The 72089-nt window shown below is 41.5% G+C and overlaps 1 protein-coding gene across 1 annotated transcript; it reads left to right on the forward strand.

Moving 5' to 3' along the window:
- The first annotated feature begins 19542 nt into the window (after positions 1 to 19542).
- On the forward strand, positions 19543 to 41905 carry LOC124776862. The gene is made up of 4 exons (XM_047252040.1): positions 19543 to 19648; positions 34574 to 34660; positions 35708 to 35766; positions 41670 to 41905. Exons 1-4 carry the CDS (start codon positions 19603 to 19605, stop codon positions 41817 to 41819), a joined length of 342 nt encoding a protein of 113 aa, XP_047107996.1. The 5' UTR covers positions 19543 to 19602; the 3' UTR covers positions 41820 to 41905.
- The last annotated feature ends 30184 nt before the right edge of the window (positions 41906 to 72089 follow it).

The following is a 72089-nucleotide window of genomic DNA, read 5'->3' on the forward strand; positions in this document are numbered from 1 at the left end:
AAACATTTGACAGTCGGCAACAGAAACCAAAACATTGCATTAAAACAAGCGTTCAATGCATAGTACTGTGGAATGCGGAAAAAACAGCAAATTGGCGCTCATAGGAAGAAGAACAACACCAAAAATGCAACAGGAGCGTAATATGTAATAAACTGTCTACGCAACCTGTAAGTACAGTTCAAAACATTACTACTTAGTATGAAATACCAACCACCAGAACAGCTTATCACCTATAGGCACAGTGACAAAAATGTAAATAAAATAGCTAACATATGTACATATTCCAGGCCACTGATGATGCCTTGCAGAAAATAAAGGCGAAACGCGTATAGCACTAAAATTGTGTCTTATTCAGTTGCTGTCAGACGGTCCATAAGTGAAAATTATCGATATGCCGTAGTATTAGCTGACATTCTTTACACCAATCTCAAATCCTGTCCAAGTCATGTTGTATCCTCCTACAGTCACTCAACGACGACACGTTCCCGTACACCACAGCATCGTCAGCAAACAGCCGCACATTGCTATCCACCCTATCCAAAAGATCATTTATGTAGATAGAAAACAACAGCGCACCTACCATACTTCCCTGGGCACTCCAGATGATACCCTCACCTCCAATGAACACTCACCATCGAGGACAACATACCGGGTTCTATTACTTAAGAAGCCATCGAGCCACTCTTATACTTGGGAACCAATCCCATATGCTCGTCTCTCATATATATACTTCCTTGGGGTGAACTAGAATTCGCAACTACATCTGTCGATATAGTGATGTTAAGAACGAAATGATGAGTTTAGTTACTTGTAAAGCCCTGAATCGAGTCGCAAAGTAGGTATTTTACAAGGTAAACTCCTTCTTCGCGTACTGGAAGTTTTTTATGTACTTCTTCACCAACCATGATATCATTTGTTGTCAGAAATATCACAGATGCTCCAGTGTTGTGTGTCTACGTAGTATATATGACGGTAGAGTCGCCGGTGCGTCCCTTGTCTAGTGAGGTGGCCCACACCTTCTGCAGTTGCGAAGTCGCCAAGCTAATAGAAGCATTTCCATTTCTCCTGTTCACAAGAGTTCTTCCATACGCCACGCAGAACTCCTAGATCAGATGAAATATATACCAGTGAGCACTACAGTATCTCACAAACTGCATTACACTTTTTCCTTAAACATGTCCACAAACTGACAGGCTACAGAACAGGAATTTGGCAGTCGCCGTAGCTAACATCCATAAAGGAAAGGAACGAAATAAAAGGCTAACACGGGAAACTCCCCTTCTACACCATAGAATGGAAAAGATATTATTTAACTAGCTCCGAACTTTCTCTTACACTTGTGATACATCATTCGCCCCCCGCCTCCAAAACCCCGACCGCTGCCATTAGCTATCACTCCTTGGCACAGTAAGAAATCCGATCTTTGCGGAAGGTATTTAGGGGGATCGGCACAGACGTCCGCTTGCACTGCATTCACCTCTTTGTGGAGGCTTTACGGTATGAGGTGCTGAGATGAGCAAAATAGTCGAGACTCTGTAGCACTTATCATGTTTTAAGAATGCTATTATTTTTGCTTTTCAAATTACACGCATAAATGCTGATTGTAATAATAAAGAATTATAACGATATAAATCAATCTGTCATTTAAAATGCGTATCTTTCTCTACAAACGAGAAATTAAGTTTGGCAACAAATAAATAAAACTACACCAAGAGACAGTTGTACTTGTAGCGCGGCTATCACCTACGCTCGCAATTTTCTTTTTGTGGAAATGACATCTCTAGAACGTTATACAGTGCTTATAAACAGCGGTATAAGATATACTACCATATTAATAGCCAACGTCCTTGGCGCAGTGGTAACACCGGTTCCCGTCAGATCACCGAAGTTAAGCGCTCTCGGGCGTGACTAGCACTTGGATGGGTGACCATCCGGTCTCCCAAGTGCTGTCGGCAAGCGGGATGCATTCAACCCTTATGAGGCAAACTGAGGAGCTATTTGATTGACAAGTAGCGGCTCCGGTCTCGTAAACTGACATACGGCCGGGAGAGTGGTATGCTGACCACATGCCCCTCCATATCCGTATCCAGTGAAGCCTGAGGCTGAAGATGACACGGCGGCCGGTCGGTACCGTTGAGCCTTCCAAGACGTGTTCGGATGGAGTACCATAGCTATTTCCATTTACTAGCAATTTCCATTTACCCTGCTGCTTCTATTTTCCGGTAACATCCGCCAGATAGCTGATTTCACAGACATATTTTCGTCAAGTGGTTCATGGTTCTGAGGACAGTAGGCACAGAGAATAAATTCACAAAAGTATGTATACGGGGACACCGAAGAAAGTACAACCATGGAGCACTTTATGAGACCACCAGCACGTCGATGTGCGGGCTTTTTAAGTGTTGCTGCCATATTTTTGGATTTTGCAGTCGGTTACGCAGTGCAGAAGGAGAGGAGGAAGCCTGGCTGTATGGGGTGAATGATTGTGTGTTCATGAGCAGGTTATTACCCATCTCTAAGGTCTGGCCAAGCGCTCAGTACTTTGCTGTGAAGACGACTGGCCATTTATTAGTAAAAATGTCCTGAGACTAGTAAACACAATCAGAAGCATCATGTGTCATAAATGTAACGCTCTCCTTCCTTAACGGAACAACAGCGCTCCTACTTGTCGCGCGATCAATCTGGGTGCAATTGCTGGTGATGGCAAGGCTACGAACTGACGACATCATCACTGAAATGGTGTCAGATGAAAACTACTTGCACCATGTTGTCAGCCACATGACATTTATTTTATAGACATGACGACAATACATTTGTTGCTGGGTGGCTGAGAAGCAGGGTATTAAACTATAGATCTAAAGGTGTATTGATGGATGAGATACAGCATTCCACCAGAGATGGATGGTCTGCTTCAACATGTCTTACAACACTTGAACAAAGAAAGAGACATCATGTTACTCTCAGAACATTCCATAGAGACATTGCCCCCCATTTCGTTTGAGCCAGGCTGCAGAGGCTCTTATGTCCCAAGACAAAGGATGTCTTGTGAACGAATGGAGCTATCTGATTGGCACTTACTGAAATTACCTGCCAAATTACTGATGCTGCTGGCGTGGAAGCATTGTCCGCCTTTCTTCCTCTGCGGACGAGATTTTCGGCGGCAAAACAATTTTGTACAGCTTGCCTTATAGCACTGACATTTAAACTCTGCAAAAGTGGTCTCCATATCGTCATATAGGGAAGACACCTCCTCAATTACACTGCTCTGCCACTGACGACAGAAGCTTGAATATTTCAGCGTGAAAGCGATCTCCTACCCAGCTAGATATCACCACATACCGTATCGATGTAGTAAACACGCAATTCGTGTTCTGCGCCTTACAAAATATCAGTTCTGCATCCTGCTTATACCTATCGACCATCAGGAACTCGCACATATACTGTGAAGACAGATAGGTAAAGCACATGGATAGTCCTTGCAGCACTAGGTATTCACCATATTGGTTGTTAGGCCATACACCGCAACTGACAGTCACAAGTCATCTGCCCCTCTACACACACACTGGCCTGACATGTGACCAGAGCACCGTCAGTCGACAGAGGTGGCTCTCTGATCTGTTGTCGGTTTCCCTTGGCACAAAGGCGTTACCGTTATTGGCCCTGACCTGGTTGCTTGCTTGCTTTCTACACTCACCTTCAGACTCTGGGATTACAAGAACATTTGTATTTTCAAATGGTTTACCAGAATATTCTTACATTTTTGCGATACTTCTCGATATCAAGCACATAGCAATATCGCTTGTACATCAGTACGCTTGCACAATGTAATTCCATAGATAAAGACTGGAAATTATTTTTCTAGAAATCTGAAACTTTGGCAAGGTGCAGGATGCTGGGAACCATTGAGTATCTAGATACTTATCCTGTCGGCGAAGATATTTCGGTGAAAACTCGCGAATCCTGATGTCGCATATATAACAGATTGCAGATTATCATTATAATTTACAAAGTCAGCTACGATGCTTCTAATGTCTACAGAACCAGCAAACTTTTCTTCCACCTGTCTTTTACCTGCTAGATGCGTACACCACAGTCGATGTTCTCTCAACCAAATAAAGGCGGGAAATATGCAGAAGTAGTCAACTGCACAATTTACGTGGTAGGGAATACTGATCCAGCGAAAACACAATCCATATTGAATCTTCTCGGATTTCCAAAGAGAACACATGTGATCGTGAAGCTGTCCAACACATAGTGAGTGCTGGTTCACTATTCAGCCGTCTAGAGGGCGACACAGTTAAGTCAGCTACATTCCTGTATCCCAACCGTCCAGTGATCGAAGTCACTTGCACAGACCACTGTAAAGTGTTAACACCCGGTACTATAGAAGGAGGAGGGTGACCGTATCCCATAGACTATACTGTCAGTCGCAAGAAAGGCTCAATGTGTCTTCGTTTGAAACATTGTTTTGTTTCTGCTGTAACATGCTTTGTACACTGCTATAAATTTTGTTTTTAACACCACGACTTCGAGGTCTGTGTTTCCAATCTGACATTAACATGGTCTGATCCATTTCCTCTCACAGAAAACTAGACATCGCATGGTGTAAATCATGTTGTTGCTGCTGTTACCACAAAACACACAAACACATCCACACAGTGGATCATTTTAAATAAAACACAGTCACAACGTAAAGAAACTAGAAGAGTTCTGCGGCGTAGTCGAACGTTTCCAAACTGCTGTCTGAAAGTGGTTAACGACCTCTACATTTAAACTCATCTGCCACAGTGATGGGATACATGATGACTATGTGTTCCGTTTCAGGTGATCGCTTATATTGCAGTCATGAATGTGATCACTGTTTCGGTGCTAGCCATCCCCAGAAGGTGTTACCCCTCCACCAAGACTCTTCCTCCATCTCAAACAAGCGATGTCAGTCAGTCTTTATGTGGTAATCAAGAGCGTACCAGATGATGGAAAGGACAAAGGACACTGTCGATGTACTGTACAAGTTAACATCTCATGGTTATTCTCTATGCGGATGGGCGTCACAGGGTATTCTCATATTCTTAGGCTACAGACTGAAAGATCTCCTTGAGTGTCTTTGACCAACATACCCTGCAGCACTGTCACCGAATTAATCTGCAGCTGGCCATAAGTAGACTGCTACATTCCACGTCTTGTCAAAGAATGGAGTGTACCGAGTCTGTAACTCCTATTCCACATCCATCCAAGTGCACAAGATTTCTTCAGGTGTGCGCATGTCGAGAAGGTTAGCAACCCTTATCGATGTGTAGTAGTAGATATGAAAGTGTGGTGATGTAATAGCAGTCAGTTAAGAAGAGAAAGAAACAGGTGGTTTTTATGCATGATGGAGCTTCAGATGGACAGAGTTCAAAGAATTTTACATAAATCAACTATGCTAGCAACTCTAAGGCTAGGCGCAAATTGAGACGCGTATAGTGCTTGTGGCGCGACGCAGTGCAGCGTGCATTTTTGTAACTTCACAGGTTCAAATGGGACCGCTCAAATTTCGACGCGACGCGACTGGGACGAGACACGCGCCTGCGCCAGGTCGCGCGGCGTTGTGGTTGAGGCACAGTTCTCGCGCCGCGCGTCGTGGGAAATTTGAGGCAGGCAGCGGAAAAGTAGCCCGGCCATATGCTCACATCGGAACGGCGCATACGAGCAGTGGTAGTATTGCCCATACGATACATTTTGCCTTACTGTGTACTAAATTTTATAGCATTTGGGTAGTGTTTCGTTTTTTTGCCATTTAAACGCTCCAGCTTTCTTCGTTAGTACGTTATACTTTTTTGTTATTTATATCTGTATACTTTTGTTTTGTTTTTCTTCTGTTAAGAAAAATGCATACTTCAGTAACTGATGAGCCATTGGCCGCTGGATTTGTATCATATGCCTCCGCGATATTTTCAGATAGCAAGAAGGGACAGAGGGTAGTGAATAAGGAAGCAAGAAATATTATAAAATCATGTGATTAAGAAGCATGGCAGGAAAGTAAAACAAGATTATCTTCTCGCTGCCTAGTATGCTGGCGTATCTGTACGATCTGTTTCAAAAATTTAAAAAGGGATAATCTGCACAGGTGTGATCCCTTTGTGTTCATAGTAAAAAGCGTCCAAGATATGAAGTAGAAGTCTCACTGTGATTACTTGGATATGGATGTAATAATGTAATACGACACACTGTACTACATGCATGTGAACATTACATTTCCACTGCAAGCTAGAAACAGTCGAAAAGCAGTCACAAATAACAATGATTTAATTGGTTCACCGTGATGAGAAAAAGCATGCATGCACATTATCAGCATTCATAGACTAATTATACAACAGGCTACACAAATGAAGAAAATGGTCGATATTATTACGAAAATCGGAATATCCTGAAAGAGTGTTATGATCAGACATATTTAATTTGTTGAAATGTGCTGCTGACAAACGCAAATCTACTTTCATGACAATGTTTTCCGAACTTCAACTCACAAGGCAGACATGGCTAGCTTGTGCATTCCTGTCGCGCGCGTGAGGATAATGCTGTAAATACACTGACCATTGTGTTGTGCGGCAAATCAATTTTTATTTTTCTCAATAACAACTATTTTATTCACGATCACACACTGTAAGTTTGGCAAGCCGTAGGTGAGTAGCCAGTATCTGGCATGTGCCTATCATTCCGCTTGAAGGAACGTTCGTCATTATTTTAATACTGCTCATAAGAAGAGAAGGAATAAAATCCTTTGGTAAGTTTCCATTCCAGTCGCTCAGTGTTAAAAATACGATGGGTTACGGGGATTCCACCAAAATTCCAACAGAACTGGCAATCTATTTTTGTGTGAATTGTTAACCCTTCCTTATTCGAAGAAGCATCACCGTTTGTGAGTAACAGCCACATTTCACTTGGTGATTGGTTTAATTGTACTTCTTTTGTCACAGTGTAATTTGCCAAATTCATCTCACAGCAGCTGTTGCGACAGAATTCCGAAACGGAGTACCTCATTAAACAAATAATTGGGAATCACAGAGCTCAATAGCTTACGAAAAACCTCATAGTGTCGGTTTGCAGTAACATAAAAGAAGGTATTTTACGTTTATTTTCGTACTAGGGAGCTCTTGTTTCGCTAGCTGTCGATAACTCTTAAAAAATTGCAGTCACTGGTGTGAAATAAATAAAAAGGGAAGTATAAGTACTGATATATCGCCATAGATAAAAAAGTTCCATGTGTTTAGGAATTGGCAAAACACTCTCCTCCTTGTGTGTTAACACTCGCCAAACTGTCGTTTCGATGTCTCGAACGGTTTAGGAGATACGAGAGATGTTGCGAGTATTTCATTCTCGCGGGCGTAAGATTGGAAGTGAGCGCGCTACATGGCATCCATTTTCTCGAGATCGGAGGTAGGTAGAGACCTCCTCCCAAGTCCAAACAAAAATTCAACATGTTAACTAAATTTCATACGCAGCAACATATGGTGTAATACGCACCAAACGCAAAATCATAGCGAACCCTAATTTTCATTGCAAACTTTTTGAGTTTTGCGTAGTGTCTTCCTAAAATGTGTACATCACAATAAGAATGGTCATTAGCGAGATGATGGGTACTTCACCAAGAAGTTGACATATAACGATACAAGTAAGGCAAAAATCAAAGATTTTCGGTGAATAGTTTCTGTAAAATCGTTTGAGAAAGATAACAAGTTGCGCGCGTTTCGGTTCTGTCAGCGCAGAGCGTCGCCAGTCGGCGCGTGCGAAGTATGGTGTACGCGTCGCAATATGCGCTGCACCGGCGCGACTCGTGCGCAACGTGCGTGTCGCGCTGTAGTGTCGTGTCACGTCACACGTGCTATACGCGTCTCAATTTGCGCCTAGCGTAAAGTGTTGTTGTAGTGCCGGTGGGCTGGCCGAGCGGTTCTAGGAGCTACAGTCTGGAATCGCGCGACCGCTACGGTCGCAGGTTCGAATCCTGCCTCGGGCATGGATGTGTGTAATGTCCTTAGGTTAGTTAGGTTTAAGTAGTTCTAAGTTCTAGGGAACTGATGACCTCAGAAGTTAAGTTCCATAGTGCTCACAGCCATTTTGTTGTCGTAGTGTCTGCGATCAGTACCAAGAAGGTATTGGTAAGAGAGTAAATGAACACATGCAGTCCTAAGGCTACACGATTCTGAACTTAAAACAGGCTGTAATGTTAGATCGTTGCAGTTTGCGAGCTATTAGTCGTGTGGAATGCAACGCTGTTAATGTTACACTATAAGAAATATATTTCCAGCGCATGACATACATCCTTCCTGAAAGTATCTCTACGATAAACTATGGTAACAAACTGTAAAATGGGAAAACTACTTCCTTAAAATACTTATTCTGTGTGATACATGCACACTATACCTCTCCAGAGATATATAGATTACACTGTTCACATCCAATCACGGTTCACGAATTATACTATGCTCACATCAGTCCTTTATAGAATGGTCCTTAGTAACAGAGAACACTTCCTACAAGGACACAGGTAAACCGTGCAGTGCCTTACAAACACCTGACACTAACTTAGAATCACCTTAGTTATGAAACTGAAGTCTCGATTTTATGCCCAAGATGCGACAGGGGAATGGAGTACCTCACATGAGTCTTCGTTCATGTAGAGATGGAAGTCCTCTGATGACCGTGAGGTTTGTTGTTAGTGATTGCAAGTAGACAGTGCTCTATGTCACACACAGGACATGCAGTTATATACCAGTCTAAAGCAGGCTATGCCACACAACTGATGCATCCTGACAAAACAACGGAAAAAATGGTTAAATGACCTGCAGTGACATCCCCCTTTCCTCTGTAGAACGCAACATCAGTCTACTATTAAATAATACCTCACTACAGCTCCTTCTCAACCAATTACTCCATCTGTTCTCTGTCATCCTTTAACACAGATGGATGTAGATTAGAGGCAGATGGGCCTCTGTTTTCTTGGAAAGCGTCAAATACAGTAGTGAACCCCTGTGTATCACTGTTGCCTCAACAGACAAACAATAGAATGGCGACTCGATGGAAAGGAAAGTGACTGTTTCCCTTGTTCATGGCACCTCCATGTCAACGATTTCTCGGATTCCTCTTGCTGTCGCATACTCGTTCCCATTTACAAGAATTGTTCTGTGTCAGCCAGAAGACACGCAACTACTTCTTCAATTCCCACGCATTTCGGTGTATTTTTCCCTCAATTTATACATATTTTCCGTCATTTTTTGTAATTCCATCGATTTTATGTCACTTCTGCCCATACGACCATGATATCACTTCTCTTTCCGTGTAAATGTAGTACAGCTGCACAACATCTACAGCAAATGCATTACTTTTCCGGTCGATCGGCATAGCATAGCACTGTATTCGAAAGCACCCAGTCGACTCCTCCCACATATTCTACATTTGCACTGCGTTTGCTCTGTTTCCTGTATGTCTGTGTATGTGCATGTGTCGCGGATGGCTACCAGGAGCCACAGTATACCCGAATTAGCGCTCAAGTGTGGATCCGCCACATGTTATATCCGGAGCGAGGTTCGGAGGCGGATCCATAATATGCCACGGCTGGGATAGGGTTTGTAGGTGGATCCGCCACACACAGTGTCTGGTGCGATGTTGGGACGCAGATCCACAATATATCACATCCAAGTTAGTGTTCGAGTGTGGATCTGCTGTGCATTATATCCAGAGCGATGTTCTGAGGTGGATCCACCACACATCACATCTCAGACAGGGCTCAAAGGTGGATCAACCACGCGTTACGTCCGAAGATCTGTTCTGTGTTGGAAGTTGGGTCAACCAGCGGTTATTTTTCTCTTTCTAAGACACTCACAAGAAACACGTATGAGACATGTCCACCCATCGCTGAGTTTCGCTCAGTATTGTTTCATATCACCAGCAATCAGTTACTGACGAAGTATTTTACTTAGTAGTAGTGAATACATGATAGGTTCGCCTTGAGCATCAGGCTTATAAAGGATGTGTGTTTGTGTGAGACATGTGCAAAGAATGTGACTGTGTCCAGTCATAAGGAAAGTTTGAATTTATGCAGAATACTGCGGTAGCCGCAAGGGGAATGAAGGATTTTTTTAAATGGGAGAAGTATGTCAAGTCATAAGAATGCTACAGATCTTTCTACTTCCAGAGTCACTGCATTCAACAGAGGGTATTTCCGGCACATTTCTAATTGTGGAATATCGTCCAATTGAGACCACGATCGCAATATATAATTGTACGTACAATGATAAAATATACGTGGCCTGTTGCTAGGTCGATTTTGTCTGGTGTGCGAGGAGTACGATTAGGTGGTGGTCTGAGGCGGGAATGATTCACATTACCAGCCAACGACGGGGGTGTCGAAATGGAAAGACCGGCTGGAGCACAGGAACGCAGCTGACTTAACTGTGCCGCCCTCTAGACAGCTGAATAATGAACCAATATTCACTATGTGTTGGACAGCCTTCTTGATCATGTTTGTTCTCCACGGAAATTTGAGCAGATACAATATGGATATGTGTTTTCTCTGAACCAGTATTCCCTGCCACGTTAATTGTGCAATTGACTGCTTCTGCACATTTCCCACCTTTATTTGGATGAGAGGATTTCGATTGTGGTGAGTGCATCTAGCAGATGAAAGACAGGTGAAAGACAAGTTTGCTGGTTCTATAGACATCAGAAGCACCTTAATTACTTTGTAAAGTATAGGGATCATTTGGAATCTGTTTCATCACTGACATTGGTATTCGCGAGTGGCAATATCAGGTTTCTCTACTTTTTCCCAGTTTTCACGTGAAGACCTTTGCAGACAGGATAAGTTTGAAGTTACTCAGTGGTTTACAGCACGCTGCACCTTGCTAGAATTTTGGGTTTCTAGAGAAACAACTTCCAGCCTATATCTTTGGAACTATACTGTCCAAGCGATATTGCTACACTAGAAATATTGCTGAGTGCTTGATATCGAGACGTATCGTGAAAGTGGTACAATATCCTGGTAACCCATTAGAAAATACATATGTTCTTAAAATCCCAGAGTCTGGAGATGGGTGTATCAAGCAAGTAAGCAAGCAGGTCGGGACCAGATCAGTAACGCCTTTGTGCCAAGGGGAACTAACAACAGATCCGAGGGCCACGTTGGTCCACTGATGGTGCTCTGGTCACACATCGGGCCAGTGTGTGTGTGGGGATGAATGTCGGTCGAAGTAGATGACCTACCAAACTCGCTGGAGATATCTGAGGTAGCAAAGACTCTGCGCAGTCCATGTGCTTAGCTTATCTGTCTTCGTGGTGTATGTAAGAGTGTCCGATGGTCGATAGCTATATGCAGGATGCAGAAGTGATAATTTTGTATGGCGCAGGATACGAATTGCGTGTTTACTACATTGATACGGTATGTGGTGATATATAGCTAGGCAGAAGATCGGTTTCACGCTGAAATATTCAAGTTTCTGTTGTCAGTGGCAGAGCAGTGTAATTGAGGAAGTGTCTTCTAATATTTGACCATCTGGAGACCACTTCTGCAGGGTTTAACGGTCAGTGCAATAAGGCGAGCTGTACAAAACAGTTTTGCAGCCGAAAGTCTCTTCTGCAGAAAAATAAATGCGGACAGTGCATTCAGACCAGCAGCATAGATAATTTGGCGGGTAAATTCAGTAAGAGCCAACTACAATATTCTGTTCATTCACAAGACATTCTTTGTGCTGGGACACAAGAGCCTCTGTGGACTGGTTCAAACAAGATGGGGCAAGATATCTATGGAAAGTTCTGAGAATAACGTGGTGTCTCCTTCTTTGTTCAGCTGTTCATGACATCAAACTTCCTAACAGATTAAAACTGTGTGCCAAACCGAGACTCGAACTCGGGAACTTTGCCTTTCGCAGGCAAGTGTTCTGCCATCTGAGCTACCCAAGCACGACTCACTCCTGGTCCTCACAGCTTTACTTCCTCCAGTACCTCGTCACCTATCTTCCAAACTTTACAGAAGCTCTCTTGCGAACCTTGTAGGACTAGCACTCCTGAAAGAAAGAATATTGGGGAGACATGGCATAGCTACAGCCTGGAGGATGTTTCCAGAATGAGATTTTTACTCTGTAGTGCAATGTGCGCCGATATGAAACTTCCTGGCAGATTAAAACTCTGTGCCGGACCCAGACTCGAACTCGGGACATTTGCCTTTCGCAGGCCAGTGCTCTGCCATCTGTAAAGTTTGGAAGTTAGGAGACAAGGTACTAGCGGAAGTAAAGCTGTGAGGATGGGGCGTGAGTCGTGCTTGGGTGGCTCAGATAGCAGAGCACTTGCCCGTGAAAGGCAAAGGTCCCGAGCCCGAGTTCGAGTCTCGGCCCGGCAGACAATGTTAATCTCACAGGGAGTTTAATGTCAGCGCACACTACGTTTCAGTGTGAAAATCTCATTCTATTCATGACACGTTGAAGCACTCCATCCATTTCTGGATGGATGCTGTCCCTCATTCACCATTGTTGTGATATTACCTCTCCAGACCAAGAGCTGTAGTTCACCGAAAATTCCAGCCATTTTTCTCTTCTGCAAGACAATGCTTCAAATTACGTTTGCATAATTGTCTGATATTCAAAAAAATGGTTCAAATGGCTCTGAGCACTATAGGACTTGACATCTATGGTCATCAGTCCCCTAGAACTTAGAACTACTTAAACCCAACTAACCTAAGGACATCACACAACACCCAGCCATCACAAGGCAGAGAAAATCCCTGACCCCGCCGGGAATCGAACCCGGGAACCCGGGCGTGGGAAGCGAGAACGCTACCGCACGACCACGAGATGCGGGCGTTTGATATTCCTGTCAGTGCTTAAACAGTGACCTCTTTCCAAACAATAAGAATTATTTTATGATTAACAGTGTTCTTGGTAGTGTGCATATACATGATGAAGGCTTTTAGCAGTGAGAATGGTTACCGTTTCCGAGACGTGTGTAGAAAGCAGGATACGATTTCCAGGAAGGGTAGCAAGGGATACGTCGTTAGGACCATCTGAAATAATTCATTCGGTGTTATTCTTGACGATTTTCGTAAACACGTCCTTTTAGGGCAAGAATTTCCATGAAAACAAGATGAGAAGCGATGGAAACTCCTTCAGCAACAAAAGCAACTATTAACTGTTACTGCGACACATTACGATTTTCAAGAGGGAGATTTGGCTCTTATTTACGCAGACATGTGACATCAGTATAACACTGATAACTTCTTATTTGTACCTGTGAGGGTGAGCCGCTATGCAAACATCTCAGTCGGTGCTGGACCCGCAGTTCTGAAAGCTATACATCAGCCACTATGGCTTGGTAAACACGTGTGCAGGCAGATACTTCTAGCATGTAGGACTGGCTGTCCCATTAGAATCACTAGGAAGAATGTTTCCAGTCTTCATTCCACCTTGGAAATCTGTAGGGAACAGTTTGCTGATACAACGTGGACGATTTTCTTACCAATAGTACGAAAGGTGTTCTATAAGCAATGAGTGTTTGTGCATTGCATTATTTCGGTTGTTTAAGCGTTGCAAGTGTGTTTGCACAAAGTAATACATGCATTATTTTTTTCAATTTTACATGTGGTGAATGTGTCTGTGCATTGGTGTGCTATATGATTTCGGTAATTTACGAGTATTTTGGAGGTCTGTGGGGTGTGCAGTCCATTATTTCGACAGTTTACAATTAGTGAGTGTGTTTGCAGAGCGTTGAACATTCATTATTTTGACAATTTACGAGTTCATTGCATGCCTATTCGTCAGTGGTCCGCATTTTTCGGTAATTTACTGCTCGTTTGCGGGTCTGTTGTCTGTGCAATGCATTATTTCGACAGTTTTCAATTAGTGAGCATGTGTAGAGCGTTATCTATGCATTATTTTGACACTTTATGGGTTGGTTTCAAGTCTGATTTACGAATGCTCTGCAGTTCTGTAGGTTATTTATTTTGATTCCAAGCATGTCAGTGCAAGTGTTTTGTATCAGCGTGATAAATATACTATGTGAAATTCATCCCTAAGTAAATTGTTACAACTTCCCACTGAAAAGATGAATAACTTAAGCTCCTTCATCTCTCCAACAGATGGATACAAACTAAGTCCTTTTCCCCCCATTTTTCGCCAGAGCGTCATGGGATAACAGTGCTCTCTGGTGGCAGTACTGTATACAAGCTCAGTTGGACTCCAGACTTCATGGTGAACACACTAGATGGAGCTACTTCCTATAACAGCTCAAATTCAGTAAATAAACAATGCAAGCAAAATAAAGACATACAACCATCCTCTCCAGCAGCTCAGCACAGGGTGTCCTTTCCCTGCCAATTCCAGGGAATAGGTGGTGGTTGGATAACTTAGGTTAGTGGAGGTAGCCCAAGTAACATATTTTCCTGCCAAAATTTGCCTGCCAGCTTCTTAGATTAGTGGAGGTAGCCCAAGTGACATTTTTCCTACCATATTTTGAACTTCCTGCCATTTTGTTGGTGGGCGGTGGGCGGGGGGAGTGGGGTGGGATGGGGTTAGGTTGGTTGAGGTAGCCCAATTGACCTATTTTCCCGACAAAATTTGAACTTTGCGCCATGACCTTACTGTGATGTTGCCACACGTATCGCCGCCATCTTGGATACGCCATCTTGAATAAATCTGGCAATAGTGCAGAGTGGTGAATTTGACCTACTACTAAAGCTGTTAATCGTGTGCTTTCTTCTTAGAAAATTTTTTCATCGCATCTTTATAGTCTAGTTGATTTGTGATGTTGGAATTCAAGGAGAGTATGGCAAGATAAATGGCACACTTCACTATTTTTGTTATTGCATACAACACTGTTACACTGCGCCTTAATCCACTCTAATGTTTCCGACTCGAGTTGACACAAGCTGGATGTGTCCTGTCACTCATTTTAGTTAATACGAAAATGAAAATCACAAATTTAACACTAGCAATTGCATTCCTTATAGGTTCAAATTAAATCGAAGTGTCAGCTAATTGGGCGCCTGTTACAGTGGCTGGCGATATTTTATTTGAATTTAATGTTTGAATGGGCATGACTGAGTGGTGACGCCGACACTGGTTATCGGCATCTCCCATCAAAAAGCTTACTGCGAGCAACGAGAATTTTCTTCCTAACGTCTGCCACATGAGAGAAGGCACGACACTTAGTAGTGGATTACAGGGTTGTTGCCAATGTTATTCATACCCATTTCATTCAGAGATAAGTTCGCATTCTCTTTTCAAGATATGTGGTTAAAATGTCTTGAATAAATAATAACTGCTTATAAGCTACAACCTAATATCCGCCGCTCCTTAAAATCGACCCCCCTAGGCGGCTACCTTGTCTGCCTGGGCGTAAATACGCCTCTGCATGTGAGCAAAGTTTTTCACGTCGATATTATTCTATCCAGAACCCTAACCATATGTTCACCTTGGAGGCAGATCAGTCCAGGATCGTATAAAAAGGCTGAAGAGTGCAAGTACTTACAGTAATGTTCATGTCTCCTGTGAAATACAATAGTCTTGTAATAACTGAGGGGATCACCTGCCATTCTATATCCTGAAAGTTTTTCTGAATTTACACTGAAGGCACTTACTTCGTAACAATTCATGAGTTATTTTTAGTGAGCAATAGCACATCCTCTTTCACAGACAGTCATTGTGTTACGACGTTGGCCCAATAGCTCACTCTCGCCAATACCGCATAAAAAAGTACATTAAAGTGCTTAGAAACTCTTTAGTTTATCTGAAAAGTGTAAAGTTTATCTGATTATTTGGAACCTGTATTTCTCAACTGATTACATGAGAATTTTGTTTTTAAGAGAGTCACGAACTTTTAGCACGGTAAAAGTATATTTCATGCGATAAGTAATTTCCAGTTGAATGTTCGCATCTCTACTTCTAGTGAGTGTTTGCAAGAAGGAGAAGAGTTAAAGAAAGCGTGACTCCGGCTTCCTATATACAAGATTCTACAAGTATAGCAGTGTGGAAATGGATGAGGACGTAGATGAAGATGAAAGAAGGAGAAGAGTTAAAGAAAGCGTGACTCCAGCTTCCTATATACAAGATTCTACAAGTATAGCAGTGTGGAAATGGATGAGGACATAGATGAAGATGAAAGAAGGAGAAGAGTTAAAGAAAGCGTGACTCCGGCTTCCTATATACAAGAATCTACAAGTACAGCAGTGTGGAAATGGATGAGAACGTAGATGAAGATGAAATGGGAGATATGATGCGTGAAGGATTTGACAGAACACTGGAAGACCTAAGTTGAAACAAGGCTCCGTCAGTAGACAACATTCCACTTGAAATACTGATATCCTTGGGAGAGATACCTGTGACAAAGCTCTTCCATCTGGTAAACAAGAAGTAAGAGACAGGCGAAATACCTTAAGACTTCAAGAATAATATAATAATTCCAATCCCAAAGACAAGAGATGTTGACTAGTGTGAAAATTTCCAAACTATCAATTCAGTAAGTCATGGCTGCAAAATAGTAACACGAATTCTTTAAAAAAGAATGAAGCCGACTTTGGGGCAGATCAGTTTGGATTTCGTAGAAATTTTGGAACACGCGAGGCAACACTGACCCAAGGACTTACCTTGGAAGATAGGTTGAGGAAAGGCAAACCTACGTTTATAGCATTTGTAGAAAAAGCTTTAAACCATGTTTACTGGAATACTCTGTTTCTAATTCTGAAGATGAGAGGTGTAAAATACAGGGAGGGAAAGGCTATTTGCAATTTGTACAGAAACCAGATGGTTTCAAAAATGTTCAAATGTGTGTGGAATCTTATGGGACTTAACTGCTAAGGTCATCAGTCCCTAAGCTTACACACTACTTAACCTACATTATCCTAAGGACAAACACACACACCCATGCTCGAGGGAGGACTCGAACCTCCGCCGGGACCAGCCGCACAGTCCATGACTGCAGCGCTTAGACCGCTTTTTTTTTTAATCTCATTTTGTTCGCTTTTGTTCGTCGCATCTGCTCGGGGCGGACGTCGTAAGACATCCGTTTAAGTTCGTTGTTGATCTATTGAAAGGTGGCTACAATGAATCACAGCGCCAGAGATTGCGCCAAAGAGTTTTATTTCGCCGCCTCCACTGACAGTAGTTGTTCAGAGAATGTCGAGGGCAGTGGTAGTTCAGAAGTTGTCGTGGGCAGTGCTTGCTGAGAGGATGTTGATAGCTGTACTAGTTGAGGCCATGTCGTGTGCAGTTGTTTTGATGGGCTAGACAGCAGATGTTGTTCGAATGGGGATGTTGTAATGATCAGAGTGTATTTTTCGTCAGTATATATGAAGGTAAAATTTTTTTTTTTTTTTATTTCAAATTTCCTAACTAACAATGTCTCTTGATCACAGGTTCAGTCAACAAAGCATCTGGCTTGTGTTAATGTATTAGAGTGTAATTCTGGTTTCTATGTGCAATTATATTATTTCTGTTTTTTTTAATTACTTCAGTGTAAATGGTGTTTAAAATATCTTGTCTTATTGAGGAACAACCGTGCCTGATGTGTACGTTGAAACACACTTCCACACACAGAACAGTTACACTTGTGCTTTGTTGTTTCGTAGCTTTTGTTTCGTAACTTTTGTAGTTGCCGGGGACTTAATTAATTAATTGTGTTAACGGAAATTTCCTTTCATTCTTTGTTGTTATTCTATGCAGTCAGATTGCGGAGTAATACTAGTCAGGGCCAACCGGTTACGAGACTTCGTAATCGGAAAAACAGCGACTAAAAATTAAAATTATTTGCATTTTATTTAATTAAGCCCCCATGCACTATTAGCCCAGTTTTTTTATTACAGGGGGCAGCTACCCCTCTGACCGAGCACACTGAGCTACCGTGCCGCTAATCCCGCGCGGCCCAGATGGTTTATAGGAGTCAAGGGGCATGAAAGGGAAGCAGTGGTCGAGAAGAGAGTGTGACAGTGTTGTAGCCTATCCCTGACGTTATTTAATTTGTTTACTGCGCAAGCAGTAAAGGAAATAAAAGAAAAAAATTGGAGTAAGTATTAAAATCCATGGAGAAGAAATAAAAATTTTGAGCTTTGCCCACGGCTTTGTAGTTCTGTCAGCGACAGCAAAGGACGTGGAAGAGCAGCTGAACGAAATGGACAGTATCTTGAAAGGAGGATATAAGATGAACATCGACAAAAGCAAAACGAGGATAATGGAATGTAGTAGAATTAAATCAGGTGATGCTGTGGGAATTAGGTTAGGAAATGAGACGCTTAAAATAGTAAATGAGTTTTGCTATTTTGGGAGCAAAATAACTGATGATGGTCGAAGTAGAGAGGATATAAAATGTAGACTGGCTACGGCGAGGAAAGCGTTTCTGAAGAAGAGAAACTTGTCAACATCGAGTATAGACTTAAGTGTCAGGAAGTCTTTTCTAAAAGTATTTGTGTGGAGAGTAGCCATGTAAGGAAGTGAAACATGAGCGATAAACAGTGTAGACAAGAAGAGAATAGAAGCTTTCGAAATGTGGTGATACAGAAGAATGCTAAAGATTAGATGGGTAGACACGTAACTAATGAGGAGGTACTGAATAGAATTGGGGAGAAGAGGAATATGTGGCACAACTTGACTAGAAGAAGGGACACGTTCTGAGGCATCAAGGGATCACCAATCTATTACTGGAGGGAATCGTGGAGAGTAAAAATCGTAGAGGGAGACCAAGAGACGAGAACAGTAAGCAGGTTCAGAAAGATGTTGATTACAGTAGTTATTCGGAGGTGAACTGGCTTGCACAGGATAGAGTAGCATGGAGAGCTGCATCAAACCAGTCTCTGGACCGAAGACGGCATCAACAACAGCAATGTGGTAGTCGATTCGGATTAAACAACAAAATGTTTCCATCATCGACCGTGGCGCGACACCGTGTATGAAAATTACGTCGAGAAAGAACTTCTTAGCCCTTTTACATCGTAAAGTTAATGTCAAATATCCTAATGATTATGCTTCCTTTACTTAATCTCGCTACATATGGACTATTTTTCTGTATGAAAATAACGTGGTACAGTATTTTCAGCGAACACAATTGACGACTATGGAAGTCGATGGAATGACTTACAAATAATGCAGCTTTATAATAACAGCCAGTGTTCCTTATAATACAACTTATTTAGTTTATAACTAGGAATGAAACCAAAGAAATTCTCCAACGGCATACACACTTTTAAAACTTCCCTAACGACGTAATTACCTATGACTCATGTTGATAGTGGCAAGTAGGCTAAGGTTTCCTTGTCAGCCTTTATCGCAGTACTGATGCACGCAGTAACTCAACGTCTAGAAACAAAACATCTAAAAGTAGAGTTTGTACCTCGTAATATTTCTATTATCGGGCTTACCCGCGTAGACATGCAACTCACTTATGATAACGGACAAGGAATTTCGATTTAACTTTTGTTTAAACATGGTGTGGATAATCAGAAGCAAAATACAAGATACCTCACTGACATGCAATTTGCAAGTAATTATCACTATTATGCACATTTTTTTCCGCTTAAATTTGCATTCCGAAGCAGTGGGCGATTTCCTGTGTATATAGGGCTGTGTTACGGACTCTTGGCTATCATTCGCCATGCAGAAGGCATTCATCTTTGTCGTCGTGGTCGTCGCCTGTGTCGGTAAGGCAGCTGTTTCAGCAGCGCATAATAATGTTTATGTGAGGTGGACCTGCACCTCCTAACACTAGAGTTTTAACTGTGTGTTTATTCAGTGTGACGGACAAATACGAAGTGATGTTTTATATTTAACTAAAGGCCAAAATGTGATGAGGTGAGACTCAACCGCAAGGACCGTAATCACTTGTTTTAAATTTCTTCAGAATTACATTGATTTCCATTCGTGTTTCTCATGCAGTGACCTTCTGCGATTGTGCTACATCATTTCATCCCTAAGCTTGTCTGTGACATGATTTTTGTTCTTCCCTCACATGACACAAAACGAAAATTTTGTCTTTGGCACCATAGCGCTACCTTTATTACCGTATCCAAGTCGTAAAGTAAGGAGACAGTTAAAGGAAGAATGACAGTAGCATCACATATGGCAGAGTAAGATGACATACACATCATTAAGTAGAAAAGCAATTTGGGAAAAAGGTTAATTACTAGTGAATAACTTAAGTATTATAAGAGAGGAAGCCATTTGAAATTATATGAGGGAAGACTAACTTTTGCAAAGATTAAAAATGGATTGCAATGTTCATTTAACACTTAACTAATTTGTGATGGCTTTTCCCTTTACGCATTCGAGTAAGTGTAGCTCATGTGGCCAAAGCCCGATAGATTATCCCATGAATGGCTTTAAAAATCAGACACAGTAATTTAATGTTGGGTGAGAACGAGGTGAGAATGGCATCTATCTTTAAAATAAATGGGCAATACTACTGTAGTTTTTGGTACTGATGCGGGAGTTACGACAGAGATAACAAATATCTTATACAAGTTTAACAAGGAATTAATTATTTGATATTTCATAAATAATGTTAATGATACATCGTCTCATCAGAACTATCCGCACATCCCAATATAGAGCTAATGCTGAAGTGACCACTAGAAGGCACGAGAGGCAGACCAGCCAGTATATGAGGAGGCAAATACCGTATTGTAAGCAGAGAAGCGGCTACAGCAGAATTTGTTAGTCAGGAGAGCTCAGCGACTGTGAATGCTCACTAGCCCCTGGACTTCATCTACGAGGATGCGCTGAAAAGAAATGTCTCCGATTTTTTTTATGAGAAAACTCTTAAAAGTTTTTACACAAAAATACCGCTATTAATATTCTGTCTCTTACATTCTTCAAGTTTACATATGTATTTCTCAACATAACCACCTTGGAGACATTTACATCTACATAGATACTAAGCAGATCACATTTAAGTGCCTGACAGAGGGTTCATCGAACCACTTTCACAGTTCTCTATCATTCCATTCTCGCACAACGCATGGAAAAAACGAACACCTGTATCTTTCCGTGCGAGCTCTGATTTTCCTTATTTTATCGTAATGATAGTTTCTCCCTATGTAGGTAGGTGTCAAGAAAATATATTCGCATTCGGAGGAGAAAATTGGTGATTGGAATTTCATTAGAAGATTCCACCGCAACGAGAAACGCCTTTGTTTTAATGATGTCCACCCCAAATCCCGTACCATTTCTGTGACACTCTGTCCCCTATTAATCTATAACACAAAACATGCTGCCCTTCTTTGAACTATCTCGATGTACTCCGTCAATACTCTCCGGTAAGCATCCAACACCGCACAGCAGTATTCTAAAAGAGGACGGACAGGCTTAGTGTAGGAACTCTCTTCAGTGGATCTGTTACATTTTCTAAGAGTCCTGCCAATAAAACGCAGTCTTCGGTTAGCCTTCCTCATATTTCCTGTTTTCCTTCGAATTTCAGTTATTCGCAGTTGTAATTCCTAGGTATTTAGATGAATCTGCGGTCTTTAGATTTGACTGATTTATCGTGCAACAGTAGTTCACGGATTCCTCTTACCACTCATGTGCATTATTGCGCCAATGATAATTGTTAAGATGATAATGGTTCAAATAAATGTTCTTAGTTGAATACAATATAATAGTACTATTATCTGGGCAAATTTTTGCCGTGTTATTAGCGTTAAGCAGTTATTTCAGCTTGAAGCACCTATGACTTCTGGAAATCTAAAATGAAAAGGCGCAGTCCCAGTCTTTAAAAGTAATCTGGATCTGATTATTACTGAAGGAATAAATTCTCTTTCTCATACTACTGGATATGTTATTTGAATCAGCAGAATTGAAAATAATAATATTGTCCTCACACTTTTCGTTATTTAGCGTCAACTGCCAATTTTCGCACCTTACCTTTTCTAAATTGTTTTGCAGTTTGTTTTGATCTTCTGATTTCTTTACTAGACGATAAACACAGCGTCATCTGCAAACAATCTAAGACGCTGCTCGGATTCTCCCCCAAATCGTTTATATAGATCAGGAACAGCAAAAGGCCTATAACTCTATTTTGGGGAATGCCAGAATTCACTTCCGCTTTACTCGATGACTTTTCGTCAGTTACTACGAACTGTGACCTCTATTACAGAAAATTAAGAAAACAGTCACATAAATGAGACATATTCCATAAGCAAACAATTTCACGAGAAGCCCCTTGTGTTGTACACTGTCAAAAGCCTTTCGGAAAACCGGAAATACGCAATCAATTTGAAATCCCTTGTCAATAGCACTCAGCACATCGTGAAAGTAAAGAGCTAGTTGTGTTTTACAAGAACGATGTTTTCTAAATCCGTGTTGACTGTGTGTCAATGGACCCTTTTCATCGGGGTAATTCATAATGTTCGAACACAATGTTCCAAAATCCTGCTGCATATCGACGTTAATCATATGGGCCTGTAACTTAGTGGATTACTCCTACTACCTTTCTTGAATGTACACACGAAAACATTCATCCCAGTGAGAGATCAGTTTGTTGACGGACACACAACCTCATCTCTTATTGCAGCGCTTCGCAACTATCAAAGTAAAGTCACTGAATGTGATCTTTCAGTTTTGAAAACAAATAAAAATCGGATGGCGTCAAGTCGGAACTGTATGGAAAATGATCGATGATAGTCACCACAAGCCGTCGGATTGTTGCAGGCGTCACTGCGCTTATGTGTGGTCTGCCATTGTTATGCAGAGGGACAGGGTGTTTCACGTATCTTCGAATTCGAAACTCGACTAAAATATTCTGATTCCGACGCACCGACGTATTTACATTACATACAGTCACGTTACACGCTACATTTCGGAGCGCTCTAGCGGCAGAGGGATGCAAATATGTAGATATCAAGAATAATGATGTAGAATGTTAGTAACATTTGTTTCATTTAAAAATTTCTGACAGTTTTCACATAAAAAATTCGGAGGTATTACTTTTCAGTACGCCCCCTTAAGTAACAAGTCCATCAGCTGCATTTCAAGCCTTGTAAAGCTACCCAAGGCGGCTGTTGGTGACGTGATTGTGAAGTGGAAACTCGAAGGAACAATCACAGTTAAACCAAGACCAAGGGGACCACTTGTCCTGATGGACACGGACAGTAGAGCATTGTGGAGGGTCGTTGTGAAAAATCGCATGAAATCAGCGAAAGGAATCACTCGTGAACTCCAAAGTTCTACCATCACAGTAGCTAGGATAGAGGGTTAAAAATAGTGAGGTACAATGGTAAAACAGTTCCTCATAAGCCCCACACGTCTGTAGGTAGTGCTGAGTGACGCTTCTGATGTTGGAAATAGCGACTTCACTGTACAATGAACAACTGGCAACGAACGATTAGGACTTAAGAATCAAACTGTAGCCTGTAGCAATCCGGTGGATGGGTCTGAGTATCGCAAAAGCCTGGAGAACTTTACCCCCGACGGTGTGCAGCGCCAGCACTGAAGAGCGAAGTGAATCGCACAGGGGTTTAAAATGATGAGCCAAAACGTTATGACCACTTGCTTAATAGCTTGTTTGTCTGTTTTGGAACGAAATACATAACTCATTCTGCGTATCAGGGATCTAACACTATGTTGGTCCGTTTGTGGAGGTATGTGGCATTAGGTATTCACTCACAGGTCGTGTAATTCTCGTAAATAACGGGCCGCTGATTGCATACGCGTTGATGGCGCACGATTTGGACTCAGGCAGGATCCATAGGACATCGGGTGAATTTGATCATCATCGTGAGTTCATTATACCGTTCTTCATACTACCGTATCACGGTTCCGGCTCCGAGATAAGGACAATTACACTGCTTAAAGATACCGTCACCGTTGGGGAAGACATCAACATGGAGGGATGCAGATGGTTCGCAAGAGAATGTCTCCCATAGCATAATACTGATCCCATGAACCTGCGTCCTCGGTCCTCTGTACGTTTCGAGCCGCCGTTCACGGCGCTTGTGGAGATGACCAGCGACTTAGTGTAGCAAAAATTTAATTCCCTCGATGAGCCAACACGTTTCCATTGATCGACGGTCGTATCCCGATGGTCCCGCGCCCCCTGAAATCGTAACTGACGCTGCCTTTGGGTCATCATGTGAACACGTATCAGAGGTCTGCTGAGGAGCTCCATGTTCAACAATGTGCGATGAACGGTGGTCTGAAACACTTGTGCGTGCGCCAGCATTGTGCTATTTCGGTTGAGATGGCACAGACCACCAGGTATCCTACTTTATAGAGTAGACAAGCCTCCGAACCCCACGTTCTGAATGAAGAGTCGTGGACGTCCAACTATTTAGAGCCTAGTGGTAGTTTCACTGTCCTACATCTTTCCGTAGACGTTCATGACAGTAGCAGGTGAACATTGGAACAGGTTCACCGTTTTCGAGATACTCGTTCACAGGCGCTGCATACAAAGAATTTGTCCTTGGTCAAAGTTGCTTATCTCAATGGATTTCCCATTTGCAGTCCATAGCTGCGTCATGGTGAAGCCCTGTCCGTGTCTGCTTCGCTAACATACATTCGTTATCGCGTCACACGCCCGAAACGCCTCCAGGCGGCATCCAACATCGTGATGGGCAATGGTCATACTATTTGGCTCATTAGTGTATTTCATGATTAGGCTGCGGTTCACTTAGTGCCCTTCAGAAAACACTAAACGCACATTTTACAGTGAGAACCATTCCCGATATAGAATTTCCTGTTCACAATCACGACCGGAACCCAACATAACACCTCTGGGGTGAGTCAGGAAGCCGACTTCTCTCCAGATCCCAGCGTCCAACATCACTGCCGTCTCTGGTTTGCGCTATTGAGGAAGAATGAACCGCCATTGCTTCACAAACATTCAGACACCTCAACGAAAAATCAATAGCGTGCTTTGATTTTGGGTGTTCTACCGAACTACTTATTCCATTTTACAAATTCAGTGCATCTTACTGATTTTATGGATTTAGTGCATTTATTTAGCACACAAAATGGAAATACGAGTTACAACTCTGCAAAACACCCGGAAGCACGTTGTTAACCAATCCTGCCGAGACCTCACTGAAAGTGTCCCTAACAGAGTCCAAGCCTTCATGGAGGCAAAGGATGGGCCCACCATTTATGTGCATTAACAGGTGTCCGAATACTTTTGAACAGGTGCTTTGCATACGCAGATGCAATACCGGCCTCAACAACGAGGTGTACCGCGTCAGTTTTGTTAATTCAAATGTTATTTCCTTCTTAAAGTGAGAAAAAGAAAATGTGAACAGCTACTTTTAGTATTTCCACGCTATCCTTCGCCATATTCGCCACTTGTCTCGACAGTCGTTCCTACAGCAGTTACATTCGCACGCGAAGCACTCGGGGTCCAGCTGAGTCGTCCATGAGGCTGCTTCTCTTGCTGGAATGGTTCGAACCTAAGAACTCAAAGCTTTTACGGACTCCCTCCCCCTTTTGTGACTTAGCATTCTGTGGTGTCACACTCGTTCTCATGTACGCAACGAATAGATTGTGAGATCTGTGGAGGAGAGTGTTGTACCTGGAATATACTGTACCTAGGAACACCTCATGTTTCCTAGTCAGTGTTCAATCTAGTGACCCATTTCAGAATCATATGGAGGAACGCGTATTAGAGACCACGATAAGCAGCTACCGGAATTTTCTACCGTTTCTGTTGTCACACGTGAGGTTGTACCTTGTGCAGCGTTTGTAAATATTATGAGTTTACATACTTCAGCACTGCATGAAATTTTAAAGTTATACGATCTTGTTAATCCTTCAGTTGTAGAGTATTATGGCGAATAAAATTCTATATGTTTTTAAAACTAATTACAGAACATGTGGATTGTTATGACATACGTTACTAGCTCAGTCGTGAACTATCATCTACATCGAAACGGAATGTCTTCTCCCATGGAACACGTGCTACGAGCAAGTGAACTGAGTTTCCTTACTTTGTTAATAATTTTCCTGTCTCGAAAACGGAAATTGGGGCTGGGGACCATTGGCATACTCAACACAAGTATAGATTTACTGTAAGTATCCTACAGTACAGGGTCAACATTTGGACGTTATACACTTCCTACAGATCAGATAATTGGACAAAATAGGTTGGTTTTGTTTGCGTTAGATGTGGTGAACAGTGTGCATTACGGGGCTTATAGAGGCATCATACAGTTCATGAACGGTTCCTGAGAAAACCAGAAAAAGAGTTTTACACCATGTTTGCGCCGTCAGCAGCAGACATCTAAATAACTAACCCCGGCAAATTGCTCGAATTTTAACGGTATATTCTCTATGCATTTATCTTCCCGTTTTAAAAATCTTTATCCTTTATCGCGAAACACCCCAAAAACAGGTTTTTGGGTACCAAACCTATCCATGGATTTCAGAACGGCTAAGTACAGAAAATGGCTGTAATTGTTTATGTATATTCCTATGATCTCGATCTCGAACAAACTCGAAAATTTTCTTCATATCTTCATCCGTTTCCGAAATACGAATATTCAAATTTACCCTACTTGTACACCTAAAATAACACATAAAGTCCGGTGTTAGCCTAAAACATAGTTTATAAAGTGACGCAGCTCTAACAAACATGCTGTAAAGTCTGTCTGGTATCATCAGAAGGGTTCAGGGAACGCCAACTCGTTGTACTGAAGCAGATGCTAAATTTTTGTAGGCGTGAAATCCGGTCTGAGTTGTAAAATTAGTTTTGCTTTACTTCAGTTTCACATAAGTAAATTATTAAAATTTAGCTGGCCCATAAAGTTCTTTTCACATAAGTGACATGCCTTGCTGTAGTAGAGAAAAGAAGAAAACCAGCGAAAAAATGGTAAAGGCCCCCCATCGGAGCACAAGTATATGAAATGCTCCTGTTTATTTAAAAGACTTTGACTGGGAAGTGCAATATCATCAGCTGTCTCTATCTTTCTCAGCACCTTTAAGGATTCTTCCAAAAATTCACGCTTCTTCATGCAGAGAGAGAAGTAGACAGTGGCAACTTAAATTTAAAATCTGAAATACACCACAGGTCTGGCATTTAAAATTATATTATTCTGTGTGCCCCAAATTTTAAATTCGAACTGTACGAGTTTCAACGTACGATACGGTAAACACATGGATGCTCTCAGGCTCAACAACCTAAACACGTCAACTTTAGCTATTCAGTTGGACCAACTCATAAACGCAGAGATAAGCATCGAAGAGACTTTGGAGACATAACATTTTACCGAAAAAGGAGTACAAAACAGTGGCTCTGAGCACTATGCGACTTAACTTCTGAGGTCTTCAGTCGCCTAGAATTTAGAACTAATTAAACCTAACTAACCTAAGGACATCACACACATCCATGCCCGAGGCACGATTCTAACCTGCGACCGTAGCGGTCGCTCGGCTCCAGACTGCAGCGCCTAGAACCGCACGGCCAATCCGGCCGGCGAAAAAGGAGTACAGATGAATTTGTTAGAGGAATTAGAAACATATAACCACATTCACAATGAACGTGACTGCATATTTAATGATCAACTAGAATTAGAAAACATATGTACCTTCAAACTTTCATACACTTCCTATAACCTAAATTGATTGAAATAATGCTTAACTTACAGAGAGAAAATTCTACATAGGCAATTACCAGTATCTTTCACACCTAATTAATTAAATATACAGGGTGTTACAAAAAGGTACGGCCAAACTTTCAGGAAACATTCCTCACACACAAATAGAGAAAAGATGTTATGTGGACATGCGTCCGGAAACGCTTAGTTTCCATGTTAGAGCTCATTTTAGTTTCGTCAGTATGTACTGTACTTTCTCGATTCACCGCCAGTTGGCCAAATTGAAGGAAGGTAATGTTGACTTCGGTGCTTGTGTTGACATGCGACTCATTTCTCTACAGTACTAGCATCAAGCACATCAGTACGTAGCATCAACAGGTTAGTGTTCATCACGAACGAGGTTTTGCAGTCAGTGCAATGTTTACAAATGCGGAGTTGGCAGATGCCCATTTGATGTATGATTAGCACGGGGCAATAGTCATGGCGCGGTACGTTTGTATCGAGACAGATTTCCAGAACGAAAGTGTCCCGACAGGAAGACGTTCGAAGCAATTGATCGGCGTCTTAGGGAGCATGGAACATTCCAGCCTATGACTCGCGACTGGGGAAGACCTAGAACGACGAGGACACCTGCAATGGACGAGGCAATTCTTCGTGCAGTTGACGATAACCCTAATGTCAGCGTCAGAGAAGTTGTTGCTGTACAAGGTAACGTTGACCACGTCACTGTATGGAGAGTGCTACTGGAGAACCAGTTGTTTCCGTACCATGTACAGCGTGTGCAGGCACTATCAGCAGCTGATTGGCCTCCACGGGTACATTTCTGCGAATGGTTCATCCAACAATGTGTCAATCCTCATTCCATTGCAAATGCTCTCTTTACGGATGAGGCTTCATTCCAATGTGATCAAATTGTAAATTTTCACAATCAACATGTGTGGGCTGACGAGAATCCGCACGCAATTGTGCAGTCACGTCATCAACACATATTTTCTGTGAACATTTGGGCAGGCATTGTTGGTGATGTCTTGATTGGGCTCCATGTTCTTCCACCTACGCCAATGGAGCACGTTATCATGATTTCATACGGGATAGTCTACATGTGTTGCTAGAACATGTGCCTTTACAAGTACGACACAACATATGGTTCATGCACGATGGAGCTCCTGCACATTTCAGTCGAATTGCTCGTACGCTTCTCAACAACATATTCGGTGACCGATGGATTGGTAGAAGCGGACCAATTCCATGGCCTCCACGCTCTCCTGACCTCAACCCTCTTGACTTTCATTTATGGGGGCATTTGAAAGCTGTTGTCTACACAACCCCGGTACAAATGTAGAGACTCTTCGTGCTCGTATTGTGGACGTCTGTGATACAATACGCATCAGCGCATCAGGGACTCCATGCAACGGAGGGTGGATGCATGTATCCTCGCTAACGGAGGACATTTTGAAAATTTCCTGTAACAAAGTGTTTGAAGTCACGCTGGTACGTTCTGTTGCTGTGTGTTTCCATTCCATGATTAATGTGATTTGAAGAGAAATAATAAAATGAGCTCTAACATGGAAAGTAAGCGTTTCCGGACACATGTCCACATAACATATTTTCTTTCTTTGTGTGTGAGGAATGTTTCCTGAAAGTTTGGCCGTACCTTTTTTGTAACACCCTGTACAACTATATTAAAATTATGTGTATTACGAAGTGTGTTGGCAATAATTCCAGTACTGAACCAGCCATATCTGTACACATATGACGGTGTTTGTCACATCAGAGCAGTAGCCGATGTAAACAAATGTATCCGGCATTTTGTATTTAGTTCAGTTCAATGATCAGCATATATCGCAAAAGAAAAGCAAACGTCTTTCCTGTAATACGTATCGGAGGGCTTTCCAGGAAGTAAGAGCATTGCGTAGAGCATATATAAGAGTAAAGCTATGTAACCACTAAAAGTTTGTTATAATTTAGGACGCAAATGAAAAACCTTTTGTAAACAAAGCTATCACAGAAACTTTGTTACATTATGGTCACAAAGAAGTCGACGATACCATCTGACGATGTGTTCAGGGCCAGAAATGGTAATGATACAATAAAAACAGTTCAAAATAGTTGTGGCTGGTAGTAGTATTTCAAACAGTGTAATTTACGAAAACGGCTGCGGTGTTCTCTTACCAGAATGGATAAAATAATAGTATTTATCGACGTACAGTAGACCACAAGAAAACTGAAAGTAGTTTTACTTCAAATCACGAGCAGCAGTGGGCATGAACGAAGAGAGTGAATGGAAGCGATTGTGTAAGAAAAGAATGGAAAAGGAAACATAACGGGGAGAAGACGGGAGCATTTAATTACTGTTTCATAGCAAGAAACTGAATATATTTGTTCCTCCTTTTTAGGTGCGCCAAAGGAAGTGATTAATTTTTTTCGTAAATACAAGGGGGCACTGAATTGTGTGGAGCGTGTAGCGTAGCTTTTTGAAGAGGCAGGCAGCAGCAACAGAGAATGAGTTTGCGAATGGTTTTGTTTTATAGGCAGACACCGCTGGCGTTCAAGATCAGTTACTCCTTGTATAATACGGCTATGATGAAGTGACAGGTACGTGACCTTTGATGCAAAGAAGTATCGGGTTTCATTCACTCTGAAGAGTCGAAGATGTACGGACAGCTTACGGTAGTCACGTAATAATAGTCCTTTCTGAGAGTGCGAGAAAATTACGTGGATATTGACGAATTTTGGAGGCGTAATGCACACAGTTATTCACAGTTTGTTCTAAACGTGTAGAGTTTACAGTCTCGCGCCATACTGGATTATATCGCAGTAGCGGAGGTTCAGGAGATCGGATGACTGCAAGCGGGAGTCTTTCTGCGCGTGGTGTCAGTGATCTCTACCCTGCGGAACTGCTCACTCAAAGTCTCACCCGTAACGTTCGCGTTTACTGACATGGTTTTTGGATACCGGAGCTGAACATACAATTTGGAACTAATTAATTTCTGGTAGTGTACTGAAGGTAGTTAGGATTTCATCATATTTAGTTCTCGGTCTTGCACCACCCAAGACAGATCGCTATTCATCTGGACAGTGGCTGCATTGAAATCTACTGGTGTGGCTCTCGAGTGAAGCTGGAGGACGTCTGCACAGAAAGGAAAGTTAACAGGCAGACAGAACAGATGAGAAGACGTTGACACGCAAGGAGAATAAAAGTTAGCCTAGGACTGAGCTCTGGGAAACTCCTGTGGGAACATGCCTCCAGTAAGGCTCTCCACTCCCACAGACCACACGCTATTCTCTGGTTCTCAGGTAGCTTTCAGTTCACTTTAGTATGTTACCGGAATATTTTATCTGCCTCGGCAGTGTATCAATTTTGATGGCATTCTGTTATGTATGACATATTTCAGCTCATCCAGTACTCCAATTTGCCCACGATTTGTGCTCTGGTATTTACGAATCCGAACTGATGTATGACATAAGTGTTGTATTTACATAAACATTCAGTCAGTTGATCGTGATCAATATATTCCCATACTCTGGATACAGTGGGTGATATGTTGTAAGGATGTACCCGTTGGCTGTTAAATTCTAACTGGGTCTTAATGTCGACAACGGCTGGGGAAGCCACACACCATGTCATATGAAGGTGCTACTATTGCGTTCCTACCGCTTACTTCTAAAATTGATTGAAATTTAAGAGCAGGGTCGCCACCAGCCCATACCCTACTCTGTACGTAAATAAAGAGAAAGCTGGACTGGAAAAGGTTACACAATTGCAGTCATTGGTTTCAAGGTTCTCTTCGTGAATAATCAACAAAGCTTAAACTATGCAACCACACTGAATTAATAAAACAGAATAATTTCAAATAAAGTGGTTCAGTAGAGGAGCTTTGACTAAGTATGCAGAACACATGGGGATTAAACGTTAACAAAATTATTTATTAATGAAGTCAAGGTGGTGTGCTCATGGAAGGACAATGTACACAAAATTTTTGTGGTGCCTCAACGTAAAACCACACGATAATTTAATCATGACCTAGTAACTCACAATTTCAGATCGCACATTCATTCGCAGAAATATAGAATAAGACATGCTGGGATCAGAACTCCGCCAACGCTAAATAAATGAAAGTGCAGCAAGGAGGTTGGTACCGACTGCGTGGTTATCGTCAAATATGAATCGAAAGCAAGATAATTTGTATACAATTCGGTAAATAGGAAAACAGCATACGAGTTCCCGCCGAAAGTACAACGGATCCCAGGAAACGCAACTGAAATGAAAATACGGTCAAATTTATGCGTGAAAGCCAACTGCTTCAGCAAACCAGACTAATATTCAATTACATATATATTTCAACACCAAAACACCCGGTAACTGTGGGTTCGCCGTGTAAATGTCACGTGATTCTACAAACATATGAGCTCGCTAAACACGAACAAATCACGCAGATTATCATTCACAAAAGTTGCAAAATAGCTATCAATCACGGAAATATGAAAAACAAGAAAGAGTTTCCCCATTCAGTAAAGGAATTCATGAATTCTGAACTGGTGGCTCGTTACAAGAGACACGTGGAGACAGATCAAGTGGTAGACACTTATACACAACGAAAAGAACGGAGACAGCACATGCATACGAAGACACAATTATTTACACATTCACACAAATTAAAAAATGCTTACACTGTCCTTCTCATCACGTACTGGGCCGTTCCCCACCATGTAATGTTCTGAAGCGACAATGTTACTTCGAAGTAATTATTAAATCCGACACTCCTAACATTTCCCCCAAATGTATAAGCACAACGCTTCACTGTTAATGACTGGAAGAGAAAATTAGACCACTTCAGTTGGTCTGAATAAAGCTTACACATTTCAAAAGCGAAATTAACAAGACCAAGACCATGCTTAACGATTACGGAGTAAATGTCGTGTGACTAGGGCCTCCCGTCGGATAGACAGTTTGCCGGGTGCAAGTCTTCGCCACTTCGGCGACTTGCGGGTCGGTGGGGATGAAATGATCATGATTAGGACAACACCCATTCCCTGAGCGGAGAATATCTCCGACCCAGCCTGGAATCGAACCCGTGTCCTTAGGAGTGACATTCTGTCGCGCTGACCATTTAACTACCGGGGGCGGACGATTACGAAGTGAACTCTCCAAAAGCCCAAGATATAGTTTCTTCAGCACAGTCGCAGGCAGGGGAGCTCCCAGGTAAACGGAAGTGACCAGAGTATTCATTCCGCCGCCAACTTAGCACAAAACCTACACTCGGACAGTGGAGATAAACCTCTTTGTTTGCTGACAGGACACCAAAGTTGGTTAAACTGCACCTAGGTAGTAGACCCGCACCAACAGTAGACGAAAAGCAGCAGGACAACGCTATTCCTTATAACCAAGATTAATATGCATTCACACAAACATAATCGCGTCATGAGGGATGGGAAAGGAAACATGGTAATGTAGAGTACAGAGGGTAAAATACGATGCACATGGTATACATAAGAATAGAAAATGATTGTAAAATGAATCTTAATAAAGATGCAGAGTACAATTTGCTTGCATTAATCTGCCAAATGTGAAAAATTCCTAATAAAGGTGCAGAGCACAAATTGCTTGCATTATATTAATCTGTCAGGTTTGAAACAGCTCCACTGCTCAATCCTGTCACAGGAAAAAGGGAACAGCACCAACTTCGTGGCGCGGAATTTGATTCAGAATATTATTTAAAGGGAAAGGATGCCACAAAACGGCTCTTCATGTTGTGCCAAGAAACGGCTCTTATAGAGATATTTCACAGTTTATGACATGGTGATTCGGGGTTATCGATTTTAGGAGCATGTCGGGGTACACTCATGTTCCATTGAAAAGGATGTATCCCATTCACGAAAGAAATAATAAATATGCCTATCAAGGCTGATACTGTGCCGTCAGGAACATTCTTGAATATGGTAATGCTAAGACAGTCGTTGCCCGTCGGTTAAGAAAGGATTCTCGTTATTTTATTGCTTTTATTATTGTGTTTATTGTAACATAGCAATGTGATAAATATCAGCATTTTGTATCTTGGTATTCTTCCAGGTGACGACTCGTCTCAGCATGGGAGGTGAATAGAGCTGAAAGAAGTTCATTCACTTCGTCATCTGACTGTGTTCCCTTCACCCAAGCTACGGAGATTCTTCCACAGGACCGCGCAACTCGTATTTGGTATTTCCGAGCGCGATGCAACGAGTATGACTTATTCAGGGGTTCGGAACGTATTCCTCTTCGCCATTTCAACAGTTTTCTGTATTCGTAGTAGCACTGAGGCGCCGGATTTGACTCGAAACGCATTTGAACATTATACCTATTCATCAACATTTGACGTAGTTCTGAGTTTGCACTGTTCTTGTTGTTGAAAGCCGTGGTCTTGTCAGTAAGTTTCTGAATTTCGCCTCAATTGTTGTTCACTGATTATTTGATTCGATACCATTGGGTTTCTGGGAAGTCCGCTTTGAAGAGCCACGTTCGACATACCGTAACTAACGTTGGTACAGGATGCGTGACGCAACTTGAGCCATAGGGGCTGGTAGGAGTGAACCACGGAAATGGCTACATCCAGTGAGATGTGTGGGGTCCACCTTTCACCGACATCCCAAACACTGTCAATCTTTCTTTAGTGCCATGACATCGACAACAGTGGGATGGTACGTAGTGAGGTGTGTGGGGCGCAATGAGAGAATGTTCGTACGGTAACTGAAGAATCTTCTTTAAACGTTATGTAGAGACTGTGTCACTAAGATCCTGTTTATGTCTCCAGTTCCGATGATGTGCTCGTATTCGCACTGAAGTGAACCTAATTCCGTTAGTGTGCTACATTTTTGCGGTTATCTATATTCATATAACTCCGACATTATTTCATAACGCTAAATACAGGTACAGTACTGAGTTGTCGTATCGTGAAACTTTTCAATCAGATAGTAAAAATTAAAACCCTTTTTAGGTCTTTTCTGTGGTGTATTGTGAATGACATATACAATACATATGTAATGCATATTTACTTGCAGCACTGTTTCTTTTCGCAGGAGCCAGCTTCGCACAGGTGACGTGTTCTGATCATTGCCTAGACCTGGCAGAAAAGGCTAATTATGCGCGAGACTCCAATTCGTACCGTATGTATATTACTGGTACACGTATCTGAACAATTCATGAACGAAATTTTTTAATTAATTAATTATAATAACATTCTAAAAGTTTTAAACGTTTTTGGCCATAATGTTTTTACTTCTAGGTCTCTCACATATATAACATTGAGAAGACCTGAATTTGTTGATTCTTACAATAGTATCAATAAATTACGTTTACGTTTTAAAGGTGGCTACAAGTGCATGGTTGCTATTTTTACAATGAAAAAATACAAAAGTTTATTTCCTTGTAAGCTGCGTTGCTATTTTTGATGGATTATGTCAATCCACACAACTTGACTAATAAAGTTACTTAAAGAACATGTTAAGTATTAATGAAACGCAAAAATGCCTTTGAAAGTTTTGATAGAAATTGATGGACTATGTATTTTAATAAGGAGGGAGCTATTATTTCGTTGGAATGGAATCCAGTGAAATGAAAGAAGCAGTACACAGTACTGTTCATAATACAGAACATAGAGAACTTAAGATCCACATATATATCTTCCACTAACTGAAAGACATTGAAATAAGTAGGTAATCAATAGCCTTTCGGATAACCGGGTTTCAAGTGATTACGTTATATTTGTGAACTTCGCTCACTGACACAAAAAATTAATGGATATTAAATAAATGCAATTACTTATGTTTATACTAGTTATACAGTCATATAAAGTGATCAAGAATATTTAAATCAAATGTCCGTGCTGAGGTATCAACATATTAAGAACGTTCAGTGTCATTTCAGTGCCCGATGTTTCCCTGCATCTTCGATGCTGATAGGCTGCCAACTTTTGATGTTCCAGTGGGCAGGTACATTCGCGACAGTAATTAATAGAAACAGTTTTGTGTTCCAATAATTAACGTGTTTGGGGGAGAGATTGAAACATGTGGCAGAAGTAATAGTATAGCGGCTTGGTAATGGGCCTAATCATACGTTTATGTCAGATTAATTATAACGTACTTTATGACTGAATTGTTTTTTGGTATTCTGAATACAAACAGTTTGTAAAGTGTTTTGTTTTTCTCATGCAGAAGACCTAATTGACGAATTTCACGGAGATGGCTGCGACGACGGTTGCCTACTGTATCAGGTAAGTTGAAAAAAGGGGACGAAGTGCATCTTTGTTTGGGAGCGGTTTGGGAGTTATAGGACTGGACTGGTTAAGCTGTATGTTTCACAAAACTGTTAAAAATCCCCGCAGATATAAAATGAACATTTCAGACATTTAATTCATGAATGAGACAGGCATTTAAGGTAATAAAAGGTCTCGTGACAGGCATACCTCTCGAAGAGCATAATATAATAATTATTACCCAAATTTCATGTAAATGTCTCATGTTGAATCAAATCAATATATTCAAATTCTATTCGTCAAGAAATAGTCGGTCAAAATAAATGTTGTCTTCGCAGTGTTAGCAGCTGATCTTGCGGTCGAGTTCGAACAACAAATGCTAGTACACTGGTGTCCAAAATTAAAGCAACAAACTGCTGTTTCCCCATGCTGTGTCTAATTCACGATATATTCACACAAACTGTAGACAGATGTCGTTACGATCGAATTCTGCACGGAAGATGGCATTCCGCTCAACGAATAACCACGCCGACTATGACGTCAGGGCATCTATCAAGCGACTTAATGTTTTCAGGGTAGTCCAACATCCACAACTGCTGTGTACACAGTCACAGACGGCGCACTTTGGCACAGAGAAGACGCCTACATACTATGTGCTATGGAGGATCATATGAAGAATGGAAGCTGGAGAGTCGCAAACTGATGTGGCCCGGTGGCTTCATGTGAATGGTTCTATGGTTTCTTCGGTGAAGCGACAGTTTATAGAGACGGAAACTGTATCCCGGAGACCAGAACAAGGCCGACCACGTGTGATATCAGAAGGAATGGACCATTATTTGGCAGTAAGGGCACGATGGTCCCACCTTAGTACTGCACTGCATCTGGCATCTGACATCGCAGCATCCCATGGACGTGGTGCATCGAGGCAAACGGTGTACAGAAGGCTTCAACTGAGTGGCCTTCATTGTTGGGGGACCTGATGTCTGTCTACGTCTGGCATCTGGCGTGTCTTCACAGATGGGAACGTCTATAGTTGAGCCATCAACATACCACGCTAAACAGTCGAACTGTGTGCCAATGTTCTTTTCACAGATGAGTCCCGATTAGGCCTGGAGAGTGATTGTCGACGGATTTGCATCTGGAGGGCACGTGCAACACGATTTCAGGATCCAGACATTGTAGAAAGCTACCTATATCGAGGAGAATTTCCAATGGTATGGGCAGGGATTATGTTGACCACTCGAACACCTCCTCATGATATTGTGCGGGTGAATCAGCAAGATTTAACTGCTGTCAGATACAGTGAGGAGATCTTATGATCTCACGCACGGTTGTTGCGAGGTGCTGTGGGCCCAGACTGCGTATTGATGGACGATAATGCTCGAATGCTCGACCTCATAGGGCACGGGTGGTTGATTTTTTTTTTTAAATTGAAGGTATTGCACGCATGGCATTGCCTCTTTGCCCTCCTTACTTGAATTCCAAAGAGGATGTCTGGGAAGCACTAGGGAGATGGGTTGCATCATGTCGGCATCCACCAACCACTCTCCAAGATTTGTGAGAATCCCTCCAGGAAGAATGGGCGTTATTGTCTCAACTTGAGATAAGTGACATCATTCACAGCATGTCCCGTATTTGTCAGGTGAGTATTGGTGCTAAAGGCGGTCATACCTCGCACTGAGCACATTAACCAGGTGTCGCAATGTGTGTGTAAATCTGTTTTTTTTTGTCATCAGTTTGATGCGGCCCGCCACGAATTCCTTTCCTGTGCTAACCTCTTCATCTCAGAGTAGCACTTGCAACCTACGTCCTCAATTATTTGCTTGACGTATTCCAATCTCTGTCTTCCTCTACAGTTTTTGCCCTCTACAGCTCCGTCTAGTACCATGGAAGTCATTCCCTCATGTCTTAGCAGATGTCTTATCATCCTGTCCCTTCTCCTTATCAGTGTCTTCCACATACTCCTTTCCTCTCCGATTCTGCGTAGAACCTCCTCATTCCTTACCTTATCAGTCCACCTAATTTTCAACAATCGTCTATAGCACCACATCTCAAATGCTTCGATTCTCTTCTGTTCCGGTTTTCCCACAGTCCATGTTTCACTACCATACAATGCTGTACTCCAGACGTACGTCCTCAGAAATTTCTTCCTGAAATTAAGGCCAGTATTTGATATTAGTAGCCTAGACTTCTCTTGGCCAGAAATGCCTTTTTTGCCATAGCGAGTCTGCTTTTGATGTCCTCCTTGCTCCGTCCGTCACTGGTTATTTTACTGCCTAGGTAGCAGAATTCCTTAACTTCATTGACTTCGTGACCATCAATCCTGATGTTAAGTTTCTCGCTGTTCTCATTTCTACTACTTCTCGTTACCTTCGTCTTCCTCCGATTTACTCTCAGACCATACTGTGTACTCATTAGACTGTTCATTCCGTTCAGCAGATCATTTAATTCTTCTTCACTTTCACTCAGGATAGCAATGTCATCAGCGAATCGTATCATTGATATCCTTTCACCTTGTATTTTAATTCCACTCCTGAACCTTTCTTTTATTTCCATCATTGCTTCCTCGATGTACTTCGTTCTTGATCGTCCACTCTTATTATTCCCTCTTGAATGTTGTACATATTGTATATGACCCGTCTCTCCCTATAGCTTACCCCTACTTTTTTCAGAATCTCGAACAGCTTGCACCATTTTATATTGTCGAACGCTTTTTCCAGGTCGACAAATCCTATGAAAGTGTCTTGATTTTTCTTTAGCTTTGTTTCCATTATTAGCCGTAACGTCAGAATTGCCTCTCTCGTCCCTTTCCTTTTCCTAAAGCCAAACTGATCGTCACCTAGCGCATTCTCAGTTTTCTTTTCCATTCTTCTGTATATTATTCTTGTAAGCAGCTTCCATGCATGAGCTGTTAAGCTGGTCAGTTCTTGCCGTCTTCGGAATTGTGTGGATGATGCTTTTCCGAAAGTCAGATGGTATATCGCCAGACTCATATATTCTACACACCAACGTGAATAGTCGTTTTGTTGCCACTTTCCCCAATGATTTTAGAAATTCTGATGGAATGTTATCTATCCCTACTGCCTTATTTGACCGTAAGTCCTCCAAAGCTCTTTTAAATTCCGATTCTAATACTGGATCCCCTATCTCTTCTAAATCGACCCCTGTTTCTTCTTCTATCACATCAGACAAATCTTCACCCTCATAGAGGCTTTCAATGTATTCTTTCCACCTATCTGCTCTCTCCTCTGCATTTAACAGTGGAATTCCCGTTGCACTCTTAATGTTACCACCGTTGCTTTTAATGTCACCAAAGGTTGTTTTGACTTTCCTGTATGCTGAGTCTGTCCTTCCGACAATCATATCTTTTTAGATGTCTTCACATTTTTGCTGCAGCCATTTCGTCTTAGCTTCCCTGCACTTCCTATTTATTTCATTCCTCAGCGACTTGTATTTCTGTATTCCTGATCATCCCGGAACATGTTTGTACTTCCTCCTTTCATCAATCAACTGAAGTATTTCTTCTCTTACCCATGGTTTCTTCACAGCTACCTTCTTTGTACCTATGTTTTCCTTCCCAATTCCTGTGATGGCCCTTTTTAGAGATGTCCATTCCTCTTCTACTGTACTGCCTACTGCGTTATTCCTTATTGCTGTATCTATAGCGTTAGAGAACTTCAAACGTATCTCGTCATTCCTTAGTACTTCCGTATCCCACTTCTTTGCGTATTGATTCTTTACTAATGTCTTGAACTTCAGCCTACTCTTCATCACTACTGTATTGTGATCTGAGTCTATATCTGCTCCTGGGTACGCCTTACAATCCAGTATCTGATTTCGGAACCTCTGTCTGACCATGATGTAATCTAATTGAAATCTTCCCGTATCTCCCGGCCTTTTCCAAATATACCTCCTCCTCTTGTGATTTTTGAACAGGGTATTCGCTATTACTAGCTGAAACTTGTTACAGAACTCAATTAGTCTTTCTCCTCTTTCATTCCTTATCCCAAGCCCATATTCTCCTGTAACCTTTTCTTCCACTCCTTCCCCTACAACTGCATTCCAGTCGCCCATGACTATTAGATTTTCGTCCCCCTTTACAAACTGCATTACCCTTTCAATATCCTCATATACTTTCTCTATCTGTTCATCTTCAGCTTGCGACGTCGGCATGTATACCTGAACTATCGTTGTCGGTGTTGGTCTGCTGTCGATTCTGATTAGAACAACCCGGTCACTGAACTGTTCACAGTAACACACCCTCTGCCCTACCATCCTATTCATAACGAATCCTACACCTGTTACACCATTTTCTGCTGCTGTTGATATTACCCGATACTCATCTGACCAGAAATCCTTGTCTTCCTTCACATCACTGACCCCTACTATATCTAGATTGAGCCTTTGCATTTCCCTTTTCAGATTTTCTTGTTTCCCTATCACGTTCAAGCTTCTGACATTCCACGCCCCGAGTCGTAGAACGTTATCCTTCCGTTGATTATTCAATCTTTTTCTCATGGTAACCTCCCCCTTGGCAGTCCCCTCCCGGAGATCCAAATGGGGGACTATTCCGGAATCTTTTGCCATTGGAGAGATCATCATGACACTTCTTCAATTACAGGCCACATGTCCCGTGGATACATGTTACGTGTCTTTAATGCAGTGGTTTCCATTGCCTTCTGCATCCTCATGTCGTTGATCATTGCTGATTCTTCCGCCTTTAGGAGCAATTTCCCACCCCTAGGACAAGAGAGTGCCCTGAACCTCTATCCACTCCTCCACCCTCTTTGATAAGGCCGTTGGCAGAATGAGGCTGACTTCTTATGCCGGAAGTCTTCGGCCGCCAGTGCTGATTATTTATCAAAACTTAGGCAGTGGCGGGGATCGAACCCGGGACCGAAGACGTTTTGATTATGAATCAAAGACGCTACCCCTAGACCACGTGTAAATCTGTTAAGTGTGGAAAAACGAAGAACATTTTTGTCTACCGTTATGCATGTTGCAGTTGGTTACGTTCTGTATTCTTTACATTGATTCTACTTTACTGTCACCTGTTTATACAGTTTTGTGGCAATATAAACACAACCTTGTAAAATTTCTGTTGGTTGCTTTAATTTTGAACACCAGTCTCTACCAAATGACACGACTCAGCTGCTAGGAACACTTCTCGGAAGGAGCCTCGCTGGCAGCTGCACCGCAGCTGGTGGTACCACCTGCAACAAGACGCACACGGCAGCGGTGGTGGAGAATTCGAACCCGCCTTCATCCGCCTGCTCCACTGACTCGGGTCCGCCGTGTCCGTCACGGCACAGTCCAGGACCTTAATGTTTGATGAATGTAAATCATGGGCTTTCGTCTGTCGTCTCTTCGAAACAATAACTACACGCTCGTCACTTACGACAAAACCATAACACTTACTTCGACCTTATTACTGTTTCTGTCACTACTCGTCTATAAAAAAGCTTTCTTTGGGCGCAAACTATACCGCCATTGTGGATGACTAGTCTCTCGTTGCGATAAGTAATCTCATTTACAACGCCTTTCGCACTTGACATATACGGCGTGTCTTGCTCTACAGGTTCCACAAGGTGACGTTAGCTCAAACGATATACGCTTTCATAAGAAAGGTGCGCGGAAACTCTGCAAATGTCATCAAACGACAGCTGTGAGCTATGAGCATACAGACGGGTCATCGATTTCCCTATATGCATACAGTTCCCGCGCACAGAACCTAGCTTGTCTAACGACGTACGCACCGATGACGCCACAAAGATGTCGTAATACCGTGACTGGGAGGTGGTTTATTTTCTGTAAATTATGTGGTACTTTAGCAGTAACGTGATGTTATGCGCGAAATGTGACGTTGGCTCCAGATTTCGAAACAACGTAACACAGAACTTGCTTCTTCTCCACCTGTCTAGCTGACATCGAGCGGAACTCCTTTAACTGAGGACGAAACTACAGCAGAAGACGGTGGATCGGCTCGTATTAGAGGGAGGTCCCACTCACGTGGAGCGGCTGCGTCTCACGCTAGACTCACCGCTCTTCATCACCGCCGTAATCACCAGTAGAAGCAGAAATTTGGGTCAAAAACTCGAGTAACAACAGCACCATGTATGGAAATAAACTGGACAAAAATTAAAAAATTTTGGCAAATTGCTTGTGTATGAACTGGTACCTTTCCTTTCCAGACAGCCGTAACAAAAATCTGCTTTACAGCAAAGAATCCTCTCTTTCAGGTCAATTCAGTCAAAACTGGCATGGTTATTATTCTGTACAGTACGAGAATTATGGGAGAAAAACTTTGTCTATGACTAACAATAACACTAGTAATCCCGCCATTAAAGTAGCCTTTTCGCGGGCTTTGGGAGATATATCAGTCGACCACAACATTATTGCACCTGCTGGTGAGGGCGCTTCGATCGGTTTACCGAGGGTTTTTATCGCGATATTTCACGAGGACGCGCTGAACCACTTGGCAGAATTTGCGCAGCTGTCCTGAAATCATTCGTCGTACGGTATGTTTTCCTTAGTTACCACTGTACTTTTTTAGTGAAATGTCACCGCCTGTTTCCGATAACAACCAAGGAAGGCCAAGTGCAGCAACATCGTGGTCGCGTTCCTACAATACTTATCACTCACCGTGTATATTTACTGCGTTGTAGGGAATATTCTGCACCGCTTCTGAACGCTCGTGGCATCTAACAGCAGCCCGTTGCACCAGCTGCAACTTCTGTTTGTTTTGGAATATAGACGCGAGACACATCGGTACCACCAAATAACGTTATTTTCAAGGCCTTTCTGAAATAAGCTTACCACAAAAGTAGTTTCTTCATGACACATGGCAAGTATACTTACCACAAAATCAACATTTCTTTTGACGACTTTGGGAGTAGTACATTCCACTGACATAGTCGTTTTAATATGTTCATGGTATAACGACCCTAATTTCCTTTCACTGCTTCCTATTGTCGTTCCTATCGGTTAAGACCGTTATATGAAAATTTAATATTGCTGTAACCCTGCTGTGCGTCCTATTCTACAGAGGTCGACAAGCAAGCAAACATCTGTCATTGCTCTACATCTCGTCAACTCGTTTGACCGAGATGGCGGACACAAAACACAAATACCGCACACAAAATCAATACATGTGAGCTATTCACACAAGTAGGTAAATTGTACATCAAAAACTGAGAGTAAGTGTTGATACGGGAATGTGGGTTGGCAGTGTTCCAAAGTAACAGTAAAGCAAGGAATCAATTTACTTCAAATAATCTTGTAAAAACTGTTCTTTACACTTCAGTTTTGTGACATATCTGAATTATTCCTGTTTACCATCAGTTGTCTCTGACACATTCTGAGGCTCTAATATGTTCAAAGTACATACCTAAACAGCGTTGTGCCCCACGTCCAGAAAAGGGCTCAACCAATATTCTCCTCTTTTAGTTGTGCAATATCCGGAAACTCGTCTGCTTATGAAAAGAAATTTGTCTCAAAAAATCCTGTTGTACTGTAATTCAGTTTACCACAGCAGAATAATAAAATGACATATTATACCAGACTTAGACATGTGATATCAGTGTCTATGTTATGGCGTTTCGAATCCAAGGCTGTTCCACTCTGACGCCTGGGAGGACAAAGACGGATTTGATCAGGCTTACTCCTGCAGCAGCTGTCCCAAGGATAAGAAATTTTGCCACCTGAGGAAGCACCGATTATAATAGCCATACAATGATGGCTTCTAAATGCCGAGAAGAAATTGATTCATCCAGGAGTCATCTTCTATGATTAGAGATGAGTACTTGAATTTATGAGATCCTTCACAGTAGGTGAAACAAGCAACTCATGGCATACGACAGCAAGAACATGATATTCACGGTCAGAAGTAGAAATGATGGAGTTACATTGTGCTGGATGAAAGACCAATGTGGATTTCCTGGAAATGAAACAGAAGAGGACCTGGCGAAAGCAGCGACTACTGGCAGACGAAACTTGTAGGAGCACCAGCTGTAGAGCTTTTATAAATGTTCACGCTAGCTGTCAGACAGAAGCGGAAAACAGAAAGGAATGATTTAGGCAAATATACAAACAGACATTATGAGGAGATTACGATGGTAATGATGGCCAGTTTCTGCCTCGAATACCAGCAATGCTCCAAAAGATTCGAGAAAACTACAGCACGTTTCACTATCAGCCACAGCTGCTGAGGAAACACCACAACGCGAGAGGACTGCTGGTATACCCATTGTGAAGAGAGTAACGCGAGTGAATAGGTAGCTCTAAAGTTACACACTTATAGTACGTGCAGTGGTGCTAGTTATGTATGCTTGTGCTTGTACAATTCCCCATACAGAGGGAAAAACAGTTTTTAAAATGGTCGCGTCAGCAGAAGAGACGTCACGAGCTGGCAACAGCTATCCTATCAGCAACAAGTCCACTCATTAGTAAGCTATGACAGCTGATAAGGCGGCGTTTGTATTGGCATATCGTGTGCTGATAGAAACTAATTACAGCATGCTCAGCTAAGCTAGTCAACGCAGTAGCGATATTGTTGTAAGGATGTCGTGTCCTAAAGTCCACTTGGGAACAAAGACAGCGACTCCGAATTATCAGTTATGAAACACAGGGCTTGAGAAACTCAATGCAGCAGAAAAGTAAACAGTGTCGAAAAGTGACATCTCTTTTGATATGATGGATTAGTGTAGAGTATGTCAAAAACTAATCGTGTTGTCACAGTACCCACTCTGTGAAACATTATCTACAGTTCTGTACTAATAAGGAAATTAGAATAGTTAATAAACATATAGAAACCACAGTTTACTCCCCTGTCACAAATCATGATAGAAAATGGTGTTGCTCGTCTTCAAATAACGCAAGCAACCACAAGAATACACTATCTAATTGCAAGTTTCTTGACAGTTTTTACTGAACATTAATATGGGATATGTCCATGCTTCGGTTTTATGGCAGGTTGAACTGCACCAGGCGATACAGTGAATGAAGCGTTTGAATGTATGTGGAGGAATGGCAATGCAATCTTCTTCATGAGTCAAAACCAGAGAAGGTCGTGATCTTAGACGCTGAGATCTAGACGGAACTCGATGTTGTAACTAGTACCGAAGATGTTCCATTGGCCGGCAGGCCAATCCATTGTAGGGATGGTATTGTCTACATACCATTGTCTCCCAAAGAAAGCAGGTGTTGACAGATGTGAAAATTACCGAACTATTAGTTTAATAAGCCACTGCTGCAAATACTAACACGAATTCTTTACAGACGAATGGAAAAACTGGTAGAAACCGACCTCGGGGAAGATCAGATTGGATTCCGTAGAAACGTTGGATCACGTAAGGCAATACTGGCTATACGACTTATCTTAGAAAATAGAATAAGGAAAGGCAAACCTACGTTTCTAGAATTTGTAGACTTAGAGAAAGCTTTTGACAATGTTGACTGGAATACTCTCTTTCAAGTTCTAAAGGTGGCAGGGTAAAATACAGGGAGCGAAAGGCTATTTATAATTTGTACAGAAAGCAGATGGTAGTTATAAGACTCGAGGGGCATGAAAGGGAAGCAGCGGTTGGGAAGGGAGTGAGACAGGGTTGTAGCCTCTCCCCGATGTTATTCAATGTGTATACTGAGCAAGCAGTAAAGGAAACAAAAGAAAAATTTGGAGTAGGAATTAAAATCCACGGAGAAGAAATAAAAACTTTGAGGTTCGCCGATGACCTTGCAATTCTGTCAGAGTCAGCAAAGGACTTGGAAGAGCAGCTGAACGGAATGGACAGTGTTTTGAAAGAAGGATATAAGGTGAACATCAACATAAGCAAAACGAGAATAATGGAATGTAGTCGAATTAAATCGGGTGATGTTGCGGGAATTAGATTAGGAAATGAGACGCTTAAAGTAGTAAATGAGTATTGCTACTTGGGGAGCAAAATAACTGATAACGATTGAAGCAGAGTGGATATAAAATGTAGACTGACAATGGCAAGAAAAGCATTTCTGAAGAAGAGAAATTTGTTAACATCGAGTATAGATTTAAGTGTCAGGAAGCCGTTTCTGAAAGTATTTGTATGGAGTGTAGCCATGTATGGAAGTGAAATATGGACGATAAATAGTTTAGACAAGAAGCGAATAGAAGCTTTCGAAATGTGGTGGTACATAAGAATGCTGAAGATTGGATGGGTAGATCGCATAACTAATGAGGAGGTACTGAATAGAATTGGAGAGAAGAGATATTTGTGGCACAACTCGACTAGAAGAAGGGATCGGTTGGTATGGCATATTCTGTGGCATCATGGGATCACCAATTTAGTATTGGAGGGCAGTGTGGAGGGTAAAAATCGTAGAGGGAGACCAAGAGATGAATACACTAAGCAGATTCAGAAGGATGTAGGCTGCAGTAGGTACTGGGAGATGAAGAATCTTGCACAGGATAGAGTAGCACGGAGAGCTGCATCAAACCAGTCTCTGGACTGAAGACCACAACAACAAGAACAACCATTGTCTCACAGATGTTGCTCTATGGAACGTTGCATTGTCATACTGACGCAACAATCATCATCTCCGACCCATCACACTACTGTAGGCAGTTTACAATACTGTAAAATGTGATCTGGATTTCGTCTCTCTTAAATTCAATAAGGAGGTGTCATGCTAACCACAGAAAACAAAGTGGTCGACAGCCTTCACATAACGACGAAAGGCAGCGGCGTTTGTGTGGAATTGTCAGTGCTAACAGACAAGAAACACTGGGTGAAATAACCGCAAAAATCAATGTGGGACGTACGACGAACATACGTGTTAGGAGAGTGTGGCAAAATTTGGCGTTAACGTGCTAAGGCAGCAGACGACCTAGGCGTGTGCCTTTGCTAACACCACGACATCGCCTGCAGCGAGTCTTGTGGGCTCCCGACCATATCGGTTGGATAGATTGAAAACCGTGGCCTGGTCAGATGAGTGCAGATTTCAGTTGGTAGGAGCTGTTGGTAGGATTCGAATGTGGCGCAGACCCCACGAAACCATGGACCCAAGTCGTCAATAAGTCACTTTGGAAGCCGGTGATGGTTCCATAATCGTGTGGGCTGAGTTTACATGGAATGGACTCGGTCCTCTGGTCCTACGGAACCGATATTTGACTGGAAATGGTTATGTTCCGCTACTTGCAGACGTTTCCAGTCGTTTAAGACGTCTTGGCCCCAAATAACGATCGAATTTTTATGGACAATAATGTGTCATGTCACCGGGCCACAACATCGTTCGGGACTGGTTTGAACAACATTCTGGACAATTCGAGCCAATGGTCAGCCACCCAGATCGCCCGACATGAATCCCTTCAAAAATGTATGGGACGTAATCGAGAGGTTACCCCGTGCAAAAAATCCTGGACCAGTAACACTTTTGTTGTTATGGACGGCAATAGAGGTAAAATGTCTCAATATTTCTACTGGGCATTTTCAACGACTTTCTGAGTCGATGCCACGTTGAGTTGCTGCACTGAGGCGAGCTAAAGGTGGTCCGACACGATATTAGGAGGTATCCCATGACTGTTGTCACCTCAGTGTATTTTTTATTGCATTTTGACATGATAGCTCTCACTCTATGTGTGCTGCAGTCAATTTATGAAAGTACAAAAGTAACTCTGGTGATCTACCTAAGAACAAATATCCCATTCAAACTTAAAGCTGCTGCAATAGAGAAAAATCTTGTCAGTACCGTATTTAGCAGTCTGTGTCTTACATTATTACTCTACTACATTCCAATAATCAGTAAGTGAAATCAAGTTAAGGAGAAGTACTTTTAAAGCCCACTCGCAAGCTAAAAGCGCTCTGTAATAGAAGCTCTAAGCAACTAACACAAATTTGCATTTTCAAGATTGGTGAAATTGATGGGGCTTTACAGAAAGGCAGTTCATTTGAAAATATAACGTGAGCCATGTCAGCGTACAACATGTTGTACGGGTAACGAAGTCTGGATTAACCGTCTACACTTTATGTAATTAGTTTTAAAAATTAAAACAATGTCGACTGAAGAACTAACAGTATGCTGAAACTAGCTTTAAAATTTTATACTACACTTAAAAGCAGAGAACTCGTGATATCTACGAACACTGCAGAAAACACAACCTCATGTCTCACAACAACAAAAATAGTAGACAATGCTGGAAATCGCGCGTGGCGGTCTCTAAGTGTGCGTTCCGTCACGTGAACCCAAAATCAGCCACTACATTGAAACAACGACCAGGAAACATCACGTGTTCTTAACTACACTATCCGGCAAGTACGACACTCTCATACACAACACACTTTATACTAAAAATATTTCATTTTGTGTAGCAGATCCTCACGACAATGGAAACACTCGTTGACTTCGCTCTGCATATCGTAGCAGGGTCACAGCCACCGAACGACTGGGGCTGACACTTCGCTCGTGAGTGGTGCCCTTGAAGGACGTGACTCGAGCTGCGTTGTATGGACGCGCTTTGTGATACGGCGTGTTTCCCCGTGTCCCCTCATTTGTTATCGCTCCGTCCAACCGTGTGCTCTACAAGGCCACAGTGGGACGCAAGGGAGCCAACACACCGTCCCAGCAGCGACAACTCCTCGTCTTCAGCCGTGCGATGCTTCGTCGCACTCACAGAAATGTTGCTAAGTTGCTGAACACTACGGTTCAGTGAATCATAGGACTCTTTGAGGTGGTGGGCCGCATACCATGTCTTTCAAGAAAAGACAACGACATACAGTAAGTTTACTAGTTCAATGGGCAAAGAAAGGAAAACAGAAGTGCGACTGTGGCTGATATTTTAGCTCTTGCGTAGTGGTAACAGACACGGAGGTATTCTGTACTACCCTTAGTGGTGGCAGGAAATTCTATCACCAGCTTTCAACCGGACAGAGAACGATACTTACTGGTTACTTGTTCATATTGATCAATTATTACTTGCCCACACTGGGTCTCCTCACCTTCGCTGTTCTCCTCAGCAGCGTTACTGGATTCAACATTCATTTATCATCTCTTTCACAAATTAAAAAAAAATGGCTCTGAGCACTATGGGACTCATTTTCTCAGGTCATCAGTCCCCTAGAACTTAGAACTGCTTAAACCTAACTATCCTAAGGACATCACACACATCCATACCCGAGGCAGGATTCGAACCTGCGACCGCAGCGGTCTCGCAGTTCCAGACTGTAACGCCTAGAACCGCTAGGGTACTCCGGCCGGCCCACAAATTAAAATTTCACGAACTTGTGGCTAAGAAAAATAAAGGAAGGAAGCAAAGATACACTTTTATGGTTTAGGTACCTTAATCGCTAATGACGTTTCCAGCTTTACGAAATTTACATAAATGTGCTTATGTGGAATCTATGAGTCTGCATGTTGTATCTTGGCTGCTTAGTCTGTCATGCGTAATTTTTCAACGAAGAGAAGGGGAATTTCGTAATATCGTCTACATGGTGGACTCCAGACTTTTGCAAAAATATCAACTACAAAATTCGGTAGACAGAAAGACAGTTAAGTGCGAGGATTAACGCACAGTCAGTTTAGTAGCTTATGCGTTAAAAGTTGCTGTCAAGATTAATATACAGAAGAGTGTGAAAAATCAATATCTGTTAACGATTAGTTTGGCTATCACAAAGGTAAAGCCACGAGAGAGGCAGTTCTGTCGCTGCGACTGGTAATGGATACAAAAATTAAAACAAACAAAAAAACGTACATTCGAAAGTAAAAATGGCACAAGTCGTTCGAAATTCTCAGAAAAAAAGTTTTGAGTTACGTGGACAAATCAGAATGAAGGACCTTGCACGAAGTGGCCGGACTAAAACGGCTGTAAGGCAGGGATGCAATTTTCTGTCCCTACTTTTCAATCTCTACATCTGTGAAACAGTGACGGACATAAAAGAAACGTTCAAGAATGTGGTTAAAATTCAGGGTGAAAGGCAATCAATGATAAGATTCACTGATGAAATTACTGTCTTCAGCGAAAGTGAAGAAGAATTGCTGCACTTGTTGAATGCAATGTGCAGCGCTATGGGCACACAATATGGGTTTAGACTGAACCGAAGGAAGACACAAGTAAAGAGCATTACCTGAAATGAGATTAGCAATAAACTAAAGATCGAAACTGGGGTCCACCAAGTAGACGAAATTACAAAGTTCCCCTTCTCTTTGTTGTAAAATTACGCATGACGGACGAAGCAGCCAAGATATAACACGCAATATATTATGGGCGAGAAGACCTAACATTAAACATATGACTTAATTTGGGGGAGAAATTTCTGAGAATGTGCGTGTGGGGCACAGCGTTATATAGAAGTGAGTCATGGACTGTGGGATACTGGAAAAGAGGAAAATCGTAGCATTTGAGATGTGGTGCTATAGGATGCAGTAGAAAATTGCGTGGACTGATACGAAACGATGAGATTCTCCGTAGGAGCGGCGAGGAGAAGAATATGTGGAAAATTCTATAGCAAGTGCGACTACAATCAACTGTCAATAATAGAATCATTGTTTTATATTCCATAAAGTAGCTAAGTATCTGTCACTGAACGAGTGTGTATTTATTCGAATCTTCTATTAGCCCCCTGAATCCCTGTCCATCTCCTCCTGTTCTTTCCCTTGGCCGTCTGCTGCTCCCCCCTCTCTCATTTCCTCTGGCCCTCCTCCTGCCTCATTCCATTTCTCTTCCCCCTTCCCCCACTGCTTACCCCCTCTTCCCATCTCCTCTTTTCCTCCTGACCTTTTCATCCTCCCCCTATAAGTCCATCTCCTCCTTCATCGCCCTCCAAACCCACACTTCTCCTTCTTCCACTCTGTCTCCTCATCCTCTCCATCTGTCCATTCCTTTATTTTCTCTGTCCATGTTATCCACCTCTTCTCTACTTCTGTCCATTCCTCCCTCCTCTTCTCCAGGTCATCTCCCTGTCCTGTTATGTGTTTCCATCTACTCCTTCCCTTTGTCTCTCCACATTATTAACCCCACCACAGTAGGAGGTTGCTGGTTCTTAACCCCACAGTATTTCTTAAAAATACTGACTTATATGTGTACTGAGTTTGATTGTTATCTATCCATTTGTTCAACAGGAGCTTTTTACCAGGGGGATTACCCATATAAGCACTTGTCTTATATATTTCACACATATTTAACATATTTCACTCATATTTGTACGTATATTTCACCTGTGTATGTAGCTACTTTCTCCTTGTAGTTTCGTTTTCACACAGCTCAACGTTTATTACGTCATGGCTCATGAATTCAGTGTTGCACAATGACATAATTTGGCAAGCACATTCAGTATCAGATGCGAATACTGTCTGAAAAATTTGTTGGTAATAGGACATCGTTTATTAATATACCCCTGGATGCTAGCAGTACAGGAAAAATTTCCGTAACACTTGTTTCAGTCTGCTGTCACACTGAGCATACGACTTGATGCTGACGCGGTGGACTTGTTGTTTAATTTATTTGACAGTTCATGGAACACAATGCATGACATAAAGTTTAACAGTTCCCGTCTACAGCAGTAGAACGACGTAAGAGAGGTACGTGGACACACGTACATTCAATCCATCAGCTCACCTTTGTGTGTTGGAGCAGGATAGTGAGTGACCTTATAATGCGTAGCTGCCTCCGCGAAATGTTCTATACTATAAAGGTTTTATACACTGTATAATGAAAGACTGCGATAGCACTGCTTCATTTACCGTGTGATAGCCCCCGACCTCGTTAAGGTTAGTTTTTTCCTTACATGTCAGTTAAGTTATGGTAAGCGAAATATTTCTTCCAGTACTTATAGTTTATTCCATGTTGTAATGACTGTAAATTTATGTGTACCTAATTCATTTACTTATTACTGCTAACCAATGTATCTTCTGAGGTCAACTTTTGTGTTCGTCAATATTGCCTGTTACAAAACACCTGAATAATGAATAGAATGGTGTATCGTTCACGATACTCGTTTTTCCTCAATTCATTTACTCATAAATGGTTACCCACGTAGCTTCTGAGGTCGGCTTCTGTGTTCTTCAATATTGCCTGTTACATTTGTCGTTAAGTCGATCAGTGTCACAAAACACCTGAATAATAAATGGAATGATGTATCAATTACGAAACTTTTTTTCATTCGATTATAGAATCAAGAAAACAGATCATTTATTTTCATTAGAAGAATAAAAATAGTACTGAAAAGATGTGTGTGAATAAATAAACAGGAAGAACTACATGGAATGCTGTGAATTTCGGAAATCATTTTCGATGTTGTTTCCCCTTGACGAGTTTCCTTGCCACTAATTTTTGTAATACACAGACGACATGAGATGATGGTACCGGTAACAGATATTTTCTTCGATTTGCTTTAGAAGGAAGTAATGGTGATTACGATTTAATATTCTATAAGAGAAAAGATCGTTAGTGAGGGAGTTCAAGTTGAGAGCGAAGGAAGGTGAGGAATGATAAATACTGTGTCGTTCTCAAAAGGACCAAGCAGTTTGCGCTGTAAACAATTTAGTCTGAAAACCTGAATGTGGGGGGCCGCTACGTTTCGAAGCCCTCTTCTCGAGGACTAGAGCCTCTCAAACTCGTTCAGTTGCTCTTTGAAGGAAAATCGTGATTTGGAACGTGTATTTCCGAAAGTCGTACCGCCGATATAAAAGTTACAGGCACAAAGTAATTTTGCTGAGAGATGTGGTTCTGCATTCAGATGAGTTACTTCCCTGTATGGCCACGGCGCTGCTTGACGCAGCCGGTTCGTGTTGCGGCGTATACATCAGAGATGGCGCGGTAGTCAGTTTCGACCGTTAGACAGCAGGTGGCACCAGCTGCTTCAAGATTGCTTCATGTGAGAGTCGTTGATCATGCGCGCTAGCTGCCGCTTCACTTTTGTATAGCAGTACAGGGATTGCGCGCGCTCGCAAATTATTTCTGTTCTCTATTGAAGCTTCTGAAACGAAGCAAACAAAATATCAGTTTAATACTTTCATTATCATTGTCTCACACATTTAGTTGCAAGAATGTCGACTACATTCGCATTCGGCTGGTATTTCCATGCGTGTTGCGCAGTACTGAAAGAAATATTCCCCTGACATATGTGATCATTAGGTCCTGGATTTGAAGGTATTACCTCTTTATAACCTAAAAAGGACTAAATCGTACTTAAAAGACTAAAAGGGACTCAATAGCACTTACACAGAAGAAGCAGGGAATAAAGAGGCCTTTAGCAGGTAAACGTGTTTTTTAAATACATTTTCTGAATGAATACTCAGGAAAACCAATACTATAAATGAACACTTTTTATAAGAAGACGTGATAAATGGGTTTATACGCTACACTGAAACGAAGAACGCATAAAGCGCAATGTCGCTTGTCTTTACAACACGATAATGTATCACCACGATGCTGCATCAATAGGAACAAGTTGGTGCTAGTGTACTTATTTTTGTAGAAACAAATTTGCGTGGTGTGTTGACTATCATTGGGTAGCGAGCTGTAAATGTACTTTTGTCACGTCCAAACAGAAATCGTCAAAAGCTGAATTGGGGAAGAGTCCAATTTCACAACTGACGGCCCAGTAAGCTTTTACTCAGCCTGCCAAAAACAAGTAATTAAACACAAGTTGTTTTTATCATTCATTTTATATCTCACTCTTTTTCCTAGCCTTCCTCCCTCTTATTTTCAAACTGAAACCTAAAATTAGTGTAGTGTCAAGCTTGTATGAGTCAAACGAAGCTTAGATTTCACGTATTAACGTTCATAGTTGGTTACTACGTCACTTGGTGTTCGTTTGTTTTAATTTTAGGCAAGCCATGATAAAAGTCACATTTCCTTGAACAAAAAGATGCTTTAGCTCACATTACTGGCGTCATTGGGAAGAAGAACGAACATCAGATTCAACCATTAATTCCTCTATAAGTAGTGTAGTGGACCGCAGTAATCTAGACATTAGAGTCGGCTAATGTGTTACGCAACGTACTAAAGAATCCTGTTTTTATGGGGTTTCCGGGAGATTATCAGTGGCTGCAATATACCTGATGAGTCGACAACGGGCAAAAACTATGCCGTTGACGAGACCGCTGACAGTTGTAGCAAATTTATAGACAACGTCACGGAGGGGAAATTAGATCCCATTGCACCACGAAAACCCCACATATTCTTATGTAGAGAATTGGAGAAGACGAATCACAGTGCTGTAGCCCGCACAATCTGAGTTGCTACACATCCTATGAAAGGAGACGGCACTTAAGATTAACAAGCACGTTTCTTGTAATTTTTAGGAGACCGCTTCCAACTTCAACCTGTTGCAATTCAATACCCAGAGTCCTCATCTACAGCGCGGGATTAGCCGAGCGGTCTAAGGCGCGGCAGTCATGGACTGTGCGGCTGGTCCCGGCGGAGGTTCGAGTCCACCCTCTGGTATAGGTGTGTGTGTTTGTCCTTAGGATAATTTAGTTTAAGTAGTGTGTAAGCTTAGGGACTGATGACCTTAGCAGTTAAGTCCCATAAGATTTCACACACATTTGAACATTTTTTGAACAGTCCTTATCTACACCACTGAAAAATGCTGCAGATTCCAAGGTGCACATGTCTCTGAAGAAAATGCCTGGTTCAGTGGGTAAAGCATGCGTCATTACGTTAAGGAATATTCTGCTGAATAATTCCGGATATGAAGAAAGTGTCCACCACTATTCAGGGGGAAAAGTTCGAAAGTAGATTGCGTTGGGCGCCACTAGTAATTGCGTCGATGCTATAACCATCCTAAAAGGATTAGGATAAAAAATATTTTAATACTGTTCAGATAGTAATATTTTATGTTTTCTTATAGGTAAAGCCGTTAAAATTATGCTCTGACATCTTGTACTGTAGAGAGCTCTCCCTCAGCCTAAAAAATTTACAGGTAGACAACAGGAAAATTTTCACGTTACCAGACTTAGAAAGGTGGTGAATGTGCACTGCAGTACCCAAATGTAACATAAAATTTCTTGGTGGTTGTAACGTTAGGCGACGCATTGCTGTCATACGCAGGGACACATCTCGAATACGTGTTCTTATATGAGTGGCACGCCAAAATAATATTTCAGTAAAAGACTTCTCATTCAAACATTACAAATAGAGAAAATACTTGTAGCACGTGTAAATATCTCAGTTGGTTATGCACTTTCTCCAGTGCGGATATAAGGAATATTTAACTGTTTATTCTCCACAAATAAATAGAATGACTTTGTCAAAATCCGAATAAACTTTTCGTGGTTAATATTAGTGTTCATCATAATTTTCACAAAAAGTCTTCAGTAAATGGTTTGTTTAAAGGTATAAAAGACTTTTCCAGGTAAATAAAATTTCAGTATTTTCGATATATTGGTATATTTATTGATGTTAAACAACTTCGCAACCATCACTGTTTCTACTCTGAGATAATTCGAAACTGGCTTCTGTAGCACCCTGCCACAGAGGAATGGAAATTTTTTTAAGTAAATGAAGCTCTGAAATCTATTTTATGAAAACATAAAAATCCGGGTCCTAGCGATCAATGGTACTTTCTGTATCTCAACTATATTTGTAAACGATAAACTCAGTAGACTGCCACCCATTCCAGCGGCCACAGAAAAAAATTAATTATTCATATAATTATTCACCGAATTAAAAATTATTGTATCCCGACCTAATCAAATAATTAAAAATATAAAATGACGAAGAGAAAGAAGTTAATCACTAAATAAAGTTTCACAGTTTCAGCATCAGACTTCGATGTACTAATTCATTAGGTCGTTACTTATAATTCTACTCGCAAGATATTTTAAAAATTGTATCTACTTTTTGTTTTGAGTCATCCGTCTTCCGACTGATTTGATGCGGCCCACCAGGTATTCTTCTCCTGTACCAACGTCTTCATCTCAGACTAGCACTTGCAGTCTGCGTCCACATATAATAATGAGTATACCTGCGAAATTATTTCATTGTACGACACATAGTTTGGGATGCATGATGTTATAAATATAGAGATGGGTGAAAAACTAGCTTTTCTTATAGCAGAGCACAATTTACCCAGACTATCCTCATCTAGTATTCGGTAAGGAGAAACTGCAACGAACTTTAAACATAGTTTCAAACCTTTTCCAAACTTTAACTCGCTTTAAAACGGCCTTAACTTCTTCTTTACTTTGATTCCAACTTATGAATGCTGCTCAGTCTAGACCCTTTATTAAGAAGCTGATGGGACTGTCATTTGGCTAAGTATTCTGTAATCATTTCTACAGTATCTATGTGTCAATAAATACGCAGATGATACCTTCCCCCACCTTGTCAAATAGCTTGCAAAATTTTAAAGTGATTTATTTCAAAACCGTAAGGCTTCTGTAGCAAAACGTTTACCAAGAAACCTCTCGAGCTGTTGGGATTAAAGCGCCACAAACTTGTTCCTATCACTAAGTAGAATCTTTCTATGCCGAGCTAATATACCTCTGACATTATCTGGTAGCAGCGTCTGTCTGTAAGAAGGATTGACTGAGATCGCAGTTACGGAACACAAGAACGCTTCAGTCACACTCCAAAGAAATACATCTAACTGACACACATGAACATTTAAATTTTCAAAAATATAATTTAGCAATACGTGCTGTAATAATGAATAACTCTGGGTTATTGTTTGCAATTGAAAATGGATATGTGGGTAGGCAGTGAAACTATGTCATACAAAAATGTCTTTGACCAAATAAGTTAATTTGATGCGTTTTGGCTTATGACTGTTAGCACCCTAGATCTGTTAGTATTCAGAATATTCTCGGTGGGAAACGTTAATTATTACTCAGTGCAATCAACATAAAAGTAAATGATAACTTATTGATTGGCGACTCTATGGAGTGCTGTGTGCACAACGACCATATACGTTAAATTAGAAGGAAGGTCAGCGTTGGCCCTAATATTGATGTTTTATTGATAGCAGAATCGATTTTCGATCACAGAGCGATCATCTTCAGTGCTGGAAGTTAAAAATTTTACATAGCGATCAGTGAGTAGAAACAAAAATCCACAAATACACCTGAGTATAAACCAACTGTTTGAAAGAACATACCCGTGGTGAACAAATTAAACTCAGACACTGGTATCAAGTTATCAATACCCAAAACTGAGAAGCGATCACAATAACTGAAGGCGCTGTTTACATTCACCTATACAGCAGACCTCGGTATGACAGTGTCTTGGGACGCCCTCTATGTATCGTGTGTCACGTGAAGACTTAACAATTCCTTATTTGCCAAGAGATTACCACAAAATACCAACGTGCACTTTCAAATCATTAATTGAATATTTCAATTTTGAAATTGTACATTTTTAAAAATTAGCTTTTATGTTATAAGGGATCCTACTGCTACTATACATGTAATAAAATTATCTCTTTTAAATGAGTATCTAAAACCATTTTCTTGACAGTTTTCATTTCTGTTTCATCAACTGTAAAGGTATGATGGGTTCTGAACCAGTGCTTGTGCAAAAAAAAGGGTATAACTTGAGTGCGATGTATTTATTTGGGACAAAGCTTTTATACTTTAAAGAGAACACTGTTTCCTTATACCCAGGTTCTGTTTGTATCATATGATACATTTTTCTATAAATAACAGGTGTGATAGTGGAGGTATCTACTAAGCTAGCGAATTTCGCACACTTGTCCCTATCCAACATATAATTTATTCCTTGCAATTTGTAACAGTAGTTTTCACTCACGAATGGTCTAAACGATCTCTGCATCCATAATGTGCTTTTAAAACATACTGCTGTCATAATTACGATGACTTTTTAATTTATATAAAGTGTTCACATGTCCCAACGGAATAAACGAGATGTGTGTTTCATCACGTAGTTAAATACGATAAAAAATTGTTAATCTCCACCCTTTAAATTTTTTTTATAACACGTAATGAGTTTCATGGCATTTTGACCTGCTATATTGTGACATACATTGTATAATTACCTTTATGTATTTGCCTTCTTTGTTTCAATGTAATATTTTACGTAAATTAAGAACTTTATGTCTCTGACTCCCTACGCCAGATGGCGGTTACTGTGTTACAACGTATTCTGTTATATTTGATGTCATGTTACTTGTATATTTTTTTCTTTTTTTCTAGTCCTGTAATCTGACACCATATAACATCACCTGTTGATTTTTGTTCTGACATGTTTTTTAAGTTGTTTGAAAATAACACTCCAGCGTATGTTGGCAAGATGTGCGTTTCACCCCTGCCTTTTATTTTTGCTATGCGTTTTTAAATGTACACTTTTAAAATTGAAATAATCAATTAATGATTTGAAAGTGCACGTTGGTATTTTGTGGTAATCTCTTGGCAAATAAGGAATTGTTAAGTCTTCACGTGACACACGCCACATAGAGGACGTCCCAAGACCCAGTCATACCGAGGTCTGCTGTATAGGTGAATGTAAACAGCGGCTTCAGTTATTGTGATCGCTTCTCAGTTTTGGGTATTGATAACTTGACAACAGTGTCTGAGTTTAATTTGTTCACCACAGGTATGTTCTTTCCAACAGTTGGTTTATACTCAGGTGTATTTGTGGTTTTTTGTTTTTACTCACTGATCGCTATGAAAAATTTTTAACTTCCAGCACTGAAGATGATCACTCTGTGATCGAAAATCGATTCTGCTATCAATAAAACATCAATATTAGGGCCAACGCTGACCTTCCTTTTAATTTAAATGATAAATGATTGGAATAAAATAAATATCAGCAATAAAGAACTGGTAATAACTTGGCTTGAAATGACGCAGCTGTAAACAGTTTCCAATTCAAGACGTTATTAACTGATTATAAATGCCTTTGTTGTTTCATGAGCGCTAGCTTTAAAAACGTTGGTTCACAGTTACAGTAGGGCAAAATTGTTCAGTCTTCATCTCCACTGTCTTCAAAATATCGCTAGTGAAACTAAGGATTTTGTTTTACCACGAATTAACAAAATAATGGAGAGCTAGGCTCTTCAACCCGACCACTTTAACACGCTATTTTCTGACACTGATGCACAAATGCAATTTCAATTTGAGGTGTTACTGAAGGAGAAATTTTGAACGGTAGATCTAAATCTCACTTGATACTACTTGATGTACTTTAATCGTATTCATCAGAAAGAGTTTATGGTAACACTCCGTAGCAATGGAAATTCGAGAGTGTGATTACAGAGATCTGTGTGCTGCAGCTTCCTACCTGAGACGACTGCTGCGGGATCTGTGGTGTAGACGTTTCGTTATCGCGTTGTTCGTTGGTCTACCAGAATATACCATAAATAAACCTCCACAGGTTCAGAAACAGGGCGGGATAGGTGAATCGAGTTACTTTAATATTGTTGTTGTTTTTGTGGTCTTCAGTCCTGGGACTGGTTTGATGCAGCTCTCCATGCTACTCTATCCTGTGCAAGCCTCTTCATCTCCCAGTACCTACTGCAACCTACATCCTTCTGAATGTGCTTAGTGTATTCATCACTTGGTCTCCCTCTACGATTATTACCCTCCACGCCGCCCTTCAATACTAAATTGGTGATCCCTTGATGCCTCAGAACATGTCCTACCAACTGATCCCTTCTTCTGGTCAAGTTGTGCCACAAACTTCTCTTCTCCCCAATCCTATTCAATACTTCCTCATTAGTTACGTGGTCTACCCATCTAATCTTCAGCATTCTTCTGTAGCACCACATTTCGAAAGCTTCTATTCTCTTCTTGTCCAAACTATTTACCGTCCATGTTTCACTTCCATACATGGCTACACTCCATACAAATACTTTCAGAAATGACTTCCTGACACTTAAATCTATACTCGATGTTAACAAATTTCCCTTCTTCAGAAACGCTTTCCTTGCCATTGCCGGTCTACAATTTATATCCTCTCTACTTCGACCATCATCAGTTATTTTGCTCCCCAAATAGCAAAACTCCTTTACTACTTTAAGTGTCTCATTTCCTAATCTAATTCCCTCAGCATCACCCGACTTAATTCGACTACATTCCCTTTTTCCTCGTTTTGCTTTTGTTGATGTTCATCCTATATCCTCCTTTCAAGACACTGTCCATTCCATTCAACTGCTCTAACAAGTCCTTTACTGTCTCTGACAGAATTACAATGTCATCGGCGAACCTCAAAGTTTATATTTCTTCTCCATGGATTTTAATACCTACTCTGAATTTTTTTTTGTTTCCTTTACTGCTTGCTCAATATACAGATTGAATAACATCAGGGAGAGACTACAACCCTGTCTTACTCCCTTCCCAACCACTGCTTCCCTTTCATGTCCCTCGACTCTTATAACTGCCATCTCGTTTCTGTACAAATTGTAAATAGCCTTTCGCTCCCTGTATTTTACCCCTGCCACCTTTAGAGTTTGAAAGAGAGTATTCCAGTCAACATTGTCAAAAGCTTTCTCTAAGTCTACAAATGCTAGAAACGTAGGTTTGCCTTTCCTTAATCTTTCTTTTAAGATAAGTCGTAAGGTCAGTATTGCCTCACGTGTTCCAGTGTTTCTACGGAATCCAAACTGATCTTGCCCGAGGTCAGCTTCTACTAGTTTTTCCATTCGTCTGTAAAGAATTCGTGTTAGTATTTTGCAGCTGTGGCTTATTAAACTTATTGTTCGCTAATTTTCACATCTGTCAACACCTGCTTTCTTTGGGATTGGAATTATTATTTTCTTCTTGAAGTCTGTGGGTATTTCGCCTGTTTCATACATCTTGCTCACCAGATGGTAGAGTTTTGTCAGGACTGGCTCTCCCAAGGCCGTCAGTAGTTCCAATGGAATGTTGTCTACTCCCGGGGACTTGTTTTGACTCATGTCTTTCAGAGTTCTGTCAAACTCTTCACGCATTATCGTATCTCCCACTTCATCTTCATCTAAATCCTCTTCCATTTCCATAATATTGTCCTCAAGAACATCGCTCTTGTATAGACCCTCTATATACTCCTTCCACCTTTCTGCTTTCCCTTCTTTGCTTAGAACTGGGTTTCCATCTGAGCTCTTGATATTCGTACAAGTCGTTCTCTTATCTCCAAAGATCTCTTTAATTTTCCTGTAGGCAGAATCTATCTCACCCCTAGTGAGATAGGCCTCTACATCCTTACATTTGTCCTCTAGCCATCCCTGCTTAGCCATTTTGCACTTCCTGTCGATCTCATTTTTGAGACGTTTGTATTCCTTTTTGCCTGCTTCGTTTACTGCATTTTTATATATCCTCCTTTCGTCAATTAAATTCAATATTTCTTCTGTTACCCAAGGATTTCTACTAGTCCTCGTCTTTTTACCTATTTGATCCTCTGCTGCCTTCACTACTTCATCCCTCAAAGCTACCCATTCTTCTTCTACTGCATTTCTTTCCGCCATTCCTGTCAGTTGTTCCCTTATGCTCTCCCTGAAACTCTGTACAACCTCTGGTTCTTTCAGTTTATCCAGGTCCCATCTCCTTAAATTCCCACGTTTTTGCAGTTTCTTCAGTTTTAATCTACAGGTCATAACCAATAGATTGTGGTCAGAGTCCACATCTGCCCTGGAAATGTCTTACAATTTATAACCTGGTTCCTAAATTTTTGTCTTACCATTATATAATCTATCTGATACCTTTTAGTATCTCCAGGGTTCTTCCATGTATACAGCCTTCTTTCATGGTTCTTAAACCAAGTGTTAGCTATGATTATGTTGTGCTCTGTGCAAAATTCTACCAGGTGGCTTCCTCTTTTATTTCTTAGCCCCAATCCATATTCACCTACTAGGTTTCCTTCTCTCCCTTTTCCTACACTCGAATTCCAGTCACCCATGACTATAAAATTTTCGTCTCCCTTCATTATCTGAATAATTTCTTTTATTTCATCATACATTTCTTCAATTTCTTCGTCATCTGCAGAGCTAGTTGGCATATAAACTTGTACCACTGTAGTGGGTGTGGGCTTCGTATCTATCTTGGCCACAATAATGCGCATTCCTATTTTCCTATTCGTTATTAAACCTACTCCTGCATTACCCCTATTTGATTTTGTGTTTATAACCCTGTAGTCACCTGACCAGAAGTCTTGTTCCTCCTGTCACCGAACTTCACTAATTCTCACTATATCTAACTTTAACCTATCCATTTCCCTTTTTAAATTTTCTAACCTACCTGCCCGATTAAGGAATCTGACATTCCACGCTCCGATCCGTAGAACGCCAGTTTTCTTTCTCCTGATAACGACATCCTCTTGAGTAGTCCCCGCACGGAGATCCGAATGAGGGACTATTTTACCTCCGGAATATTTTACCCAAGAGGACCTCATCATCATTTAATCATACAGTAAAGCTATAATATTTAAAACATAAAATTATTTCCAGAAGTAAGAGTGAATGGATGACCGAATATCCAACCTAATGTGCAGTCCGCCCATTTATTCTTCTGATCACCAAAATTAAACTGTTTGGGAGTTCGACCCCCACGTAGATTCCAATAAGGCTTTGAGCATAGTAAACCATGCCATAGACAGTTCACTGCCCCATATGTCGACAGTCCGTTTCACTCTTCATATTCCGCTTTACTCTTAGCTACAACGCAATGCAGTTCATCATCGCTGCTCAATATTATTCACAGATATTACGTTCCCAAAAGGGCCGAAGATCCCAAAATTACAAGGAAGTTACATACATACAAGGAGATAATCTTACTCACTAACTAAAAATATTGTTTCTACATAACACATTGCTTTGCGTCTCTACGTGCAAAATAAATAGAATCCAAGATAAGAATGGACTGTAAAGGAAAGGAGAAAGAACGTAAAAAATACACACTGATTTCATTTATGTTTTACAGAACCCTTAAAGATTACTGGTAGTAGATGTATAACACAATAACGTAAGTCGAATGACACCGTTACGGGATACATGCTTAAGGTCAAATATTTAAAACATTAACTATTCGTAAAGCAATCCGACGATTCAAGCTGTTTTAAACGTGAGAGTTCGATTATTCGCACACTCGGGGATTTACTGGTACTGAACTTGAAGTCTAACGTCATTAAGAAATATGATTTGCAACTCTTGCGACGATGTAACCTTACATCATAAGGGATCTCCTAAGCTCATATCGCGCTTACCGCAGTATTAAGAAATGCGTGACGTTGACTTGATTTCAAGTAAACAACGACATACAAAGAAGATAACTTTTTAAACTGAAGATCATCTTTCATAGTAAACAGCTCTACTACAGGCGATACTCTGAACGTGATCTCTTAGGATTTTTCTGTGGTGGTGACTGTGGTGTTGTGGGTGGTGACAGGGGTATTGGTAACAGGGGCAGTCATATCAGAGTGAGTGTGGAGTGGTGGAATGCCATCCTGATGGGTGGTAGTGGTGGGGATGGCGACAAGAGCGTGAGGGGGAGCTGGGGGAAGAGCAGGAGCAGGGCCAGCATACAGGTGGGGATACATACACGGTAGGGGAGGAGATGGAAGGGGAGGAGACTGTGAGAAGGGAGGTGGAGCAGATGGGAGAAGCCCAGAGGGGCACTCCAGGCGGTAACGGTGGGGGCAGGGGATGGGGGGTGTAAATGACTGTGGTGGTGGGGGTGTCCATGGTGTACGATGTGGACCACTGGCGACACGTGTCGCCAAGGTAGGGAAAGAGGATGAAGATGGGGAAGAAGATAGTGGCACGGGCGACGGACGGAAGGATGGCCTGATGGGCAGCAACAGATGGCAATGGATGGTAGCAGATAACGAAAGACGGCAACAGACGGCGACAGGTGGGAGCTTATAAGGTGTCGATTTTGCCCTTGAGGGTAGCCCAGGCAGCGAAAATCTTCTGGCTTGGATGTAGTGGGACTTAACCAACATGATGATAAGAGACTGCTAGTTTACAATGTCGACTTTATAGCAAAAATTTTCGCTGAAACGCAGGCACATTGGTGGCCATCACAGCAGGCGCCCTCTGCAAAGGCTGCTCCATCTGTGGCTCGCAGGGGCATGTGTGAGGAGAACCAATGTATACACTATGTATGTGTCTGTTGGAAACACATCCTTTTCTGTTATTCGGTGGAATCTATAACCAATATCGTCTTGGAGGACTAGTGGGACCTTCGTGTTGCTGGTGCCATCGCTGATTAACCGGAGTTCTACATCTACATCTACATGGATACTCTGCAAATCACATTTAAGTGCCTGGCAGATGGTTCATCGAACCACCCTCACAATTCTCTATTGTTCCAATCTCGTATAGCGTGCGGAAAGAATGAACACCTGTATCTTTCCGTACGAGCTCTGATTTCCATTATTTTATCGTGGCGAACGTTCCGCCCTATGTAGGTCGGTTTCAACAAAATATTTTCACATTCGGAGGAGAAAGTTGGTGATCGGAATGTCGTGAGAAGATTCCGTCGCAACGAAAAACGCCTTTCCTTAAATGGTTTCTAGCCCAAATCCTGTATCATTTCTTTGACACTCCCTCCCATATTTCGCGATAATACAAAAAGTACTGCCTTTCTTTGAACTTTTTCGATGTACTCCGTCAGTCCTACCTGGTAAGGATCCCACACCGTGAAGCAGTATTCTAAAAGAGGACGGACAAGTGTAGTGTAGGCAGTCTCCTTAGTACGTCTGTTACATTGTCCGGTATCCAGTGTCCTGCCAATAAAACACAGCCTTTGGTTAGCCTTCCCCACAACATTTTCAATGTGTTCTTTCCAATTTAAGTTGTTCGTAATTGTAATACCAAGGTATTTAGTTGAATTTACGGCTTTTAGATTAGAGTGATTTATCGTGTAACCGAAGTTTGAGTTCCTTTTGGCACTCATGTGGATGACCTCACACTTTTCGTTATTTAGGAACAACTGCCACTTTTCGCACCATTCAGATATTTCTTCTAAATCATTTTGCAGTTTGATTTGATCTTCTGATGACTTTATTAGTCGATAAACGACAGCGTCATCTGCAATCTGCTCAGATTGTCTCCCAAATCGTTTATATAGATAAGGAACAGCAAAGGGCCCATAACACTACCTTGGGGAACGCCTGAAATCACTTCTGTTTTACTCGATGACTTTCCGTCAGTTACTACGAACTGTGACCTCTCTGACAGGAAATCGCAAATCCAGTCATATAGCTGAGACGATATTCCATAAGCACGCAATTTTAATAAGAGCCGCTTGTGTGGTACAGTGTCAAAAGCCTTCCGGAAATCCAGGAATACGGAATCGATCTGAAATCTCTTGTCAATAGCACTCAGCACTTCATGTGAATAAAGAGCTAACTGTGTTTCACAGGAACGATGTTTTCTAAACCCATCTTGACTGTGTGTCGATAGACCGTTTCCGTCGAGGTAATTCATAATGTTCGAACATAATATATCTTCTAAAATTCTGCTGCATATCGACGTTAACGATATGGGCCTGTAATTTAGTGGATTACTCCTACTACCTTTCTCGAATATTGGTGTGACCTGTGCAACTTTCCAGTCTATGGTTAAGGATCTTTTGTCGAGCGAACGGTTGTATATAATCGTTAAGTATGCAGCTAATGCATCAGCATACTCCGAAAGGAACCTAATTGGTATTCAGTCTGGACCAGAAGACTTGCTTTTATTATGTGATTTGAGTTGCTTCATTACTCCGAGGATATTTACGTCTACGTTCCTCATGTTAGCAGCTGTTCTCGATTCGAATTCTGGAATATTTACTTCGTCTTCTTTTGTGAAGGCATTTCGGAAGGCTGTGTTTAGTAAATCTGCTTTGGCATCACTGTCTTCGATAGTATCTCCATTGTTACCGCGCAGAGAAGGCATTGATTGTTTCTTGCCGCTAACTATATCGTTGGATTTTCTGCCAGGTTTCGAGACAAAGTTTCGTCGTGGAAACTGTTATAGGCGTCTCGCATTGAACTCCGCGCTAAGTTTCGAGCTTCTGTGAAGGATCGCTAATCTTGGGAGTTATTCTACCATCTGTGAAAGCAACGCATCTTTTATCTACAGGATACCGGTGTAGAATTGCCGAATTGGTCGAAGCCAGTTATCACTGAGTTTACTATTGCTAATTCTTCCTGGCCCAGGTACATTAGTTGCTTCTGTTCCTCTTCCACTTGCTTCCTTCCGATCTCAAAATATTTGGCGTCCTGATCGTTTACGTTCCGAATAAAAGTTTGCTTGCCGATCCTGTGAAATTCGTAAGTCCTAACCTAGAACATAGCCTCCTACTCTCGTAACATGTCTTTCTGGCTTTCCACCTTTTACCGCATAGTGTGTCCTCAAATAGTCCCTACCCTTGCTATCTGGGACGACGTGAGCAGGCGATCTATTTTCCATGCATACCGTCTCGTCTGATTTTCCTTCCAGTTTCCCTAAACCGATATATGTCACAATTTTCTACGTTACGCTGATAATCAGTACATTCCCTTCTAGGTCACAGTATACTCGTATGGTGGTGCGGAATTAGTGCATCATATAGGCGTCCGGCCTATCATTGTTTAGAACCCGCGTACCAAAAGGGTTCTCATCAGCATCGTCGTTTGGGTCATCTGCAAAGTTAAAAAGATTATTTTAATCTCTTGATGTCTGAACTTCTATATTTATGTTTCTCGCTGACATTTTCCTTCTCCGCCCTCTCCTACTGTTTGGTACTCCTACGATGATTAGGTTAATAGAGGCAAAGTGACTGTGGGTGCACCTATCTCTGAAGTCCAATCAGGATGTCTCCGTCACTCGTACCCTTGATATTCCAATACATTACAGCCTTTTCAGTCAGTTTTAACACATAATGTAGCCTATATTTTCTATGAGTACTTATGTTTTGGAACTTTTCAAACTGATTTTCTCACAACGTCATACACCTAAAGCTAAAAGACCTCCTGTAAGCTTATAATGTAGTACAATATTGGAACTGAATAGGTCGCTTAGCAAAAGTCATACAGAATGAAATTTTCACTCTGCAGCGGAGGGTGAGCTGATACGAAACTTCCTCGCAGATTAAAACTGTGTGCCGGACCGAGACTCGAATTCGAGACCTTTCCCTTTCGTGGGCAAGTGCTCTACCAACTTCTGCGAAGTTTGGAACGTAGGAGACGAGATACTTCCGGAATTAAAGCTGTGAGGACGGGTCGTGGGTCGTGCTTGGGTAGCTCAATTGGTAGAGCACTTGCCCGCGAAAGGCAAAGGTCCCGAGTTCGAGTCTCGGTCCGCCACACAGTCTTCATCTGCCAGGAAGTTTCAAAAGTCATACAGCCAATGAAAGAAACTTCATTACTCAAATTGCTCACATGACGCTTTCCGGATTTATTTCCATTACTGAATATCTAAAGAGTAAGAGGAGAACAGGTTTGTACACAGAATATTAAAAAGATACGTAAGAGGCATTAACAAAGTACAAAATGCAATGTATGAAAACCTATACAAGTGCACAGAAGGTCACAGGACACGAGCATTACTAGATGTGTATGTAATATAAACTGACAGACTACTAACTATCGTAGAAAGAGAGGGAAGGGGGGGGGGGTGGAGGAATGAAGACAAGGTTGGCCACGAGAGGTTAGGGCGAGCACAGAAACTTGTTTATCACATGAGTCCTACGACCCACTTCCGTACATGTTAAACACAGCCGATCGTTGTATCCACACACTGTTATTATATGCTTCAAACAGTTGCCAGAACAAACGGCCATGCCGGCATAACAGCCCATTAGGAATAGGGTAAGTACAATAACATCTAAAATGGTATTGCAAACAACATATAATGAAAGGAAACAATTACTGTTGTTCTGTTCGAACTCTTATGTTCATTTACACGTCACAGTGGGAGTGACAATTATACGAGGGCTATTCAGAAAGTAGGGAACGTTTCCGTCTGACGCCGCTAGGCGCGCACCGATCTCGTATATTTTGGTATGTGCGTGCTCGGCAGCTCTGTCGGCATGCATCCGTGTGAGCGTGAACGTCTCTGCGCGTCAGGCTTTTTCGATATTCGAATTTGGAATGTGCGCGGCAATCGAAAATCCCGCCAGTTGTTAGGTGCGGTCTGTGATACGGTTTTTCTTGGCAAAAAACCTAAAACCTGTAGAAATTTATCGTGAACTGTGGGAAGTGTACGAAGACAACATGAACCGGAGCTTTCGCTTTCTTTTCCACACGTTTCCCGGACTTTGTTATTTAAAATTGTCACTCAAAAGCTAGTTTACCACAAATTTTGTGCACGGTGGGTGCCCAAAATACTTTCAGATCACCATAAAGAACAGCGAATGGGGGCAACGTTGACATTTCTGGCGTCCTACCACAGACATGGTGATTCATTACTGTATCGAATCGCATCTGGTGGTGAGACTTGGGTGAAGCACGTCAACTGCGAGAAAAATTACAGTCCATGGAGTGGGGGCACACAAGTTCCCCCCAAAAACCAAGAAAATGTTTACAGATCCTGTCAGCATGGAAGTTGATGGCGACAATGTTTTGGGATAGGTAAGGCGTGCTTCGTATTGATTTTCTCGAACGTGGAGCAACCACAAATTCTGCCCAGTTCAAAACGCCGAGGAAAGCTGACGTCCAAAATTTTGCTTGTGCACGACAATGCCCGGCCTCACACGGCAAACCGCACTAAAGAACTCCTTAAGTCATTCAAATGGGAAATTTTTCCTCATCCGCTCTACAGCCCCAATCTTGTGCTATGCGACTTCCTGTTGTTTCCCAAGACGAAGAACCGGCTTGCAACGCAGACCTTTGATGACGACGCGGAACCCCAGGCGGGAGTGACTGATTGTCGGAAGTCTCAGGCGGCAGAATTTTACGACGAAGGTCTTTCATAGCTTTTCCACCGCTATGATAAGTGCCTCAATGTGTGGAAAAGTAGTATGTCAGTCGCTCTTTCAGATGTATATAATATAATGGACTTCTTGTACTCAGTTTTTTTAATGCCAAAACGTTCCCTACTTTATGAATAGACCTCGTATCTAAATACAGGGAGCTGTACGAAGGAAATCACTATCCACAGTCAAGAGATACAACAAGCAAATTTTGTTAGTCCTTTTTAACGTAGAAATTTAGTAGGGTTGAAGTCTCAGTCACATGGTTTCAGGAGTGATCTGGTGGTCAATCGAGCAGCTAGTTTCGATGATCGTCGATGTAAAACTATCCCGTTGGCTGTAGCTGCGCTGAGTTTCTCGCTAGGGCGTGTTTGTATATTTTGGACCTGAATCCTTAGATAGTGTGTGACTCTCACCTTTACCATCCAATTCGCAATCAACGAAGGTGAAATCTGCTGTTTTTTATGCGTATGAGCTCATACCAAACTGGATAATCCTACTGGATTTTTCCAGAGGTAGAGTATGATTGAATTTCAATCCAGTGAATGCCCCCGAAATGACGCTACAGCCAGATTACTCTATTCAAAGTGTAGATCATGAACCACTGAAGTGAATGACTACCTGTGATCACATTGAATTATAAGTAATGTTTTCATGATTCCACGGTTCTTAATTTTCTTGAGATAGTGTACTTTATGACCACTAATCCCCACGAGTACCTTAGTGCCAATATTTTAGATCCAAGCATTCGACCACTTAACAAGTGTATGACACTAAGTAACATGCTGTACATCTGGGAAAATCCTTTCTGTATCTGAGTAACAGATCTCTTCTTTTTCCAGTGTGGGTGTTGATTGTGGAACGAACCCCCACAAACAATCTGCTCTTCTCTGGAATTTTCGACTGCTCTATGACGTCTTGAATAATAGATTTTTGCTGAGTAGTACCGTAGTTACTGTAGTTTTCCGCATGAAATGCCTATGATTTGAGTGCTACAGTTCCCGATAGTCCAAAATGGGGGCAGTGTTGATCGATGTATTTATAATTATGCTTTCAATCTATTTTTATGAGTAGTCATGCATGGAACTGTTCGTAAGAAGCCTGGTAACAAAGTAACAAAACTTATGAAAATAATGTTTTTCCTGAACCACGTGAATGTCCTGTGCTGGTATGAGTAACAGTAATTCAAATCTGTCAAGTACTAAAGCCATAGTTGATATCTCCATCTGTCGATGTTCCGAAGCGCCCTCTAGCTGCATGTCCTCAATCCCACTTCAGCTCATATTTTATTTTGATGCACTGTTGTATGCTATACCAATAAATGTGCAAATGTTGGGAGAGAAGTCCAAATGTTTGTAAACAAGTTAATATATTCGTCAGTCACGAGCCATTTGTGCATCAGATTCCCAATTCCTCACTTACTTGTCAGGAAGTCAGTCTTCATCATCTTCATCATTTGAGTTATCAACAGTGTGTAATAAACATTAAAATTATTTGATGTAAGGGCTGTTTCTTGTATACAGGGTGAAGCGAAATTCACATACTCGGGCTTCGCAGTGCGAATCCTCACATGCCAGTATTAAAGATGTTTCTCAGAAAATTTCGTCTGGAGAGTACATCCAGCAACACTGTAACCACATGTTTGGAAACTAAATTTGTCAGCACATATACTTCGTACAGTAGAATTGGCGCAGTGGCCAGCGTTTAGGGTTAACAAGCGGGAAGTCGATTGTTCGATCCTGGGTTGAGACATCTTATTTTATTTCGTAAATGTAGTCCAGGGTGGTACGATATCTGGCATCTTAATCATCAACAGCGATTAGAAAACATTTGCACTTACATACCAGAATCATGGAAATGGAAGATTGGTTAGCTTTGAAGTAAGCCCTTTCCACGTCGTGGGCATGAATTTATTCGTACAACTTCATGTACTAGATGCGAAACCTGTTTTCTTTGTACCCTCCTCCAGTGGTCCCATAGATTAGTACTAACTATTATTCTTGCCTCGTTCAGGTCCATTACATTTCGTTAGGGCGTTAAGTTACGAGTTTGACTAGCAAATGTTTTGCGAATAATGTCCAAACTCGGTTACTATTTGTATGTGTTATCATCATGGACCCACTGTTTAGTACGCATCTCAATGCATTATTATTAATATATAGATGGCATTGTGGAAACATCACGTCTGTTACCAATAGGGAAATAGTGTAATTTGAAACTGAACATTTTCAAATTAGCGGTGTCGCAATGAATCATGCAGAACATTATCTGTCAGAGGGTTAATGCACATTAGGCGGAACAGCGCACAGGACTGACGGCTGTTTACATTGTATGCCCTGTCCACCAGACATGGAGTACTTGTGAACAGAGTAACGCACCCATGACAGAGTCCAGTTTACATGCGTACGTGTATCGAATTTTCCCATTGTAAACCTCTAAACCAGTGTGGCAGATGTAGGGCATACAGAAAAGACAAATATGTTGATATGCTTCTGGTTCTTGGTGCATCTGATAATCGAGCTGGTGTTACCATTCGTGTAAATGCTGCTAGATACCATCGTTACTGCCATCCAGATAAAAATGTGTTTCGTCATCTGGAGCTGCACCTTCAGGAGTTAGGCTCTCTTCTTACACCATTACGTGACATAGGTCGCCCACCGACTCACCGTGCTCAAGCTGCTGAGGAAGCTATTCTGGAGGTCGTACACCAAGAACCTCAGCAAAGTACACGTAGCATAGCAAGGCAGCTTCGTGTCTTGCAACACACGGTCATTAACCTGCTGCACGCATGAGCTGCACCCCTGTCATAATGCTTTCATGCAACACCTGCATCCTGCAGATCGCCATCAGCAGATGGAATTTTGTGAATGGTTCAAACAACAGCAGGTAGCCAATGATGACTTCGTGAATTGCGTAATATGGTCGGATTAAGCAGCAGTCACTCGTGGGGTGTCTTCAATATGCACAATGACTACTGCATGGGGGCTTGATTAAATAGATTTGAAAATACTTTTGGTTTTTAGTAACTGTAAGTCCGATTACGCTGTTTCGTAAACGGTTGGCCCTGACTAGAATTATTACGCAATCTGACTGCAAAGAACAACAACAAAGAATGAAATGAAAGTTTCGTTAACACAAATAATTAATTAAGTCCCCAGCAACTATGAAACCTACGAAACCAAAGCATAAGTATAACTGTTCTGTATGTGGAAGTATGACTCAATGCACATCTGGCACGGTTCTTCTTCAACAAGACAAGAATTTTTTAATACCAATTTTACTGACGTGATAAAAGAAAATTACAAATACTATAATTGCGTAAGGAAAGCAGAATTAAACTCTAATACAAGAACACACGCCAGATGCTTTGTTGACTGAACCTGTAAGGACGCATTATTTAGGATACTGAAATAAAAGGAAACGGAGTTAGTTAACTCATTTATATTGATGAAAATCACTCTAATCCTTACAGTATATCTCACACCGTCTCTCTACTATCACATCTCAACCAGAACTCTCCAATATCACATCTCAGCAAGCACTGCCTACTAGCACATCTCAAC

Source organism: Schistocerca piceifrons, chromosome 2 (assembly GCF_021461385.2).
Source record: "Schistocerca piceifrons isolate TAMUIC-IGC-003096 chromosome 2, iqSchPice1.1, whole genome shotgun sequence".
Lineage (NCBI taxonomy): Eukaryota > Metazoa > Arthropoda > Insecta > Orthoptera > Acrididae > Schistocerca > Schistocerca piceifrons.

Coding starts and splice junctions, on each gene's coding strand:
- LOC124776862 (XM_047252040.1), top strand. CDS start 19,603: ATGCAGAAGGCATTCATCTTTGTCGTCGTGGTCGTCGCCTGTGTCG. Junction 19,649..34,573: donor CGTGGTCGTCGCCTGTGTCG/GTAAGGCAGCTG, acceptor TTCTTTTCGCAG/GAGCCAGCTTCGCACAGGTG. Junction 34,661..35,707: donor GCGAGACTCCAATTCGTACC/GTATGTATATTA, acceptor TTTCTCATGCAG/AAGACCTAATTGACGAATTT.